Below are 72,089 nucleotides of genomic sequence, written 5' to 3'. Positions count from 1 at the left end.
CTTACCATCAAAATGGGTGCTGAAGCAACATGAACTCAGGACAAGGCATTTGGCGGGCAGTTAAGTCAGTATGCAGTGGGAAAGTGTGGCTTTAAATGGGCACCTTAGAAGGAAAAGAGTTAAAATCAGTTGTCTTACTTTCTGTGTGCCACAGCTGATTAGTGAATACAAGGAAGGGGATTAAGTCATGAGAGGAAATAAAACCAAAAGAGAAATTAATTGAGAAAATCAGCAAATGCACAAGTTGCTTATTTGAACAAATTGATAATATTGATGAGCTCATCGCTAGTCTTATCAAGGAAATAAGAACAAAGCCCACACTAGCAATATTAATAATTTAAGAATGGGTATCCGTAGATATTTTGTAGCTGTTAAAAATAAGGAAATATTATGAAAAATCAATAGTGTCAATGTTTCTGGTAAAATAAATTCCTTGAAAGAGAAAAACTACCAAAATGACTAAAAATGAAATTTAAAAATCTAAAAAGCTATACATTCGTCAAGGCAATTGTAAGATAGCATCACACCCAAAGACCATCAACTGAGATTTGATTTAAACAGTTTGAGGAGAAATAATAATATCAATGACACACAAAGGGAAGAAAGGAAGACTTCCCAACACTGTCAGGAGCGCGTGTAAATTGGCAGGTCCCTGTGACAGGACTGGATAGTGTGTTTCCTGCCTCAACTCATCCGTGTATTCATTGCATTTCTGCTTCCAGAGTGCACAAATAGTTACCTCATGGTATTTGTGGGTGTGGTTAAATGAAGGATTTTGAGAAAGGAGGGTACACTCTAATGCTCTAATGGACACAACATAATCCCTAAGATTGTTCTAAGTGAGAGAAAGGCTACAGCAGGCGAGTGGAAGTGTGATGCACAGAAGTCGGAGGGGCCCAGGAGGTGAAGAACACGAGTGCTTTCTAAAAAACTTTCAGTAGACAAGGAAACGTTCTTCCTAGACTCTCCACAAAAGAACATACCCCTTCATTTTAGTCCAGTAAGAATCATACGGGATGTCTGGCATCCAGAATTATAAGATAATAAGTTGATATTGTTTCAAAGTTCAAATTTGTTGCAACAGCTGTGATACTCTGAACTATATTGACATGCTCTCCCTCCCTAGGTGTTTTCTGACACCGAGCTCCTACAGTCCTGGAGATGTCCAGAATGATGATTGTCTTTCACATGTTACTGGGGTGGTTGATGGCTGGTGACCCTGAATAACTTCAGGATGGCAGCTGGTCACCAGAAAGACCAGCATGAGTAGAGCCGTGATTCAAGGGTCCTGATGTATAACTCTGATCTCCAACTTCTGGAGAAGAAAGAAGGGCTGAAGATGATCTGCACTGGTGCATGATTGAATTGATCATGCCTACCTAATGAAGTCTCCTTAAAATTCCTAAGGTCAAGGTTCAGAAGAGCCTATGGGTCACTGACCACGTGCAGGCATCTGGAGACTCCTGGAGGGGAGCTCATGCAGAGAGCTATTGGAAGATCCCAGCCCTCTCCAGCCTCCCCGCTTTGCACTGCAATCTCTCCCATTTGGCTGTTCACTTGTGCCCTTTGTAATATTTTTCATAGGTGGATAAATTTATGAAAAATGTTTCTCTCAGTTCTGTGAGGCAATCAAACTGATAAATCAAACGCAGGGAATGGGTGTGGGAATCTCACTTTATAGTCAGTTCATTAGAAGCACAGGTCATAGCCTCTGCCTGAGACTGCCATCCGAAGTGGGACACAGGCTTTCGGGACTGAGCCCCCTGTCTGGGGAGCTGACGTGACATTCAGCCAAAAGTGTTGAGCTACATTCGAGCTTTCTGCTGCAAATTGAAAGAGAGAAATCCACACACCAATTTCAGTGAACCCAGAAGTGAAGCATTTTTGTTACACTGAGTAGGAGCGTTGACCAGCCATAGGAAAATAACATAGTCATATAGGTAATGCTCTAGAAGTCATTCCTAAAAACAGCAAAAAAAACAAAAAAACAAAACAAAAAAAAGTCTGTACTCACTCTCTACTGTTGAATGGAGTGTTTTCTATTTCCTCCATTGAAATTTTATTGATTCCGAAATTCAGGCATGGGAAACTCAGAAAAGCATATAGTGTAGGCTCAGCTAGTCAGTCAGCCACACGACTTCCTTAGATCGACATTTATGATCTATAAAACAAGAGCATTGTGCCAGATCTGTATTTTTAAATAGCACCACAGAGTCAGGTGGATGTGAGGTATTTTAATTTTTTTTAAAGTATGGTTACATTTTTATTTTCAAAGTAAGGCAAATGAATCTGGTTTTTCAGGTAGAGGAAATGGGAAGGGGATGGAAAAGGAAATGAGGGACAAGAAAACATATGAGAAAAGGAAAAATGGAAACAAACTCTTTGTAAATAAGGGGAGGTGGAGGGTGAAGGGAGGGCAGAGGTGTGGGGAAAAAATGAGAACCAAGATCTGACATGTAAAGGTATAAGGTCCCAATCATGAATGTAACTACTGTACTGTGTACCTAAAAAGTACCACTGAAATCAGTGAAAAAAGGATAAATTTTTCCTAAAAGCAGTATTTTAATTTTTGAAAAATAAACAGACTAGAATTGTTTAAAAGAGAATAATTTAAATACAAGTATTATATAGATAGATACAGGGGGTGCTTTGATATGACTAAAATAGAAAAAATATTACAGAAAAAACTAAAGTTTAGAAAGTAGTGAGATTTTTTTAAAAGCCTTGTTTCTCTCCATTTACCCAATAAGCAGCAACCGATTTACTCAGTTATCCATTCATTCATTAAATATATAAATATTCATGAGTCCCTTTTAATTACAAGTTTCCAAAGAAGGACACACTCGGAACAAAATAATGCATGTGATGCCATCCCTGACCTGAGATACCCCAAGATCCACCAGAAGAGATGACCATCTTTTTTTTTTTTTTTTTTTTTAGTACCGGGAATCAAACTCAGGTCCTTGCGCTTGCGAGGCAGGCCAGACATGAACATCTCTAAAAGAGTAATGTGCTAGGCCTAGAATTTCAACAGCATAATATACACAGTCCTGCCAACTTCTTCTTCTGGAATCACTAGCTTCTCCTGGAATCTGTCTCACCACAAGATTCAGAATGATTAGTTTAAAACACAAAGCCGAGCGTGACACTCCTTTAATTTAAAGTATTGGTTGATAAACTATGGTACCAAGACAAATGTATTCCTGCCTCTTTTCACAAATAAAGTTTTATGACTGTTTTGCTGAACACGGCCATACCCACTCACTAAGTACTGTCCATAGCTGCTTTCAGTCTCATAAGACAGAGCTAAGTAGTTGTGATAGATAATTCGAAATATTTGCTATCTGATTCTTTATGGAATGGAAAAAAAAAACTTAGCACATCTATTTTTAAATCCTTCCTAGGGGATCCTCATTTTATGTTTACCTGAAATCTAGATTCTTATGATAGCTCATACAAAAATTATAATATCTCATCTCCTCACGTATTTCTGAACACACTTAACATGTCACCCATGTCCTAAAAACCATACCCTTTAAGCCTCTTTTCAGGAAAACAATGTCCTCTTGTCTACGCTTCCTTTCCCCCTCCTCTGTGAGGACAATACTGACCAACCCCTTACAGTCCAAACTGACTGTGCCTATGAAGCTCAGTGTATTCATTTTCCCTGCTGAAACTCGGTGACTTCTGCATTTTTGCTTTCTCAACAATCAGAGTTTCCTCCTCCTCTGCTACTCTCCATGTCCTCGTTAGCCCTTCTTAGCCATATTGCTTTTGCTGCAATTGTTACTTTATTTGGAAAACTAACAAAAATTCAAGAAAAAAATAGTAGAGATGAGAACCCAAAAGCACCCCAATAACATTCTCCAGAAATAGTTTTGAATCGACAATTACTGAACATCATATTAACCACCTTGCCTTGTGTATTTCGGTAAATTGGGACAAAGGACAATAATTTTACCAAAGGGCTCAGGAATGAAAATCATATTTCAATAAAAAATAAAATATATGTCCATCTTTGAAGTCACCCAGTCTATGCTCCTACATTGTGGCAGTGCTAGCAAGCTAATGTCACATTTTTATAGTGTTTGTACTTCAATTTTCTCCTGACTCTTAAAATCCCCAAATCTCCTGAATTCTCTTGTGTGTATACTATTAAGGATTAAACTATTTATGCGCTCCCTTATTCTACAAATTATCATTTTGTTTCTGTAGCTTTTGTACATACGTAGTCTGTCAGCCATTTTACTATGTTCCTGTTTTCAGATTTCCTATGATATCCCTCTTACTTTATCAAATTTTGTCATCGGGCCTATGTCTTTAACTCATGCTTGAGATTATCACTTCCCTTTGTATTTAACATCATGGTCAAAATTTTATTCCCTCCTTTCTGTGCACACTCTGCCAAATTCTCCCATCAGAGTGTAGGGGTTGAGCTCAGGTAGCTAAACTCAATTGTTATAGCTCTATCCTCCATTTCACCCTTGGGAAATAAGGATTTCTTTCAATCTGCAGGCTGAAATCTTTATTTTATGAATAACTTTATTATTTCTACTGTGTGGCTATTTTTGACCCTACTCCCTGTAGTTTCACAGCAAGAGTCAGAGAAGAATCTCTGATCAGTTTAGATCAACTGAGGCGCCATCAATCGAAGACCACACAATCTACCTCCCAGGGTTATTGTGAGAATTAAATGAACCAGTAACATAAAAGGTGCTGTATAGTATTGCTATCACCATGATTTTAGACGTTAATCCTTGACTAACTGCCATGTTCGCAATATTTCCACCAACATTTAACATTGCTATTTCCCAAAAGCATTGCTATTTCCACTTCATTTTGCATCGTTTCCTTAAGTGTGTTTCATTGCATTTTTACTCAGATTCGTTCTTCCAGTAAAAGTTATTTCTTTAGAATGTATGTGTTATTGCTCTTTTTGCTCTCATTTACCCCTGAATTCCTTCCATTAGTGTACTTTGGAATATTTGTGTAGAAGTTGGCCAATTTTATTTTTTAAGGGGGAGATTGTAAATATTTTAGGTTTTGTAGAATGCATATAGGCTCTTAGATCTTTCTAATTTTTAAAATATTCAGATGGGTAAAATGATGCCAACCTCAAAGATTTTTTTTTACATAAACCAGCAAGTGATCAAGGTAGACAATAATGCTACTCCAGGTCCTTAAAAAATGACTGTGTGTGTGTGTGTGTGTGTGTGTGAGTGTTCCTTCCCCTCCAAAGCATTTTTCTTTCAGATCCACACAATAAGAATTTGCCTTTGGTAAGAGTCTCCATTTGATCTCCTGATATTTCTGTGCCACACTGATCTCATCGAAGGGTCATCAGATGGGCCCTGGGATGATATCATTTATTTTGAGAGAAATCAGTACCTGAGGAGGTAATGACATATGGTACCACAGGCACATGTTACCATGTTTGCAAAAATATTCATTTTAATTTTTATTTTAGTGCAGTGTTTACTTCCCTTTGCTGAAGTAATTTTTGTCCTTTTTTTCTTTCAATGTTTTCTTTCAATGGTTCATTGCAAATTTCAAATGAGGGCAAAGAAGCAAATATTCCTCAGATGCCAGAAGCCAGAAATAGCATGATCAGATCTTTCAGGTCTAAATCCTAAATAAATCTCTCGAGTTTAAATAAACATAAAGTCTGGCAGCTGAGTGCTTGATTAATCTGGGGGCAATGAATTAACGCACAGATCTCCATCGTTTCACAAGTGCAGGAGAAGAGTGAAATATGTAAGTCTGGAGTCTATTCCAGAAAACTCTAATCACTCACTTGACCTCATATTTCAGGGAACTCTAGAAATAAAATTGGCTCCCCCATATTCTCCGGTGAATCCCACTCCCGCGCGTGCTGCTTTCCTCTGTAGCTCAGCTCCGATGCCCAGCAGCTAAGTGGAGCCTGAGAGAGGAAATGAGGGCTCCAAGGGGAAGGCTGGGACTCCAGAGACACCTAGCTTGACTGCAGCTGCAAACTAGGTCATGGGGCCTCGGGGACTGGAGAAGGAAGGGGAGGCTCTGCTGGGAGCTCTGCCCTGAGGGCCATAGGAAAAGCAGCTTCTGTGCCTGTTTTATGACCTTGTTATCCTCTGCCTCTCACAAGCAATACTCCGTTGAGTTTAGGTTTTAAACTGGAAAGTGATTTGGAGCATTTCGACAAGCAAATATGTTAAAGTTACAGGCTAGTCCTTGGCTTTCAATGAGTCATTTTAGCACCTGATGCAAATATCAGGATGGCATCAGATGTAGGGGGAGGATCACTCTCTTAAGACAGGAAAAATAATACTTTCTACCAGGAAAAACGTAATAAAACTGACTATGTCTTACAGACAAAAGATAATACAATTTTTGGGAAAATATTGGGGCTTTTATTTTTCCCTCTATCATTCTTTTCTTTCTTTGTGTGTTGTTCTTTTTTACCAGTGTATTTGTAGGCATGTGCATCTCTAATACATGTTGTTTATGACTATAGGTTGGGGATTTAGTTCATTGTCTGACACATAAAAAGATGTTGAAAACTGTAAGGAGGATTCTGAATGAATGTGTAATTATCAGAAAGGGAAATGAAAGTAACCCAAAGGAAAGATGGAACTCTGGGAGAGACAGAGGAAGCTTCATTTTGTTACCTGGTAATACCATGGTCAGCTAAGTTAAATAGAACTTAACAGGCGGCCAAAGAGGGACCTGGCCCTGGAAGGAGTCAGTGCAAAAGATGAGACAAACCAAGATTACAACTGGAGGCAGAGCTGAAGAAAGCCAGGTTTCAAGACAGAGTCACAATAGTCAGGTTGCAGTCCTTGCTAGAGATAAACAGCAGTTTAAGATTATTTTACAATTAACACTATCTGGTCTAGTGATCTCAGACAAGCATCAGATTCATAGAGATGTCCAGAACATCGGACCCATACTTTGCAGAAATGCCTTTGTTCTTTCCACGTACCCCTGCTGCCTGACTCGTTTCCCTACTGGATCAATATTAGCTAAGCAGCTATACTTGTAATCCAGTAAGATGAACACAATTCAACACATGTTGTGATTTTGTCATATAAAACACTCTTGACAACAAGCCACCCACTCAGGATAACCTCCTGGAAAACGAGAAGCCATTTGTCTCCTTATGACTCATAAAACTTTGCTGACTTCCTCCTTGGGCTCACAATTTCATGAGACCAAGAACTTGGTACATGAGGCACCTAACAGGTCAGAAGTGATGTTCCCCATAATAGTAGTAGACAGAACATTGACTTTAGAGTATTTGCCAGCATGTCCACGAGGGCTGTCCCTGTCCTCTAGACCAGAAGTCTGTGAATTCCAAGTCTGTGTCAGGGGAGAAGACTTCAATGAGTGTCATATCAGTGTCTGGGAGGTTTTGAAGAGATGTGCTTCACGAAATGTCTAGCCATCATCATGATGATCTTTTGATAAATATTAGAGTTGTCTCCTGCAGTCACACATAGGTGGGAGAACTATTCATCTTCTTAGTAACTTAGCAACAAGACGGTATGGACAAATGGAGAGAAACCTAGGCCAAATCCTTCTAAATGTTGGAAAAATTAATAGCGAGGCAAAAAAGTGGCTCAAACTCCTCTTATGAGGTTCTCAGACACTACTTTCAGGTACTGGAAGAATCACTTCATTCCTAAAAAAATAATACTGAGTTTGTAAGGTTGATGCATTCATAACTTGGCAGAACATAAGGCCACCTTTCTGACCAGATCATTCAACGGGTCTTCCTTCCGTGCCTGGGGTCACAGGAAGGAGAAGTGGACAAGAGACTTTCTGAAGCCAAAAGGCGATGGGTGGCCTGACTGTCAGCCCTCACTCGTCCAGGGGTGCTGCAGCTCTTCATGCTTCCCTTGGTATTGAGCAGCTCTCATTTTACCCCTGAAAAATTATTTCCAACGGGTCTTAGGCTAATGAGTACTTCCTCTTCTGTGCATGTGGCTGATGTCTGAAGCACTTGCAAATAGCCAGCGTGGGCTGCTGGTTTCTGATCCAGAACTTCAAATGAAATTTAGCCACCAGTAAAGGGTAAATTCACATCAGTGTGCATATGTAGGTGTGGAGTCCGTGCGTATGCGTGTCCCTATACACACACTTTACACTATTTATTTTAAAGTATTCTAAAATAAGTTATCATACAAATGATAAAATGTATAAAAATACAAAGCAACTAGATTAAAATTCAAATGGATGCAAAACCCTGAATCTCCTTTAATCATGATTTCCTCATTCAGTTATTTATACGATAAATATCGATCATGTACCAGTACAATTAAGGAATTCATGGTAGTGATTTTGCATCTGTTTAAATGTACAGTTTAAAGGTAGCATCCTGTAAATTCATGCTTTCTTATTCTGATAAACACATTTTTATGAAAAAAATTAAAAGAAAAAATTATATTGATTTCATATCAAAGAGCTACATCTCTAGAGACTTGGGAAAATTTTTTTCTGGTTGCTCAGCAAAATCAAGGCCTCAGTGATTATTGGTTTCAATATATTTGTTTGAAGTAAATGAACTTACCATTGAATTATTACAGCCTTAAAATTAAGCATATGGAAGATAGAATAATCATAATAGGAAAGATCTAAACTGTTGGGTGACAGCACAAGCCTCTCATATTTCTGCACATATTTGAAGCAAAAGAATGAACAGTATTTTTGTTCCAAGCTTTCAAGTATTTTTGCATTGAAAACAGCCTTGGGAGACAGCTACTGTCTCCCTCCTGGGCATATTTGTTTACTATGCAGGGTAGTAAAGATAATTTCTCCTTCTATGGCACTGGTTAGGCAGATTTTCTGGCAGCTGTCTTTTCTAAACCTAGGACTTTCTAAGCTGTGTAACATGCCATGCTGTATGTTTAGGCAGTACCTTCCCTGACTGTTAGGGGGGATTAGGACCTAGGGCACTGGTATAAAAATATTGCTCTGGCTACTGATGTTATGTGAGTAATACACTGTCTGCTGTCTCTGCCTAGGAACACTGTGTACTCTGCCAGTGTCGATGAAGTTACTATGAAAGCTGACTTCTTAGTTTGTAAGTAGAGCAAAATCTAATGCATCCCATAAGTTTTGATATAGAATTTTGCCCCCAGTATCTGAAATAGAAGAAAGCATAGAGACCATTCAAATTTCAATTTCCTAGTGCCCAAAGACAATTGATGTAAAATTTGCCTCAAATTAATGTATGCAATAATTGAAAATTGAAATATCATATTTATTGCTCCTGTGGGCATAACAGAATTGTGCGACTGAGACTATGATAATGGGATTATTCATTCTAATCCTTCTTTGGACGTTCAGTAGCCAGGTGACTTGGATAGATCCTTCACCTCTTAAGGACCTAAGTTACTCTTCTATAAGATGAATAAATATTACATCGAACTAATAGCGCTTTTGTTAAAGTAGATCATAATGTATGTATACATGGATAGAATAGAGCATCATATGACTAGATACTAATTTCCTTTATGCCTAATGACTTTCATTGGCTTTACAAAAATTCTTTCATTATAGAAAGACAAGTTATACTTTATCACACTGATGCTTGCTTGTATATTACAGTACACTGGCCGTCTCTTCAGCAGTCCTTTCATCCTCACAGAACACTGTCTTATTCAGAGATTCATCTCATTCTCAGTTCTGGAGATGGAGCTCAATTAGCTGAAACTAATACATGCGTGATATTCCTGGATACGTAGTAAGGCCCAAGATAACCCTATCAAACCAGAAACAAGAATTTAAGATTTATTTTGCAGGAAAGTGTTATGAGTTGGATTGTATCCCTTCAAAAAAGAGACTGAAACCTAAACCCCACAACTTCATGATGTGAAAATGCTTTTGAAGTTAGGGTCTTTGCAAACATAAAATCAAGTCATACTAGAGTAGGAAGGTGCCCTGATCTGATAGAATGGAAGCCCTTAAAGAGGATGGGCAAGTGAAGAAATAGATCCACAGGGAGAAGAGCGTGGGACAATGCAGACAGAGACTGGAGTCATGCAGCTGCAGCCAGCTGCACCTTCAGTTGCTGGCAAAACTCTCAAAGATGCAAAGAAGTGTTGCCATACAGATTTTGGAAAAGATCACACCCCACTGGCTCCTGATTTTGCACTTCTCACATCCAGAACTGTGCAGTGATAAACTGATTTCATTTGATGGCTACATGGCTCTTGGTACATGTGGCGGCAGACTTCAGAATGTAATATAGAAACTGCTGCTCATTTTCCTGGAGAACTGGCATGGAAACTAGCTAGAAACTGTGAGGGGAGAAAACGGAAGCAAACCTAAAAGGAACTAAGCTAAGATTTTCTGATGGTGATGATGATTTCAAAGCTGCAATTTTTCTCAACTTCTACACTTCTTGTATGTGAAATGTTAAATGTCTTTATTGGAAAAATCAGCTTAAATTGAGTTATATCTCTGATATAGTCAATAAAAAATATCCCAATATGCCAGCACACATCTATCTATCTATCTATCTATCTATCTATCTATCTATCTATCTATTTATGGTATGTCACATATTTATATACGATATATATTATAATTGTTTAAATGCACACATATATATCAGTGACACAGGAACAAGTCTTGGCACTTGATTTGTTTACTACTTATGGTTGTATGTTCTCTGGCTTGACATCTTTGCTGTTTTCTGTTTTATATGAAGAAAAGTAATCTTCTAAGCTTTCAAGCACCCGAAGCTGAGGGTTACGCTTTGTCTCGTACAATATGTAGAGCTATCCGTCTGGCTGGTGCTCCAAAGGCACTGATTCTGCTCTAGTACCAACTACTCCACTTGGGAATTATTCATTAAATGCTGATGTCCCTCAGCATGCCCCTGAAGCCAGAGGATATACTGATGTAGTATTCATAGTCTCAAGCTCATAGTATTCAAGCAAGCAAGGTTGATTGAAAGAATGAAAGAGTAGTTGCTGTGCTTTTTCACAATCTCAAAATAAAATATTATTAGCCAGCTCACCTCTCATTTTTAAACCTCTGGTTTTTCTTCAGCCTGTCACTCATAATGATGCAGACAACACTGACAAGCTCCATTAATCCCTAGCACTCTCATTTCACAAAGTTGCCAGGCAGGCTCAGGTTTGGAATTATGATTACAGTTTAATGACATTTGTGTCAAAAAGTTCCACGTGGAAGAGAAAATATTCTTTGATAGATTGACTATCAATTCCAGTGGAGATGTTGCAAAGCATTCTCATGACATCCAGGACACAAATTAGATGCTTTGTTATTACCCACCACACCAAGTATTTTGTAGTCTACACAATGTGGATCATTCCACTCGATGTTTGTCATCTCGTCCTGCTCTCCGAATAGTCTGCCATCAGAGCTGGTTCTAGGCTTTCAAAGTTCCAGCTCTCACTGTCCTGTGTTCCTCAAAATCACCCAAGCCAAAGCCAACTGGATGGACCCCTCCCTAGTCACCTGACTTTTCTCTCTTTGGCTATGAGATGCCTCAAAGAATTGAGTATAACATCTCTTTCTTTCTGTCACATTCTTGGAATAACATTTTAACAAATGGATACATTAATAACTGCAGAAAAGCATCAAGGCACGGAAGAGCTCTGGTGTCAGAAAGATAAAGACTGATGATTCAGTTTAGTCATGCGAGGAAACTGCACGATGCTTTTCCTCTCCCAGTTCACCTTGACGAAATGGTGGGCAGAGAGGACCAGAGGAGCCACAAATAGGCTTGTAATAGGAGTAAGACTAGATCATCAGCTCACAAGCAACCTTTCAATTCTTCATGTGCACGAGCTGTATTGTGTTAATTATGGTAATTTCAATATATGAACCACAGGGCTATCCAATAAAGGTTTGTGTGATTCCTTTGATAATATATGCAAAACTTATAGCATAGTAGAAGCTTGTTTCATGAAGGCCTTGGGTAAAGTTGCTGTCTTTCAAATGAATAGAAAATGTCTTGAGTACTTCCGATGTAAATGAGGCAGTGCTTGGTGGTGGGAGAGACAAACCTGGACAAAGTAAGCTTCACCCTGGTGATGGGGTTGAAACGGGGTTTCCCCATCCATAGGGCAAACTGCCTTGTGTACTCCCTGTTAGAACCTGTAGCTCCATGCCCAGAGTACGAGTTCAGTGAGGCAAAAAAATCACTCAATGAGAAACTACATGAGTGAAAATATGAAAACTTTAACAAGTACAAAAATATGAAGATGTTGAAAAGCCAGAGATTCAGATATTTTGAGTTTCCCTCCTCTTTGCATCTGTACTTACAGTGTTCTCTCAGGAGCCCTCTTACTCTTCTGTATCAATTTCCTTCTTTAAAAGATCCGGGTACTTGTTCTCACTTAATTATCCTTTACTGTTCTTAACAGGCAACTACATTTTCCAGACATTAAATTTCCCAGCCATAGAAGCTCTTCCCTGTCACTCTAACACCACTCAGTGTGTCTAAGTGTGTGTTGATTAAAAATGCAGTGGATGCATGTCAGAATCCATAGCTTCTAGTATTCAAACAACAAGGAAAAACAGAAGAAAACCACAGGCACAACTAAGCAAACTGAGCTGTTTTCATCTTTGTAATACTTGTTCTGGAAAATAAAACAACATTTCCTTGTGAGACAAACATGTTGAAGTCCAGGCCATTCTTCCCTTGTGTAAACCGTCACAGAGAGGATTAACAGGACTGAGTTCCCTGAATGTACTCTCAGGAACCCAAAGGTGTTGAAGAGGAAAACCTACAGAAACAATCACAGCAAGATGGGGCCAGAGTATACCACCGAGTGACGTGATGGTGAGAGACTTCTGACCTCATAATTGCGTCCTTCATCCCGGCCGATGCTAGGTGCTGGTGAAAGCTTCTCCTGCAGAAAAAGCAACATCAGAGATCTATTGTTATGAAAACTGGTGAAAAAGAAAGCTTGGCTAATAGGTCTTGATTTTAGTACTCCAAAGAGCAACTCCTTCTTTTTCTGTCCACTGTTTTTTAATGCATCTGTCACTTCACAGATGCACGCAGAGCATCGTCTAGCAGGAGGACTGGTCAGAGATCCTGGAAATACAGTGGGATACAACATCAAACAGAAGTTTCTCTTTCATGGAACCTATGTGGGGAAGGTGATCTTTTCCCAATATTCATCCAGACGAATGTAGAAGAATAAGAGGCACCAAAGTTATATGGAAAGTGTACTGTTTCAGAAAAGCTTTTGTAAGCGTGTTCTGTCTCAGACCAAGATTTCAGAAAGCTTTCCAGACAAAAAGCAACTGGAGGTGAGATCTTAAACTTCACCCAGAAAACGGTTAAGAAAGAGGGATCATAGGAACCTACCCTGCTAAGGAAATAGCATTTAGAAAGAACTTAGTGGTGCGGAAAAGTGCGGAGCACATGGAGATCTGAGGGGCAGTGTGGTGAGAGCTAAGACAGAGGTGTGGAAAGACCTCCAGAGGGAGCAAGTTTCAGAATAATCAGAACCTGAATTTCTAGGAACTTTGGCACTTGTCCTATGGCACAGCAAAGATAGCAAATGATTTTAAATAGAGGGTCACAGACAATTAGATGTATAGTTCCGAAGATCGTTCAGGCTGTGTTAAATTGATTGGTAAAGTGCCCAGGGAAATAATAGCCCAATGAAGAGGCTGTGGTCCCATTGGTTGGAGCAATGAAGGGATAACAGAAATGTAGGACAGTAGATGAAATTGAGATACCTAGAAAGAAATTGTATTGAAGTGAATTTTAACAAATGCACAGTTTGCAACAAGACCATGCCAAGTCTGAAGGCTCGCTAGGTGTTTACCATGCAAAACAGTATCAAAGGTCAAGTCACATGATATTTCCAGGTTAAAAACATGGTTGGATGTTTGCAATTCTATAGGGTTCTCTTTTTCCTTTCAGGCACATTGTGTTTAACAAATGAAATGATTCAATTCAGCAAAACATAAAATAGGTTCGTAAATGTGGACACAGTAACAAGATTGAACACTTATAACAGGATTTTCGAAGTCTAGACCTCCGAACTCAAAGTCACATTGTGCAGCCTGTGAGTGTTTTGAGGATTTTCCAGTCTATTTTTTGTTTATTTGCTCGCTTTGTTTTTTCTGGGTTTTTTGTTTGTTTGCTTGCTTGTAACAGAGCTTCGTGACATAGAACTTTCTCAGAGTAGTATCACCTCACATCCATTCAGATAAATTAACACTCCCATCTCATTGATCCATCTGCCAGAAATGCCAAAGCACAGACTGACCCACATGGCCCTTTTCCTGAGAATGTATATGAACAGTGTCAATGTGCCTCCCTCTGAGAAGCCTGGAATGATGTCTACTGCTTATTTCTCCCTTTCCTGTTTATCACCATGACTTCAGTTGAACCACCCCTGTCCCTGTAAGACACAGACTTTCTTTAGGAGAAGAGGATGGATGCTTGGAGCTGGTGTTTCCAATGTGTCAAACAACCAATAAGATGCAATCTTGTTAAAAACAAACAAAACATGAAGTGCACTGAGCACCTCCTTTCTGCTAAGATTAGCACATCAATAATTTCATGCAACATTCACAAATCCCTTCAAGCCACTGAACCTCATAAGCAATTAACATGCTCAGCCTCACCCTTTGGAAGTCTTGCAGGCCTGAATCCAGCCTGACCTATGGAGATCAGGGACTATGGCTTTCCATTTTACCATGTCACCAGAAGGAATCTAGCTAGACTCTTTCCCTGGAGATCAGTTGATTATCTCCAGGAATGCAGGCTTTTTATTTTCCTTTAGACTGAGCAATGACACATCCTACTGGTAGATGCTTTATTTAGGCTTTTGGAGGACACTGAAGAAAAAGAGGAAGAAAGCATCACTCACTTAAATAATTAACCAGAAGTTGAAGCTTCTGTCCAAACAAAGCATTCCATTTTGGTGCCCCGCCAACACTATCCCTAGTGGGATGCTTGCAATGAACTTGTAAACACAACAATGAAAACAGAATCAACATAAGTCCTCTGCTAAATTATCCCATATTGACACTGGAACATCCCGGCCATGAAATATGCAGAAGATGCAAGGTTGAATCAAAGTGCACTCCGTAATTTACACCACACCAACTGAACGGGAAAATGTGATTTAATTTACTATATAATTTGCTTGTTCAACAAAGCTGAAAGACAACTCGCTTAGTGCCACTTTGCTTAAAAGTAAGCTGGTAACTGGCCACGCTCTTCCAGGGAATGGTTTTGTTGTAGATGCCAGAGAAAGCTGTTTGAGTGGAAAATATACAAAATTAAGGGGCTGCTGCTGTAGTATTTGCAGTGCACTCCTTTTGTCCTCATCAAGTTTATTTCTGCACAGAGGCAATTATAGCCCTTTGTTTTTCTAACTCGATGAAGTCACTACGTCTTGCTCAGTGGCACATGACTAGAGGAAAATGCATTCAGCCAAATATAGCACCATTTGGAGCTCACGAGTTGTGAATTTTGAACCAAGCTTGAATCTTTCAAAAGCTCATCTGTTCCACAAAGCGTGCCAGTTCTGCTCCCAGCCCTGCAGCCTGGGCTGCCCTCTGAGGACTGAGCCTGGTGTCCTGCAGCCCCTCGTGCTTCTCCTAAATAGCAGACTTGGCATTATATGATGTAAAAGCTCACATGCAACTTGCCCCACAGGAGGAGAGACTTCCCAGAGGTGAGATCACAGGTCTCACTTGGGTTTTGCCCATTTTTAGTGTCTTCTGTGTGTCTCTGGAATTCAGTTGTCTCTTGTCCACCAAAGACATTGTAATGCAGAAATGCCTTAACCCATATCCACCAGAGATCAGAGCTGGTCTCTCCTCCACAGTAGGAGACTCCCTGAGGTTCCTCAAGTGAGCTTTATGTTCCTGCTTTGAGATCTTTTATTCATTTATGCATCTCATCCCTTCTTTCATTCATGAACCTCTTCCGAGGCACTCTGGGTGTTCTCTAGGTTAGGCAACACCTTGCACTGAGAGAGCAACCAGGATCAGCCCTGGTTTTGTGTGGGTCAGTTGTGAATTTAAACACTCACTGTCACCTCCATTGATGCACACTTGGGAAAGGTCATTGCCCTGCAGCATGAGCCGTTCAGGGGAACTGACAGAGAATGCCCTAAGCTGGGACCCTGGAGTGTAGAATAAGCAGAAGGAGGGAGGAAAGGTTGCTGTCTCAGCTCAAGAAGCAGGCAGTGCAAAGGCATGCATGAGTAGGAGAGTGAACCCAGCTATGTCAGAGTCACAAACTTGCCGATGGAACACACAGAGTTAACAGACAGTCAAGTGGTGGCGAGGGTGAAAGCCAAGAAGCGTGGAAGAAGCGAAGCTGGCGAAGAAAGCAGGTGTCAGTTCCTGAAGGGTACATTAGAGCCTGGTAATGAGTTTGGACCAAGTCCTGAGGACAGCTGGCCCTCTACCTGACGACTCGTTCTCCTCTGAAACTCACGGTCCTTTTGCTTTTGCCCAATGCTGCAGGTCTTCGGGACTTTTTTTTCTGACCTCCTGAGAGAAACAATGCTCATGCTGTTTCCTCAATCAGACTTCATTTCTCTCCAGCCCATATGCATCGATCATGCTGAAGCTTTCTGCCTATGCTTCCTACATACACTGGCTTCCAACTGGAAACACTGCCAGTCTCTTGAAAGAGGGCTGTGGCCTCTCCCATGTTTTCTACAGTGTTTCCATTAACCACTGTGAATCTGGCCAGTCAGGGAACTAAGGGCTAAAAATTCCTTTGCTCACTCAATAAATATTTAATGTGCTTGTATAGAACAGAAACAGTTCTAGTCACTGAAGTAACGAAGATAAATAAGAGAAGAGGAGGCTACAGCTTTCATGATATATGCTCTTTTGCGGGGAAACAAGCCCCCAAACTGGTAGTTCTCTGATGGGACAAATACAGGAAGCTGTGAGAAGACCTAAAAGAAAAGGATAATTTGTATTTGAACAGTCAGAAAGGGTTTGAGAAAATATTACAGGAGCTAAAACCCAAAGAAACGGTGAAGTTAGCAGAAGAGACGAGAAGAGTGTGCTAGGCTGAGAAGAAAGCACGCAGCTTATTCAGGGATGAGAGAGACAGGGAACATTCAGGACCCCGAAGTCCAAAGATGGCAGCGAGTGACTAGAGAGACAGAGAAGAGCGGAAAGGGTAGAGATAATGATGCTGGACAGCAGTAATGCAGCTCATGCCAGCCGATGTGCTAGGCAAAGCGGTCATTTCCTCACTGTGCTCTAGAAAAAGAGCCTGACTAAACAGTGCAGGTGGAGCAGAGAGAGAGGACTCTGTGCTGTATTGAATCAAAGACTGGAAGGTGCCTGCCACAGTGACGTAAGTGGTGCAGTGACGTAAGCGATGCTATAAGTGACGAAGGGAGGTTGCTGCAGTAGCCATGGCGTAAGAGATGCAGTCCATGTCTTGCCTGACTTTCCTTAGCCCGAATGAGCTGCAGTGCAAAGCTCCCCACCTCATGGAACTACAATCTCCAGGGCTGTTGGCCGGAGATTTGCTCCCATGCTGAGATGACTTTCCCTAGAGCACACAGGAAGCAATTAGAAAGCAATGGTTGGGGAGGTGGCCGTGGACGGTTTGAGTCAGTGGATACAATCCCTGTCTCCTCCAACACCAGCCCCCAGGTTACAGGTTCCTGGAATGAGAACCATCGAAACTATGCCCCATCTGCCTCAGAATTTACCTGCTTATCAATGACTCTGAGTGGCTTTTTTCCCCCTTTCTTTTCTCAAACTCTTAGGATTTTCTCATTTGTCATTGCAGGAACCCTTTCCCAAAGATCTCACCAGGAGGCACTTCCTTGTCTGCGGACTGAGACAAGCAGAAGCAAGGAATGTCTCAGCAGAAGAAACAGCCTGCGCCGAGGCTGGGGAGAACGAGAGTGGGCACAGCTACATTTGGCTCTGAAGGCTGGGCCGAGGCATAAGGATTGTGCTTCGTAAAAGAATGAATCGATCATCAGATGACATCTTGTCTTCAGGATGTGATCCTGAGGAAACTCAAACCAAAACATACAGCCATGGGTGCATTCATGGGACCTCTTGCCACATTCCAGGTCTGTCTGGAATTCAATTCTTACCTATTTCCAAGGCAACTTTCACTATCTTTCAGGGGGGTGAGGTAGAACCATCCATTCAATCTGTGTGTGCAGCGCTCCAGTGAAAAGTGGGTTTGTTACCACAGCCTAGAGTCAAGAGTGTTTGCTATAGAACTGCTGCAGACAGTGGATGAAGGAGATGAGGAAATAGACCTGGGAGCAACTAAAGAGCAACAATTGCTTAGACAGGAGCCACTCAAGGCCTCCACAGCGGCAGTGACAGTGATGACAGAAAGAGGCAGCAGATTGGAGAGACATTTGGGAAGACTTTGTTACTCCTCGCCATGACGGCTTGAAGCCCTACTTCCTCTTCCAGGAGAGCATGACTGACATGAAAAAAATAAGAATAATGATACAGTAAGAATCACGCCAGTGGCCTAATGAACCTACTCGTGATGTGCTTAGGAAATGAGTTTCCTTGGAAATAACTCATGCAAAGTTGAACATACAAAGAGTGAGAGGCGCCAAACATGCAATTACAGCTTTCTGAGTTTAAAATTTTGTTTGGGTATGTGCTGTACAATCTCTAAAATATAATTACCGAAAAACATAGTTTAATTTGTATCAGTCACAATTTACAGCTTGTCTGTGTTTATAGAAATAATTACGGTTTGAAGTTTCTTGTGCCTTCCTTGATGCATTAAAAAAAAATGATTATCAAGCCTTCAGCAGCAGTCGCCTTCCCTGCGAATTGGCAGCAATGAGCCTTTTAATCAGGAACAAGATCCCACGGAGCCAAAGCATGTAAATATACAATCTCAGAACAACAGTTAACTTTTTATAATGAGAGTGTTGGAAAGAGCCATGGTGAGCTACCGGAGAAAGTGCCCACCTAATCGGAATGCCAATAATTAATGGTTTCTAAGCATGGAAGGCTGTGCTCATTCCTACATAATTGTGCCATATCCACACACAAACCAGTTTCTGCCACCAACTTAGCATTTCAAATTGTCGTGTGTGTGTGTGTGTTACACATAGACTGTCATGGGATCGGTGGCCAGCTCTTTTGTTCTAGACTTTGGGAGTAGACACCAACCAGAGGTTTGCCACAGTTAATGATTCCTCAGCAGCACTGCATTAACTCATTGTAGCACCTTAGACGAGGCATCGAGCTGCTCTTTCCTAGTTCCTCATCTCTGTAAAAATGAAATTGAAGAAAATATATTTGAAAGACCTTCCCAAGGCCCAAAGATGAAAAATCTATACAGAGAGATGCATGTAATTCTTGGAGAAGATTTTCATTGTGGGAATGCACACACCTATATGTACACATCACAAAAATATATACAGATGACAGTTTGACAGTGAGATCTCTAAAGATATGCACTTTCCTCTTCGCACAAAAAGGCACGAGAATGCAGCAATGAGTCTGCATGGCCTTCCATTTAATATATCACTTAGAAGCATTTAGATTTTGGAAAATTGTCAGCTACTTCCACCAGGACGGATTCTAGTAGAAAAGCACATGAAAATTAGAAGCCTGCTTATATTGTGGGCCTGCAACTTCCACCCCCTAAAAGCGATTATCTGTCTGGTTACCCAGCAGGCTACATACCCTGTTCTTTGGTGAGTATTTAATGTTTTATTTTTCACAAGGGTAAGAGTTATTGGGAAGAGATGAGGGAAGTATAAATGTACTTACGAGGACATTCAACTCCAAATATCATTACTACAAGGCATTTAAATAGCTCTTCACAAGCACAGTGCTCTCCCCTTATTTCTGTGTGAGATAAATGTGGGAAATTTGTCATCCTGTGACCCAGGTATATTCAAAGACAGGAAAGACTGTCTTGCAGACTGATTGTGTAGAAAATCACTTCCCTGTGAATCCCAAACAATAACAACTCTACAGCTGTCTACTCTGCCAGCCGCAATAGGCCTGAGATAAGAACACAAGGTTGGATGGCAAAGTGGAAAGTAACATTCAAAGCGAGAATGAGGTGGGTCAGGGAGAGAGCGGTAACTGAGCAGAGGCATGGAGGAGTGTCGATTTCTCAATGTGGATTTCTGTGGAAAGAGTAACCCTAGCAATGGGAAGATCTGAAGGAAGCTCCTACAACAAAACCCTACCCAAGATGTTAGAGGAATATCATGGTCAGTGGGGCTGGAGCTCGAGAGTTGCGAGAAGACTATGATGATAAGATAGACAGGCAAAGGGAAAATCATGTCACATATAAGTCTTAGATACTGCAAGGGTGTTGGCTTTTATGTGGTATAAGACAAGGAACAGCAAGTATCCTCCTGCCTGTGCAAAATGAAGAAAACCTAAGGGGTAAAAATGTAGTCACAAAAACAGGAGACAGCTGGAGAAGCCCAGGCAGGAGGGTTGGAAATACTGGCCCAGATTCATGGGACAGTACAAGAAAGAGGGCTCAGGTTCTAAATACACATTTCAAAGATATAACCAAGACTTCCTTATGGTTTGAGTGTGGTACATAACGAAAAAGAATCTAAATGACTCCAAAATTACTGGTCTGAACACCAATATGATAGAATTGCTATAAATTGAGATGGGAAAGGCTGCATTGGCAGGAAGGACAAGAGTCAAATCAGAATACGAAGTTCAAATTGATGCCAAAGCATAAATTTCATGTTAACATTTGGGCACGAAAGTCTAGAATTCTGGACTACACTTAAATTTTCCATTATGATAAGGGTACAGGTGGCATTTGAAGATTGTAAAATAGAATTATCGTACAGTTCAGCAATAACTCTGCTAGGCATATATCCAAAGGAAGTGAATTAAGCAACTCGTAGGTAAAATTTGCACTTTTACATTAATTACAGCATTATAGAAATAGCATAAGTGTCTGTGGACAGAGGGCTGTATAAAGAAATTCCATCTCATGATGTGCATGTACACATCTGTAATCCCAGCATTCTGGGAGGCTGAGCCAGGAGGATGACAAGTTTAAGCCCAGCCTGGACAACATAGTGAGACTATGTCTCAAAATAAATAAAAATAAGAAAGGGCTGTGGGTGTATGTCAGTGTGAAGGCCTCTGTTCACCATCAGTACCAGTTTTCTTATATAAACACACAATGGCTCCAAATGCTTTACCTATTATTTATTTCAGTTGGCTCAATGTTGCTATTCTAATGTTTAGACCTTTGGTCCATTTTTATTTTAATTTCATACATGGTGAGAGATGTGGATCCCGTTTCAGACTTCACAAACAGTTACCCAGCTTTCTCAGCACCACTTGTTACACATGTGTAAATACCACACAGTTTCTCTGGTGTGAAAAACTAAAAGTATAAATCAGGATCAAAATATATAACTGATATTGTGTAATAGGAAGAAAAGGGCTAAAGGAGTAGGGGCAGTGGGAGGAGTAGGGGAAAGGGAAAAGGAAAAAGAAAAAATATGAGAAAAGGGAAAACATGGAAACAAAGTCCTTGTAAACAGGGAAGGGTGAAGGGGGTGAAGGGAGAGCTGGGAATGGGGAAAAATAAGAACCAAGATACATTATGTAAAGGTGCAAGATCCCAGTGATGAATGTAACTGTACTGTACCCAATGTAAATGTAACTGTACCCAAAATGTACCAATAAACTTAATATAAAGAAAGAGGCTTCTTTCTTCCAACATATGATTTTGGTCCCTTCATCAAAGACCAAACAGCTGAATATGTCAGGGGATGTTTTTGTATCCTCTATTCTTTTATCCGCCTGTCTGTTTTTGTTCCAGTAACATGCCATTTTATCACTGTGGCATTGTAGTATAGTTTGAAGTCAAGTGTTATGGTGTCTCCTGCTATACTCTTCTTGCCCAGAATTGCTTTTGTTATTCTGGGTCTTTAATTAGGGATGAGTGATTGCAACTACACAAGGATTTATGATAAGAGTCAACAATGGAATTGCATCAAGTTTAAAAACTTCTGTACAGGAAAAGGATCAATTTGTAGATTGGAGCAACAATTTATAGAATGTGAAAAAACTTGCCAGACATTCCTCAGACAGAGGACCAATACCTAGACTATCTAAAAAACTCCAAACATTTAGACCACCTAAAATAAAAGACCCAGTCAAGAAATTGGCAAAAGAAATGAAGAGACACTTCACAGAAGAAATACAGAGAGCCGACCAAACATACAAAGAAATGATCAACATTTCTGGTCACTACAGGAATGCAAATCAAACAATGCCAAGATTTCCTCTTACCCCAGAAAGAATGGCAATAATCAGAGGTCCAACAATAGCAAATGCTACTGAGGTCGTGGTGGAAAAGGAATTCCTCTATATTGTTGGTGGGAATGCAAACCAATACAACCATTATAGAAATCAATATGGAGATTTCTCCAAGAACTAAAATTAGAAATTCCATACAACTCAGCTACTTCCCTTATATGTATCTTCATCAAAGAGCTTAAGATATCATACCACAGATATATGCATATCAATGTTTATGGCAGCACTACTCATAATAGCTAAATTCTGCAAGCAACTTATATATCCATCAACAGATAATTCCATAGAAAAAAATGTGGCATTTGTACATAGTGGAATACTACTCAGCCATAAATAAGGACAAATTTGAGGCATTTATAGGAAAATGGGTCCACCTGGAAAACAGAATATTGAGAGAAAAACCGGGCACACAAGCTGAAATACTATATAGTATTCCTCATTTGAGTAAGGCAAAGTGCAAACAAAAAGAATAATATAAAGCATACAAAATGAGACAAGGGGATGGATCTCTGGCAAGTGGGAAGGGTTTAAGAGACTAAGGATGGGGCCGGGAATTTAGCTCAGCTGTTTGGTGGCCTGCCTTGCAAGCGCAAGGACCTGAGTTCAATCCCCAGTACTGGGAGAAAAAAAAAAAAGAGAGAGAGACTAAGGATGAGGGGTGAGGGGTAGCAGAAAGGGAAATAAGTAGAACAAAGTTATGCTATACACGGGGAACCTAAGCTTCAATGAACGCAAACATTATGAGCCCTAAGATCAATAACGTCAGCAGGAATAAAAACGGGGAAAGGGGAATTAAAGGAGAAGGGTGGGAGGGAGGATCAAGAGGGACTCAGAAAGTAAATAAAGTGTTTTATGTACACGAACCCACTCCCCAAGATGACTATAAACTGCAGACACTGCACACATGTGCTAATAAAACATTTAAAAGGAAATACATACACGGGCAAGACATCATGTGGCAACAAATGATATGCACGAAAAAAGGACAATAAAAAGAAAAAACCAAATATACAACAGGATATTATTCAGCGTTTTATACAAATCCTGACATTTGCAATGATATGTGCAAACTGCTGAGACCTCACGCCAGGTAAAATAAGTCCTACACAGAAGGAAAATTGTCATAGGATCTAACTAATGTGAAGATCCTAAATAATGTCAAATAAAAGAAATAAAGAGCACAGTGGTAGTTACCAGGGATGAGGAGATGGCCAGATGAAATGTAGGTCAGAGTACAAAGTTGTAGTTACATAGGATGAATAAGTCTAGCTATCTAATGTATAATACAAGGACAGTAGTTAATATCATTAAATACTGGAAATGTGGTAGTGGAGTAGACTCCAGCTGTTCCCTCCCATGCAAGCCCATAACCATTTAAAAAGATGGATACGTTAATTTGCTTATCTGTACTGAGAATTTCACTATGTATATGTAAATCAACACATCATGGGTTTTGATCACATCATGCATCATAAATGTAGACAACAGGAAACAAAACGAAAACAGAAAACGATTATATCGGATGAGACAATCACAGAGTAAGTATGGAAAGTGAAGAGTCAAGCAGAGGCCCCTGGAAGTAGAGGTAAAGCCATTAGAGGGGTGTGTTGGGAGCCAGGCACAGGAAGGATTTCACAAACAGAGAGCATTGTGTCAAATGCTGTTGAAAGGTTAAGCAGGTGCACACCATGAACAGAGGACTGAGAGTTCAGATTGAACACTGGAGGCTCAGGTGGAATGGAATGATGGATAAAGGGGTACAGAGCAGGGAAAGCGGGGTGGGCCAGACACAGGAAACAAACATGGAGGTTTTCAAGTGTTCCTTGCAAAGGGAAAAGGGGTACTAGCTGTAAGGGAGAATGCAGTCCGAGGAACTAATTTTTTATTTTTTATTTAGGATGTAATAAATAGTAGTAATAACAGCCATAAACAGTTTGGATGCTGAGGAGATGGGGTAGAGGAAACCCTTATCAATGCAGAGGTTAGAAAGCAGAGTGGCTGCATCAGTGAGGCTGGAGATTGTGTGAATGGAGAAACACTGTGTGTTGATAAACCCATCTAGTGTGATATTCAGGATGTCATGGCTACTGAGTACCAAAGCTGTGGAGTGGGGCTGGTACTGAGGGACACTCCTTCTCTAATTGTACATCCATGTGTTCCTCTAATTCACACTCTCTACTGTTGGCTCATGGATTCTTTAGGGTGTACCCCACAAGCTATTGGGTTCAAAGCCAGAGGGTTCTATTCCTTTTTGGAATGACTAGTGAAGACCTCAGTGTCTGGCTGGATTTTTCTATTGGTCTAAAACTAAGCATACGTTTAAGTAATAAATCAAACATGCCTGATGACGGAGGAGAAAGTCAAGGTCGATAAACTCCAAAATCATGGTGTTAGCAAATTTACTTTAAAAAGCCATTTTAATTTCAGAAATTCAAGATAGTAAAAGCACACCTTCGATCACATATAAGGAAGTCAACATTATATTTTAGTGCCTGAAAATCTGGAAGCCTTGATTTTTCCTTGCCCTAAAACCTCCTGTTCTGTTCTCAATGTATCAGCCTAAAACAGCACGGAGAAAGCCGGCATTTTCAACTTGGGGCAGGTGTGATGAGAAGTGTGAATTAGAGTCTCATTGGTGGAGAGAAGTTCCAAATAATATACGAGGAACTGCAGTTTAGGTCCAATGTGACTGTAAACCTGTACCGTAGTTGAGTCGGGAGCATCAGCTGCAGGTGAGAAAATGACAGAAAAATTCTGTTCCTCTCGATCCCCTACTGTAAACCTTCAATAACAGTTGGGAAATCCAGGATACAAACCTAATACCTCCCCTTACATTCAAGACTCATCACTTGCTTAGATCCTAGGATCCTTGGTTCCTGCATTCCACCTGGGGTTGTACTTTACTAACCCAAGTTTAAGCACAGACTACACTTTCTCTACCTGGTAAGTCCACATCACCAGGCTTTGTCAGACTCAGGTGTTGTATTTTGGACTTAGTTTCTCCCCCAAAGGTTCAGGTGCTGGAAGCTTGGTGTGGCGTGGGTGTTGAAAGGTGGTAGAACCATTAAGAGGTAAGGCATTAGGCTGCTGCCTTCAGAGGAGATTCGCTGTCATGGTTTCATGGTTAACTCCCTTAAATGAGGACTACTTGAAGGACATCAGGCCTGAGCCTTGACTCACTGCGCTTCACTGTTTTACCACAGGGTCCCACCCTTTCACATTCGCCTGCCATTTTGCCATCCGTCATGTTGTGATGCAGCTCAAAGCCCTCATGAAAGCTGAGGAGATACTGACATCAGGCCCGTGGGTCTCCAGAATGGTGAGGTAAATAAACTCTCATTAAAGCTCCCAGCCTCTGGAATTGTATTCACTCTCCGCTGAATAGTGACATCCTGCCCAGAGATTTGTTCCTTCAAGTCCCTGCCACCCATCTTGGAACAGCACCCAGGCCTTACTACAAGAGTTACTTCCCTGAGAACTTCCCAGAAATTAACACATTGAATCCTTACAAACAACTTCGTTATTATTATCTTTATTTTACAGGTGGAAGAAATGAGTACAGAAAAGCCAAGTAATTCTTCCAAGCACAGTTTGTGAATCTCAGAGCCAATATTATCAGAGGCACACATGGCCAATCTACTTCTAGAGCCCTATTCCGAAGCTCTACTTACCTCTGTCTCTCAGGAAAGAGTACCTAAGATATGATTTCTTAGATTAATTTCATTTTAGTTTATTTACATTAAAACAGCTTTTCTGCTGATCTTGAATTTGGTTATAAACATCAAACTATTTCCCCTTGAGCTGAATGTGGCCTGTTTGCTAGAATCAACTTCTTCCCATACCATTCTATCTTAGGTCAGATGTAATTTGGTTGAAATTTTCATAGTAGTGATAGAAATGTAGAGTGCTTGCTTTACTCATTTATGGTCTAAAATAGCTGCCAAATATACAAGTACTGGTTCTTACTATCCCTGTTGAGTAAATGGAAATTTATTTCACACATATGCATGTGTGATTTATACTCTTTAGGATATATGATTCTTTTCATTAATGAATTTTCTCAGGAGGAGTCCAGCTTCTGGTCAAAACCCTTTGTGCATGGGCAATTGTAAAGGCTCTTCATGAATGCGTTACAGAGGAGAGCTACCACCCTCTTCCAGACCTGCGCACCAGCCACTGTCCCTGCGGGAAGCTGCAGGCAGGGCTCTGGCCCCTTCGGCTACTCGTGCACTTCCCAAGTCTGCATTCTGTTCCCACCATTATTCTCTCTCTCTGCAGCCTGTGGCCCAGAGCATCTTCCATGCCCACCCACAAGGCCTCCTTACTCTAGATGAACAGAAACCTTGAACAATACTTTCCCCACTCTGTCTCTTTCCATTGTTTTCCCAGCCCCTTTTCCTCTCCTCCATAAAAACTTTAAGGACTATTTTGGAGTCTCAGCGGTAGTGAGGCACTTGCTAGGTCTGTGCTGTATCATGGGATGTGGGGGCAAAGGAAGCTGCACCTTCCTAATTCAGGCTCGTTATGCCATCACTGTGATTAAAGTCCTGATTGTCACTTCCACTTGGCTTGTTGCTTTAATCAGCTGCTCTGAGGATTGACAACTGAGTTCCTGACCATTATTTCAACAAACATACTGAAGTCCTGGCAGTAGATATTATGTGTGTGCATCTCCATATACATAGACATGTATTAATATATGCATTGATGAATTTATATTTTCATTTATTTTATATGTATTTTATCTACATACCTTTGACCTGCATAAAGGCAATAGTCTAAGACCATATTTCTGAAAGTCAACATTTTTAATAGTTTGCAATAAATGACTCTTCTGGGAGATATGAGGAAGAGGATGTTCAATGTATGCATATAGTAGCTGTCTAGTAGATTTCTAGCCTCTACACATTAGACATCAAAAATAATTCATTCCTCGATTTGGAACAACAATGAAAATACATAACTTGTCAACTGAGGGATAATATGGAATTCCTGAGTCTATAATATCCTGCCAAGCATAAGTATAAAATCTACATATACACTAACTTCAGACATCCTTATGATGGAAGCCTTGTTACTATCAGCTTTTCATATAAGAGAAATTGAGCACGAATTGGTTAAACAAATCATCAAGGTCACATCTAGGAAGAGATAGAATCTGAAGTTTGGCTCAAGTAAATATCTCAGATTCAAAGCAGTCACCTCAAAATACCCTACTACATGGTATGAGAGAATGTTCTGGAAGGATGGAATAAAACAAGACTAAGTATACTGGGGCTCAGGGTAGGTTTCACCGAGGAAGAGTCAGTTAGTGTAGGCTTGGTTGAACTACAATCTAATGAGCCAGAAGTGCTGTAAACACACTCAGTATTCAGAACCAAGAAAGCAACTCTGACACGGCGACTTCACTAAGGCTTTACCACTGTCTGCTGAGACACTTTGCACAATTATCTTTCTTTGCACATCAGGATCAAGTTTTGCTTCCCTACAAAGATGTTCTTATGACTTCCTACTGGGAAATCTATAACACCTCTTTCCTAAGTTATTCTTTTGGCAATAACCAAAATTCCCCAGCTTCCTCCCCTCTCTGTCAACATTTTGTATCTCTGGCATCATTTGGTTTGTATTCTGTCATCAAATCAATCCCCTTTGGTCAGACACAGTAGAGGGCAGATGAAAAGAACATTTATGGTAAAGATAAATGCCATCATTTTGAGTCTTAGTTCAGCATGTCTCTCCCCAAGATGCAAAATCGCAGGCAAAATGCAAACTATTGAATAAATGTAACTTCCTGTCTCCTTAAATTTGCCTTGCTTGTAGTGCTTTCCATTATATTCAGAAAGGTGCCACAAATGTCTCATAAAAGGAGGACAGATTTGCTTTTAGCATCATCAAGAAGGTATAGATGTGCTTAGCATTAAAAGAAAATATTAGCAAAATAAAATTATTTTTGGGTAAGGGACTTAGCTCAGTGGTTCGGCCAGCTGCCTTGCAAGTGCAAGGTCCTGAGTTCGATGTTTGTTTGTTTTTTTTTGTTTTGTTTTCTTGGTACTGGGGATCAAACTCAGCTCCTTGTGCTTTTGAGGCAGGTGGCAGCACCACTGAGCCAAACCCCTAGCCCCCAAATGAAATTCTTAATCAGGAAAATGACAAGTGAATTTAAAATATGTGCAGCCATCTTTCAAGGTCTTCACTGTGAACAGCATCAGAACACCAGCAATTCCAAATGCAGATGTCTGTTTCCTCTGCTGATGTGCTCAAGGCACAGCCTGAAGGGTTTAACAAGAAGGCAGGAGAGGAATGGTAACCTCAAAAATATGGGAACCTGAATTAATTCTGCATGGGAAACAGGCATTGCCAACACTCCCAAAAGTTAGTATGACCCAAGAGAGGGAGTGGTGAAGCCAGTGTAATTTCTATTGATACAGATAGCATTGGCATAGTTGGCATTACTAGTATGATTACTACCAGTAATAGACTCTGTAATGAAATATCTAGGACAGTTTTAGGGAGATGTCTGTGTTGAATCTTACCAGTTCTTTGACCTTGGACCAATTGCCTAGTCTCAGTTTCCTCATCTAGAAAAATGAAAAAAAATTCATCAAATATCATCAAGGCCCCCATCACCACCTCCTGCTAGACTCAGTCTTTACATTTAGTGCAGACTTATAAAAACAATCATTGCAATCCCATTTGTCCTTTTCTTGGGCAAGGGTCACTGTGGAATCAAAGAAGAGAGCAAGTCCTCAGCTCCCTTGTCCAAAGATGGCTGGAGACTTTGTTGATGGGTGTCCATCTACCTTCATGATACTCTACATGAATCTTTGTGTGTAGTGAATTAACTTCTCTACTACACCTAGAATGTTACTATCTGGTGTATCCTTTGAAGGAACTGAATAAGAGTCCCCAAAATGACTTCCAGGTACCATGACTCAGGTAATGATAACCCATTGAGAGTTATTGGAAGATTGCTGACTGACAATTCTAACAGTGTGTGGTTACTGGAATTGCTAGCCCAAGTCCTTTCTTTCAAAACATTTAATAGAATTTTTAGAAGTTATTTGTGATGTTTTGTCATTAAAGCTAAAGAAGAGAAGAAAAGAGATTAGTGATTGTTGGATCTTGCCAGAGACGGGAAATAGCATAATCAGAAGTTTGTCAGGTGATAAAGCATTATTCTGATTTATATCTAGATGCTCGCAGGTTCATAGGTAGGGATTTGGGGAGGTGAAGGGATCCTGGGAAACTAATCCACTGACGAGTTGATAACTAAGTGTGATGTTGGGAGGATAAGACTGGTCATAGGAGGTGGGTCCCTGGAGGCTGAGTCCCAAAGGCTGTATCTCTGTCCCTCCTCCTTTGACCTCTCTCTGCTTCCCAACTGCAATGCTCTAAGCAGCTCTCCTCTGCCATGCCCTTGCCTCAGAGACAACCAACTATGGACCAAAAGATCTGCAAGCTGTAGGCTGAAATAAATCTCTTCTTGCTTTAAATTGGTGGCATCCAGAACTGTGTCTCAGGCCTGAGAAAGTAACTTAGACAAACCTAGCAAGCCCAAAATTTCCTGATGGTTAGATAAAAGGTGTTTATTAGACTCTATAGAAAGGTACACAAAAGAAAACTATGCTACTGTATGATAATTTAAAACAAAGATAAAATAAAATAGAAATCAAATTCTCACCAAGAAGAAAAAGAAAATGGGGCATGAAAAAGAATTTTGTGAAAAAGAATCACGGCACAAATTCTCCTGCAAGTTTAACTCTGTAGTCTAGAGCACTACACACTTCAAACTTTTCCTCTAATAACTTCAATTTAAAGCTTATAGTTTGTTGTGTAATCATTTACAACAAAATAAAATTATGATTTGACTTCTTGAAAGATGTCTCAGTGAAAAAAAGGAAACAGGCTGTCCTAGTGAAAAGGTCAATGTTTCTCTTATCTTCATGTGAAGATTTATTTATGTTTTCTGTATTCATTTGCAAAACTTTTTCTGATTAATACTTAGATTAAATCTTTTAGCTAAATATTAGATCATATAATACATAGTTATCAAGAACTATATACAGAATTTCAACATTGTAAGAAAACACAGAAACTCAATAGAAATATTAAAGTTACCTTAGTACAAAATCTGATATTTAAATCACATTTCATTTTATAACTACATTGGGCAGACACTGAAAGCCAAGGAGACTTGGTGCTGGACCAAGGGATCTAGTCTTTTCATTGGTCCTGACTTTTCTTCTAGGGAGACCCAACATCAAGTCCACTGAGACAATATGGATGATCTCTAACAACTTCCTGAAAACTGCATTGACCTAGTGGAAAATGGTTCTCATCTTTTACTAAGTGGCAGCTGCCAGCCAATGGTCTTGTGTTCTTGACTTCATGTGTATAGGATAGAAATCACCATGACATATGTACACAACACACAAAATTCTAGCTTGCAGTCCTCATAAAGTAATGTATAATGAGCTGAAACTGCAATATCCTGAGATAGAAAGAGATGGACTGGAATAGCCTATTCTGGCCCAGTCCCTCATAAACAGAATGAATTCCACTGCTTGAGCCAAAAGGGTCATGCTTCCTCACTGTGTGGGACCCAGACTGGCAGAGGTACCCACATGGGTGGGACTGTGCCTGCCCTTGTCAGCCTCCAGGGTCCAGCTCACAATGAAGCCCAGGATTCTGATGAGTCCTGCTGTCTAGCTATAAGTAATAAATGTGCCTGATGTAACTTGTAGGCAAACGTTCTCACTGGATTGAAACTACTTGATACCCAGGACAGAGTGACCTGGATCAAAACGTGCACTTTCCTCTCCAGCAAGAACATGCAGTCTTTGAATTTGCTCAGACCTCTGAGAGCTGGGCGTCTCTCAGGTTAAGAGCACAGTCACTGTGGAGCTTTACAGTCTCACTATGAAGAAACAGGACCACCTTCAAATCACTCCATTTCAAGATTCACATTTCTGCCTTCTGCTTCCTGTCCTTACCTGACATTGACTTCAGATAATTTGACTTGAAATTATTTGATTTCACTATTTGTAGATTTATTTGAGGGAGAGGAGATACAGATGAAGGCAAGAAAAAACCCTTTCAGTTAGTTTAAAATTATGCATAAGAGAGAGAGACTTACAAGTCACTTGTCTCTGTCACTACCTGTGTCATAACCCATGCTTCTGACATCTTGGAAAAACTGCTCACTGGCCCTTCCCAAGTCCTCCTGCCACATGATCCTCTCTGATGTGACAGGATCAGGCAAATGCAATTCTAAGACAGGATGCTGGCTGTCCACTGGCCATCTCTGGAAAGTCTGGTTTACAGATAAGCAGAAGTGACGGAGGTACTTATTTTAAGCTCACTGGTGTGATTTAACGATACTCTATACATTTCTCTTGGACACTCCTTCGTGTGACATCAAGATCCAGTAGAAGCTTAGGAGTCTAGCAGTAACACCTCTTTTCCATCTGAGTTTAGAAATAAGCATTTCAAAAGACACACATATTGCAAAAAATGAAATCCAAAACCACTAGCATTATAGCGGATCCACCAGAGTTAGGGGAAATGGGCACGGATTTGTGCCACATGAGGTTATGAAAACCTACACAGACAGACATGGCCACTCCAGTCTCACCCACAGGGGAATACTGAGAGGCAGATCCGAATGCATGTGTCCAAAGCGCAGAGGGGGCCGCACTGCTCCATGATGCTCAGATCCATCCAAGAATTCATCAGAGAGGTGGTCACTTCTCCCTTGTGCAGATCTGAGTCAGGGATGGAAGAGAAGCCAGGTGTGGTGCTTGAATGGAAGCCCCTTTAAAGGCTACACCGGACCAGGGAAGTTAACACGAACCCTTCCTCTGCTTACCCCGTCGGTGGAGGCAAGGTCTTTTTCAACAAGACACATAAAATGGCACCAATTCTAAAGGAGACCATTGCCTCCAGAATGGAAGCAAGACATGGCAGGGCTGGCTAGGGAAATATGAAATTACGGAGGGTTTTAATCACCCATCCTAGAGATTCAGAGTTTTAAATTGTGACATCATGGGAAAAACAGAAGTGTCTCAGCAGCAGAAAGGTAGAAATCAGCTCTCTATGTCACCTCACTGCTGTTTGAATGAACCATTTGGGGTATAAAGAAGTTTGGGAAGAAATACAAGACCCACAAGGGTCCCTAGCAACCAATCACTGTGTTGTACTAAGCACACTGATAGTTCCTTCTGAGCAGACCCATGCACACTTCTCTAACAAAGTAGTTTGCACCATCTAGTAGCTGAGGAGTAGAAGTACCTATGTTGTGGATTTACCCTTAAAATATCTGTCAGAAAAACATCATCCCTTTGAAGTCTCTCATTTTCTCCATCTTAAATGAGGTTGTAACACTCTCATCCAATATTTACAGTTTTTCTTTGACATAAAATGGAGTTTAAATTACTTACCATTAAGAAAATATATGTTTTCTGGGGAGATGCAGTATGGTTGCCCTTGGTCATGAGTATACCAGCAGGTTGCTTAGTAACCCTAGACCTCATTCCACTGCATTCAGTCTGTAGTTGGAGAAGCACTGCCAAGACACAGAATTCACCCACCCATCCAACCAACAAAGCATCCACTAAGTAACAGTGTCCGCAATATCTACACCTAAGACATATCCTAAAACTCAAAGGCTATTATTTCTAATAGAGGAGTTTGTGATTGTTGTTTCTAATAAGAAGATGAATGTCAAGGGCCTGCTGCAGTTATTGGCTCTTGGTAGACATTTAGAAAATGTGTTCTCTGTCATTAAAGTTGTTTTTATGATTATCCTAAAAATGCATGGAACAGAAGCACAAATAGTGTTAGTTTTCTGTTTAAAAAGTAAAGAGAATCATTGGATTACAGCGAAACAGTGATAACAAAGAACTCACCAGTTCTCTGGGAACTCACCTCTACTTTTACTCTGGAAAGACTGTAAGCTCCTTTAAGAAGCAATTGTTCTAAACCAACACTGCCCAAAAGAAACACAATACAAGTTGTATAGATAGCTGGACTATCTGGTAGTTGCATTTTTAAAAGTAAAACAAAAGGAGATTTTTTTAAAAAAAATCCAAAATATTGTCATTTCAACATGACATAAGATTATAAATGAGATATTTTACATTCTTGCACAAACCCTTCAAACGCCAGTATGTAGTTTGTGCCCACAGCGTATCTCAGTCCAAATGCAGTACATTTTATGTGTCCAACAGCTAGGTGTTGTTGGTGGCCCTTAGGGTCTGGATTTAGGATGTCGCCCAAAAATCTCATGTTGTAAGTGGGACTTTTGGAAAGTGACTAGGTCACTAGGGCCCCATACTCGTTAGGAGAATCTGACGAGGAGCTCAAGGCCAAAGGTGCTGTTGGGAGGTGGGGCCCGTTTGGAGCAGGGTCACTGCAGATGTGACCTGGAAGGGTGCGTGTGTGCTTGTCCCCCAGCTGCGCCTCCTTCCACTTCCTGGCCCCCATGAGTTGAGCTGCACCCTCTTCAGTGCCTTTTCTGCCTTGGAGCTCTGACACTGTGAGCCAAAGCCAACTTCTACTTACATAGCAGGTTTGAGAATGTTTCCCTGATGTTGGAAAGGAAACCAATGCAGTGTCTACCACAGTGGAGATTTCAGGTGAGGGCAGACACTAAAGCTCCAGTTGAAACTTCAAGAACACCACCCAAAAGGAATTTATCACTGAAACATTTAAAGCCTTGGCATTAATTTTGTACATGTATAATAACAAGCTTATAAAATGGATTTGTTTCTAAATTTATTGATGACTTCAAAGAGTATAAATTAAACAATCTAAATTTGGGGATTACATTAGTAGTTATGAATGCTTAAGAGGGTAGGTCTGCTACAGCATTTTGTCTTTACTCAAAATTGCTTTGTGTTGCTAGGATTTTTATTCTTAATTTTGTAGTGGGATGGGGGTATTTTCTATCTTCTCTATCATTATCAGGCTCTTGAGCATGCTGTCCAAGTTTCATACTCAGTTTGACACACACACTAAACACACACACACACACACACACACACACACACACACATACACATATACAAACTTGCACAGAAAGTGTTGCTATGCATACTAAAAATGTACATAAAAGAAATAGTTTTTGTTGGAGGAAGGGCTTGAAATATCCTTTCATGAATAAAAATGCCTTTCATTAGCCTAAAGTTCCCTTAGTTCCCTTAGTGGTGGTTAAAAGCTACACAAGATTCTTTCAAATGAAATATTACTATAACACTTCATTCAGTTGTTTACTTGTTTTCTTTCATATAGTTAAAAATACCAAGCCAGTTTTCTGAAATTCCATAAACACCAGCATTGCTTATTTAAGAAAAAAAAAAGTCTTGGGCCAGGGATCTAGCGCAATGGTTCCAGTGTTGCTTCACAAGAGCAAGGACCCGAATTCAATCCCCGGTACCAAAAAAAAACAAAAAAACAAAAAAACAAAAAACAACAACAACAAGTAAAATAAAAGTCTCAGTAGGGATTTAGCTCAGTGGTTCTGCAAGGACCTGAGTTCGATTCCCCTGGTACAAAAATAAAAACTCTTTTGACTCATGAAAGGATTTAATTATTTCTGAACATATTAATTATTGTTAGACACAGAAGAGACCTGGGGATATATAGAAGACTTGTTTTCAGAAATAAAATACTCACGAAGGGAGTTAGCCCTTTTCCAAGAATTTTAACATGAGTCCTTTAATCATATTACTAACACTGCCCCTGAAAAGAGCATTCCAAAAATTACGAGAGCTTTCTATTGTGTACCACCCAGCATGCGAATGAATAAATCTATATAACATTAAGGATGGCAATTCAGCTAAGCTGACAATAAGAACATGAGGATGGCATATAATAAAGATATGTTTATTTGTTCTATTAGAAATATGTCTGGCAACATAAGAGCATAAAATAACATGATAACAATATTACACGAATTATTCAGTATCTCCCAGGTACTGAGCCACACAGTTTATCGGCATTATGTTGCCAAATCCTCACATGACCTGGAGAGGTATACACAAGCATGCATCCTAACGAAAGCAGCATGAGGAAACCTAGGCAAGAGAAACTGATTACCCCACCGGCAAGTAGCGATGTTGTAGAATGAAGGAAACCCTTACTCTAGCGCCTCCCTCACTCTAGGTCTGAGCTCTTAGCCATCATTATCACCATGCTGGTCAGCTTTCCGCTGCTGTGACAAAATGTCTGAGAGCACTGAAAAGGAAGAAATCATTATTTTGCCTCACTGCTTCAAAGTTTCCAGCTCATGAGCTCTTGGCTGTATTAAGTGGGCCTGTGGTAAAGGAGAAAGTCGTGGCTGGTAGTGGGTGGTGGAGTGAAGCTACTAGGGTCACGATACCTAAGAAACAAAAGGAGAGCAAGGGATCGAGGTCCCCACATCCTCTTCAAGACCTCAATGACCTCACCTCTTCTCACCATGCCCTGCCTGCTAACGATCCCCCCACCCAGTAGCACCACAGCTGGGAACCGTGCAGGAGTCTTTGGAAGGCATTCAAGACCCAAACCTCTAAAGGCATATTGCATTTTGTCAAATCTTGTTTCTGGAGGCCAAAGTAGGAAAATGATTTGGAAATGCTACAAATCTAATTAGTGTCAGAGCCAGATCCCAAAACCAACTGTTCTGACTCTGCAGACATGATTCAAGGATAATGGTCTGAGTTTATCTCCTTAATCACCGAATGTTTTTTGTTACACATCAGTACTTCGGCAGCAATGAAAAAACTATGATTGGAGGGACTTTTTTCATAGTAATTGAAATACCATCAACTTATTTGTGCACTGATGGATGAACTGATAAAGAAGATGTGAGAGATAGAGGCTAAATCAAAGATAAATAGATGGCAGTATCCTTCTGTCTTGAGAAAGAAGGGAGTTATCATTTACAATAACATGGGTAAACCTAGTAGACTTGTAAGGGAACTAAGACCGACAGGAAAGCTAATATTGCACAATCCCAAGTACATGTGTGTAATTGAGTCTGTAGAGAAATCATATATATATATGTTTCATTATATACATTCCATGTAATTATTCATTGTTACATATATTTCATTCATTATTATATTCATTATATATGCACATTAAATACATATATAATTATATATGCATATATGAAATATACATTATGAAATTAAACAAAGGGATTTATTGGGTAAGCTAATGGGATCAGAGATGGGAGAATCCCCAGTGGCATCTGCATGCTATAAAGATAGAGGATTCAGTAGCCACTCAGTCCGAGAAGCTGAAAACCACAGCACAAGAGCAAGCAAAGATGCAGCACTCATCTGAGATTGTAAAGCAGAGCAACTCCCTGGATAGCTGCTGGTGTGACTTAGTATTGAAAAAGTAAAGAAACTGGAGTCTGATGTCCTCATAGGGTGGAAGTAGCCAAAGCTGCATCAGCTCAAGCCAAAGGGAGCCTTTCACAAAAGCATGCCAAGTTCCCTCTTCTGTCCCCTTTACCCTATCCAGGCTACAAGCCTCCTGGTTGGTGCCACCCACAATTGGGGCTGATCTTCCCCTCCACACACAGTTTTCTGGTCTATGTGCCAGTCATCTTTGGGAACATCCCATAGATACGCCCAGAACTCTCCTTCACTAATCTGCTAGACTTTGCCTAATCCAGTCAGGTTGACATATCACAATGGACAGGTGTAATGTGGAATCTAAAGGTGTCACATCCGGAGAGCAGAGAGTAGAAAGGCATTTAGCTGGGGCGGATGCATGGGGAAAATGGAGAGATGTTGGTCAGGGAGCACAATGTTTCAGTTCTATAGGATAAGTAAGTTCTGGGAATCTATTATACAGCATGGAGACATGAAACTTAATAAGAGAGAAGGTCTTTAATATTTTCACTGCATGCACACAAATAATAACTATGCGAGGTAAAAGATATTTTAGCTTACTTGTGGTCATGATTTCACAATGTATTTGTAAACAAAACATTTCATGGTAAACCTGAAATATATGCAACCCCGGCTTATGAATTAAGTCTTAATAATTGTAAAGGAAGCTACTCTTCTTGGGCTTATCCTTCCCATAATATTTCAATCATTCAATTACCTGGGGACAGTCCATGGTCTCCAGGAATGGGGCCCCAAAAGGATCCTCAGAAGCCTTTGTCCTGGCAACTTTCCCAGCATCTTCTGTGGACCATCTGTTTCACCTCACATCTTTCACGTTCTATTTGTATTTGCCAGGAATTCTCCATTCTCTTGTTCGTTCTTCAGTTATACTATCTGATGCTTGAATTGCTACAGTAGCCTTTCTTCTACCTTGTCTTTAACAGATACGAAATTAGAAGCCTGGGGTTTCCATTTATTTTCCCCCACTTTAATCTGAATCCTCGGGTTTTCCAGACTCCTCACCTGGAGATAGAGCAAAAGTTTTCCTATTTTTCCATGATGGAGGACGGTGCGTCCTGGGGTGTATGCTAAGTCTGTTACACTAATGAAAAAGAAGAAATGAATATTTATTTACTTGTACACTATCCATCATTCCGGGTTAGTCATTGTCATGCCTTTGTAGCCCCAATTTTCTGTTTTAATCTTGAATAAATTGTTTTATCTTCAGTCACCAATCAAAATTGCATTGATCCTTCAAGACTAGTGTAATCTTGCTCATTCCCCAGACAAGAATAAAATCGCCTTCTCACTACAGCTCTTGTGTATTCTGAAGTAGTCACCTGCCTCGGTGTCCGTCCGCCTCTCATCAGCCTAAGCCAAGTCCACACGATCATGGCACAAGCTCATGGGCTTATTCCAGTCTCACAAGTCCTGGCCTCCCCTGACATATAGGTTGAAATGTGAGTGCGACCTTGAGCGGACATGTAGTTTTTCAGGCCAAAATCCTCCATCCATAAATAGAGACAATGCCTAGAGAAAGAGGAGTAAAGTACGAGCCAATAAAAGGGAGGCCGGCAGTGAGCCCAGCCCTTCCCTGAATAGTGTATCCTCCACCATTCATTCCTCTGCTTGCCTTTCTCGCCTCCCACATCCAAAGGATTAGCAAGTCTCCTTGGTTTGCTTCCAACAAATACTATGAATTGACTATTTCTCAGCACCTTCCCTGGTCTCCCCTGCTTCATTTAAAGTGGACCCCACAGTATTCTGCATCCCTGCTGGAGATTGTTTATTATTGTTTTAATATGTGAATCCAACCACCTGACTCTCTTCCTTAAAACTCTCATAAAAATCTTCAGTCACATTGTAAACAAAATTTAAACTCCATTGTTGTAGACCAGATGCCACATAGCCATTCCCACCTGTACCTCTGACTGCGTTTCATAACACTTCGCCCTCTCTGTTTACTCTGATTATTGCATTTCCTGCTGTCCCTACAATTCACAAATATACTCCAACCTCAGGGTCACTTCACCTCCTGTACCCTCTGCCTCCTCTTCATTACTACCTAGTTTTCAGTCCTAGGTTTTGTTCCGTGAGGCATTCTCAAAGATTTCTGCCTAGGAGAGAACCTCCTTTCTGACAGGGAGCAAACTAGATTCCACCTCTCTTCAGTCTTTATTTCTTTTCTCTCCTTTATTCTTCTTCTTCTTCGTGACATTTACCTCCACGCGCAATTACATCATTTGTCCATTCACTTGTTTATTGCTTGTTCGATATTCTAAATAAATAAGCTCCATGAGAACAAAGACCGTCTTATGAACAATGTCAGCACTAGATTGGCTCACAGTGGGAGCTCAATAAATATCTGTTAAGTAAGAATATAATAACCAAATGTGTGCCGGTGACATCCCCAATGCAGATGGATGGCACTCACGGTGTTTAGCAGGCACATCCTTCTGACGTGCACGTCCCTCTGCACTGGTAGGGTAGGAAATGTGGCTCGCTCATGTCAAGCCCGCTCTGTAGTCTGTGGCATGCATTCGATAATCAGTAAATATTTAATGGGGCAAATCGCTTTTACTTCTTGTCGTGCTTTGTATCTCTCACATCTCAGCAATCCAATGAGAGATTGAGGAAGTCATTATCATTTCCTTTTGGCCACAGCAGGAAAATACTGAGAAGGGACAAACGTTCAACTCGTGGCCATGTGAAAAAAGGGATGACATAAAAGGAAATGGCCGATGAGGGTGAACACACGGGTTGCAGCCAGATGGGAAAGAGCTCTGAATATCACGCTTGGAAATCTGGACTTTATGCTGCAACATGTTGCACAACAGTCACAAGCATTGCCAGCATAATAACCGCATTCAGTTTCTCATATGGTGGAACACCTCTGAGTTTCACATTTGCAGTTATGACACCCAGACAATACAGTCAATGGAATGACTGGTAAATTGCCCACTTATTCTACTCTGTGGGGCTGACTGAGAACTTCCTCCCTTCATTTACATGGAAGTTGGAGTAGTTTCCATTTGTGCAAGATCTAAAAATCAAATCTCTTCTGGATACCCTCTTTCATAAACATCAACTAAGCATTTACCTATTCACATTTACATTCATCTCTGTATCCTTAAATTCATTTAGTTGATTATTCATATGTACTAAGCACTGACCATAAATGAGAAACTGGAGTACAAGTCAAATATGAAGTTTCAAAATGGTTTCTCATAAATATATGGATGTGTGTATATTTCTGAGTATTTGTGTGTGTGTTTCAGAGAACTAGAAATCTTTCTTTAATAGTCACAGCCATCACTCTTATGGTATTTTATAATTAAGTTTTTAAAGTACTTGATTTATTCCTCACATAAATGTTCACAGAATATTTAATGTGCGCTAAGCATTAGGTACACAACATAAGCAAAAAGCCCATGACCTGTAGGAGCAGGTCTGTCTGTGTAGTGTGCGTAAGTGTGAGGTGAGTGGAACCAAATCTTAATAGGCAGAACACACAGTCAACACAGCCTCCATAGTGGGAACGGGACTGTCACCTGCACTACAGATAAGAAAACCAGAGCCTCTGGTTTACCAGAAAGCCAGAGATGATACCATTTGCTGGTGGCAAACCTAGAATATGCATATGATATAAGAGTTCCAGAATCTATTCTTCTTTCTTTGTTTGTCTTCCTTTCTGTTCCATTAGCTTCCTAGATACTTCAACCCAAAAGCCAGCTGGTACAACAGAACAAGCTCAACAGCCACACCTGGTTGGGGAAAAGCCACTGTGACTCCCAAAAGGCTTTTGGAGCAATGTCTTGTCTGGGCTTCAAGATGCCAGAGGCCTCAACAGAAAATGATCACAGAATGGTGACTGGGGGGGGTGTCACTGTGTAAGCTTTCCAAGCAGACAAGGAGGAAGCCTTATTGCCTTTTGTGACCTGACTCTGGAGGATATAGAGAAACTCTCCACAGACACAGGCCTACCTGGGCCAAGAGAAGTGAACACAAATCCCACCTCTCAATGTGAAGAAGAGCATGTGGAGTGGACGACCTTTATGGGGTCACCTGGGAGAATACAAGCCTTCCCGGATGCAATGAGCAGAGCACAGGATCCTTTTTGAGATGCTCCATTTGTAAAAGTATAATGCCAAATGAATCATGAAGCGATGCTTAGACAAACTTCCACTGGGGACAGAGGAAGAAAGAACCATCCTGTGATCATTATTCATATCAAGAGCATGAAATTCCAGGAAAGAGTGGCAAATTGTTCCAACAGGAAATCAGTGAAGGAGGTATGGTAAATAAGAGCAACACGTGATTCTGAATTAGACTCATTCACTACTAAGGGCAGTATTGGGACATTTAGAAAAATTTAATGGAGTTTAAAGATTACAGGGCCATAATGTTCTAAAGATATTTTCCTTATTTTGATGATATTGTGGTGATTACGTAGAAGAACATTCTTGCTTAAGGGAAGTATTACAGCGTTTGCAAGAGATGCAGCATCAGGTCAATGACACCTGAAAAGTTCTTTGTTCCATATTTGCAATTTTCTGTAAGTTTGGGACAAGGCAATTTGAAAAAAATCCTTTCTGCCTTTTGCAAATAATCAAGCAAGAGCTAGATACCCAAGGCCGTGGCCATCAATACAGGAGAAAATCGAGCAGATCTCTCTTTAAACCGACCATAAATGTCTAACAAACATCTACTTCCAAGAAAAAGGAACATTTAGATAGAATCTTTAATGGATCCATTTTCTATTAGATTCTGTTCATCACTTGGAATTGAGTTTGACACTGCCCGTGCTCCTTAAAGAAGAAACAAACCTTGTTTCCTAAATAATTCGCACACTACTAACTCAGCTCCCAGTAGATAGTTCAGGATTATCAGTTTGGAATATTCAGTTTCCCTGCACTCTGTCCACATGTGTAGCAATCCACCTGGAACTCCTATGATTCAGTATTATGCTTAGACTTTTTCAATCCTTGAAACTCATCTGCTTAGTATCGAAAAACTTTGTTCTTAATTGTTCATTGCATTATTTGTGCTTCTAAAGCCAAAACTCTACTATCTATCCTTTAAAATATATATTTTTTTGAGACAGGGTCTCACTGTGTAGTTGAGACTGATCTGGAACTCACTATGTAGCCCATGCTGGTCTGGACCTCACAGTGATTCTCCTGCCTCAGCCTCCCGAGTGCTGGGATTATAGGCGTGCGCCACCACACCCGGTCCCTAACCTTTAAAATATATATAAAGAATGGAAAACAGTTTGAAAATAGTAACCAACTGGTATTTAAAGTCTTGCCTCCAACACACTCATTTTTATATGTTTGTTCTCAGTTTTCATGTGTGTTGGACATGTTGGTGGGTAGTATCCACACCGCTTTTTGTTCCTATTTTTTTCACTCAGTGGGGCACCAAAAGCAGCCATCCTATGTTATATTTAGTACCAAATGGCCAGTCTGCCCACAGCGGGATTGCTCAGACCTCTCTCAAATAGACCTTACTGCTAATTCAGCTTGGCCTTCCCACATGAGCTGCACCTTCTTGCGTGTGAGCACTGCATGTGTGAGCTCTCTGCTCAGAGACTTTCCCTCAGCTGACACTTCTCAGATATTCCTCTTCATCTAGTACTCTGCTGTCCAAGCCAGCACCCCTAACTACAAGTGGATATGTAAATGTAAAATTATTTTAAATTACTATTATTTTATTTTTCTTTGATCTATAAAATATATGCATATTTATGAATCAAAATGAAATTAAAATTTTACTTCCTGGATCACACATATCTAGTTTCTACTTCTCAATAGATAAGCATGACTAAAGCCTACTATTTTGGACAGGTCAGGTTAAAAATATGTCTATCTTGTTAACCTTTTTTATTCAATAACAGATAATAACTGTATATATTTGTGAAGTACAACATATTTTCACATATGTGCATCATAGAATGAATAATATAAGCTAACTAACATATCTGTAAGGCACATACCATTTTTTTGGAGAATGAGAAAACTAACATTTAAATTCTCCTCAAAATCTTTTTTTTTTCAAAATTTTTTTTTTTTTTTTTTTTCTTTTTGGTACCAAGGATCGAACTCGGGACCTTGCACTTGAAAGGCAGCACAACTGAGCTAAAGCCCCAGCCTAAGTCTACTCAAAATCTTTATGGGATGGTCCTGGCCTGCACTATGTGCACCTCAGAAGCCCACCTTTGAAGATGTCCAGTTAGGCAATTTCAGACACAATTAAACGCGTGTCGAAAATGACATTCTTAACTCTGTGAGCAAACTGATTCAATGATTTTTGAAATGACCCAGCAATACTTAGTAAATTAGAAACTATATAAGCTGTACCATCATGGTTAATGTCATCATGAGTCAGCTCGATGGCTGAAGGGTATCCAGACAATTGGTTAAATATTAGTGCTGAGCAGGTCTGTGAGGGAGTTTCCAGAACACATTAGAATTTGAATCAGTGGATGCACGATTACCCTCACCGAGGGCTGGAATAGACAAAGGAAACCCATGAAAATGTTATGGGCCTGATCCCATGTTCTGAAAATAAAAAGCAAAAGAAGTGGGGATTGCTCTGTCTTCTTGAGCTGAGACATTTGCCTTTGCCATTAGACACTGACATTTCTCTTTGGGGGACTCCCAGACTCCAACCAGGGCTTATTCCTGGTGCCTGGCCTTTCAAATATGCACCAGAAATTACATCACTTATTGCCTTCTTCCCCCAGACTTTTGTTGTCCAAGAAATATCAGAATTGAACTACACCTGGCCGGGAATTCAGCTCAGTGGCTCTGCCCACGTGCAAGGACCCAAGTTCAATCCCCCCATACCAATAAATAAATAAATAATAAATAAAAGAATAGAACTACACTTTCAAACCATGTACTATGACCTGACAATATACCCAGGACTATTTCAATTGTTTTTTTTTTTTCTTTACTTACTTATGCAAATTTTATGAGCTATTACATGCTCCATTTTGGAGAAAGTTCTATTTGCTACTGAGAAAACTGCATTCTCTTGCAGTAAGGTAGAATAGTAAGTCCATGTGTTTGACGATATGGTACAATTCTGATATTTCTTTTTGATTTGTTGTCTAGATGATCTATTTGTGAAAATAGGGCATTGCAGCCCCCCACTATGATTGTGCTTGTTTGATCTTTCAGGTCTTGTGTTTGTTTTATAAAGTCGGTGTGCTGGTATTCAGTGCATATACATCTAAAGTTGTCTCTTCCTATTGAATTGTTCCTGTAGCTGATTTATAGTGCTGTTCTTCCCTCTTCTCATCAGCTTTGCTTGGAGCCCACTTTGAAAAGAGAATAGCAGCTCTTGCTTCCTTTTAGAGTCTTGTTGCTTGAAATGTTGCTTCCCTACTTTGATTTTGTTAGTCTATTTTATTCCTGGATTAAACATTTCTCTAATATGCAGCATACCATAAAGTTTTGCTTTTTAATTAAGCCTACCAATCTACGTCTTCTGATTGAGGAACTGAAGCCACTTACATTGAGAACTATTAGTCAAAAGTATTGACTTATTCCTGTCATTGTATTATTTTTCTCTTCTGGATTCCATCAGTTTTTCCCATTTAACTGATCATCCAGCTTCATGCATTAAATTCATTAGACATTTTGGCAACATTGGCATCATTATCTCTATGTAAGGTATCTATGAGAACTCTCTGTAGTGCTAGTGGGGTGGCCATGAATTTCTTAAGGTATTCTTAGTAATGAATATACTTATTTATTCATTAATTTTGAAGGATAATTTTAGAGCATATATGCATATATATATACATATATATATATATACTGAATATGTATACATATATATACTGAATATATATGTACTGAAAGTTGTTTACTTTTATGACTGGAAACATTGTATTTCAAACTCTCCTGGCCTGTAAAACTTGGGTTGAAAAGTCTGGTTCAGTCCTACTAGATTTACATTTAGAGGTGATTTGTTGCTTTTCTCTAACACCTCTTAAAATTCTGCCCTTCTGTTGGACCTCTGTTACTCTGACTATGATGTATCACAAATAAACTCTTCTCTGGTTGTGGCTCTTTGGGGTTTTGAATACCTCACTTGTCTGTATTTTGAATCCTTCCCCCATACTTGCAAAGTTTCTTGCTATGATATCTGTAAAAAGATGTTTTATTCTTTGTTCTGTCCTTTGACTTTTCTCTAACTCCAATCAGTCTTCAGTTGATTAGTTTTCTTTGCTTCATCTAGTAGTAGCTGCGGAATGATTTTCCTTGTTCTCTTGTTTTTAATGTACTTCTTTGAATATGGTCTTCTTTTTATTTTACCACACCTGTCTTCTGGATCTGGTTTTCTCTCCTCAACCTGATCACTTGTGCTTCTCATGCCTTCAAGAGAATTCTTTATTTCAGGGTTTCTGTTTGGCCCCTTCTCATGGACTCTAATTCCTTGCTAAGTTTGTCATTCATGTTTCAAATATTTTGGTTAGGTCTTTCAATTTTCTATTTGAACCTTCTTTAAGCACATTAATCACTTTGTTAAGTCCAGTATTTGTTTTGTTACATCATCTTTGACTTTGCTGAAGACCTGTCTCTGATCGCTCCACACCACTCAACCATTTAGTGCTTGATTTTTTTCTCCATTGATGCCCCTGCATTAGAAGAGTCGGGAGTTTAGGGAAACATTTGTCCCCTTGTTTGCTCATCCATCAGTTGTTCATGTGTGTGAGTGTGTGTTTGCACTCACACTGCACGCTGAGGAGGATCAAGCAGAATATAAAACTCTGAGGCTAGTATGGCGATCCCTTTACTGTCTGCTTTCTAACGATGTAGTCCGTACTTCTCTGCTTCTTGACATCGTCTACCTCTTTGATCTACTCAGTTTTACAGCATTGGACTAGGTCACAGTGTTGCAAGGGTAGAGTTCCTAAAGTTTAAATAACATCAGCGGAACGAATCATGCTTCAGTCACATATATTAAAACTCGTTCTGCCTCACACTTTTGCTCAGTGCCTCCTATAGCCTGAGCTCTGCTGCTATGGACAGCTTTGTTGGGATGTAAGGGGATGGAGAATCAAAAGGAAGAGTAAAAGGATGGCAGAAAGTCATTGAAAAGAGAGACAGAGAGTATAGAAATATCAGTATGTGAAAAACAACAGGGAGTCAGACTCTCTTGGGATTTATTTTTTTATACCTTGATAAAAAGGGCTAATGTTGGAGATTTGAGGGCTTGCTCATGGGAGCTGGAGGAGGGATTCTGAGAGAGGAAGATACACCTAGAGGGGAACTATTAGGCTGTCAGAAACTGTTAATGTGTGGCTCGCTAGTTCATGATGGAATCTTCTGCATCCAGTTCTATTAAGGGCTACTTGCCTGCCTTTGAAAGGTACTATTTAAATTAAAACACTTTACTTCTTATACTCTTGTGCATATACACGGGATATGTGTCAGATGAAAGTGTTAAGAAGAGAGGGAAAATAGAGGCATAAAAGAGAGAAAGAGAAATGAAGGGATAAAAAGAAATAGATAAAGAGACAAAGATGTTTAAGAAAGAAAATTATATATATATATATATATGTGTGTGTGGGGGGGGTATATATATATATATGTATATATATATATATATATACACACACATACATATATAAAATAAAAGAGAAGCATCAATCAAAAAAAAATGACTTAAAATTACCTTGTCTCCATTCCAAAAGTTCAGCACCAAAGTTTTCCCTTATATGCCCCCTGGCCGGTGGGTGCCACAGTTGGGCCCAGTCTCCTGGTTGGTTGTCCATTGTTTTCCACGATAAACCTCTACCTCCTGGTCCCTTCGTTGTAGGGCAAACCCCACAATCATCTTTGTTTCCACCCACAGCTGTTGGCCTAGTACAGTGCCAGCTGCCCTCTGACCCAAGCACTCTTCTTTGTCCCTCTGCTCATGTCTTTCCCCAAGTGTGTGCCAATGTTGTTTCATAGACTCTTCCATATCTTTTGGTTTCTCTGCAACCCTGGCTTGTGAGATTCTCAGTGGCAGTGATCCACTTCCTGGTGAGAGGTTAGAGTGACTGTGTGCATATTCCACCTGCCAGGCCACCACTAAGTCCTGGCTCCCCACCTCGGGTCACTCAGACCCCACCACAGATGGTGTGTGCTCAGACTGTGGCCTGTGGAGGGCGCTGTGGTCCAGGAGTGGTCTGCCTTCTCCTTACAAATCCCCCTGACACTTGATTTTGGTCCAGCAAGCTTCTCTTTCTGCAAACTCTGACTCCCTCTCATAGGACAGACAGTGACTGAAAGGGACAGACAGCAAGTACATTTGCCTTGGTGGAACAAAAGCCAAGGTGGACAGACCTTATGTCTTAAAAAGAGAACAGGAGCAAAAGAATCCTGTGTGAGTTAATGCTTTTAATGTTTACTGAATTTGCCCACCGACACTGGTTTAAGTGTCTGGATACCAGCTAGACTGGCAATTGCTCCTTTCACGGTGTGTGAGTGTTGACCTCAGAGAACTGTGAATATCTTCCCTTCCTCTCACAAACCTTTATTCAGAGGAGCTCTGTGTGCACCTGCACCATTGTTGGCCAGCCATACCTGCTGGTTTTTCATCTGTGGATTCAAACATCTGTGGGATGAAATTATTTGCATTGAAAATTCTATCATATGTGCAGATTAATTTTTCTTGGCATTATCCCATAAACAATGCAGTGTCACAAATATATAGATAGCATCACATTACATTATGTATTAAAAGTGATCTGAAGATTAAAGGTAAAAAGGGAAGAGAAAAAATAAGAAAAAGGAAAAAAATGGAAGCAAAGTCTTTGTAAATAGGAAAGGGTGGAGGGGCCAAGGGAGGCTAGGGGAATGGGGAAAAAATAAGAACCAAGATAGGTTATGTAAAAGTCCACGATAGCAATAACGAATGTAACTATATTGTATATCTAAAGTGTACCAAAAAAAAGTATTTTTTAAAAAGTTTACAAAAGATCATAAGTAACTTGCATGAAAATTCCATAACATTTTACATAAGAGATTTGAGCACTTACAGATTTGTTATCCGTGGAGGGTCTTCGGACACATTCCCAGTGCGGTAGCTGTCTGAAGAATGCAGGACAAAAAGATGATATCACTAAATATATTAGCTGATCCTGGAAAGCAGCTAAGTTGAAGATAAACGTCCACTCATTTTTGTTCCAGGAAAGGGCTTATGGTGAGCAGACAAGCTCTGGAAATAACCTAGACAAGGCTCGCAGACACCTTCAGGCTTGCTGCCTGAAGACAAGTCAGAAATAGACTCGCCAAAGTCCCCCTTTGCCTCCTCGGTGATTAGCTGAAATCTGGTAGAATATATATATATTATATGCACACATATATATGACATGGGGGATTAAACTCGGAGTTTTTACATTGAGTTATGTCCCCAGTCCTTCTCCGTGTTTTCCCTCATAAAGTTTATTGTCACATTTAAAGCAAACAACGCAGTGACATTCAGCATCGGGATCTTGTACCTTTGCATGATATGTCTTTGTTCTTATTTTCCCCCCATACCCCTGACCTCCTACCCACTTCACCCTTCCCTATTTACAAAGACTTTGTTTCCATTTTTCCTTTCTTTCACTTTTTTATTTTCCTTTATTTCCTTTCCCCTATCTTCCCCACTTCCCCTTTAGCCATTTTCTTCCTGTTTCACACCCTCAGTTTATACCATTTGGACCTTATTTACACTTTTAGTTTTTCACACCAGAGAAACTATCTGGTATTTACTCAAGTGTTTCCTATTTATTTAACATAAGAGTGTGACCTCAAAGTGCATCCATTTAGCTATAAATGGCTCTAGTTTTGCATTTTTTATGGCTGAGTAGTACTCCATTTTATAGAAAAACCACATCTTTATCCAGTCTCCAGTTGATGGGCATTTGGGTTGTTTCCCAGTTTTAACTATTAAAACTGAAGAAATTAGTCAGTTTCTACAATTAAGTGATAATGCCAATATAACATACAGAAATGTATGGGACACAATGAAAGCAGTTCTACGGGGAAAATTCATAGCAGTAAATGTCCATACTAGGAAAACAAAGCAAGCTCAAATAAACAACACAATGCTTGCAATAATACTCAGCCATAAAGAACAAGAAATTAGATTCATTCATAAGAAAATGGATACATATTGAGGATATACTCCTAAGTGAAATACATAAGCCACACATGTGTAAATACTGAAGAGTTTCTCTGGTGTGAAAAACTATAATGGTACATACAATCCTAATGAGATAATTGAAACTGTGAAATAGAAAATGGCTAAAGGTGTAGGGGAAGTGGGAAGGGTAGGGGAAAGGTAATAAGGGAAAAGAAAAAATATGAGAAAATGACAAAATGGAAATGAAGTGTTTGTAAATGGGGAGGGGAGGAGCGGGTGAAGGGAGGTCAGGGAAAAGTGGAAAAAATAAGAACCAAGACCTGTCCTGTAAAGGTACAAGATCCCAATAATGAATGTAACTGCACTGTATACCTAAAATTCACCAATAAACTCAATAAAAAATAAAATAAAATAATGCTTAACTTTAAGCTTTCAGAAAAAGAAGAGCAAGACAAACTGAAAGCTCATACAAGGAAATTATAAAGATAGGAACAGAAATTTTAATGCAGTGGAGACAGAGAATCACACCAAAAAAAAAATCAATTAATCATGGAGTTGGGTTTTTGAAAGAATAAATAAAACCGATAAACCCTTAGCCAACCTTATTTTTAAAAGGAAAGAAAAGGCTCAAATTCACACAGTTAGAAATGCAAAGTTGAAGTCACAGCAGATCTTTCTCTATTTCGAGACAGGACTTCACTTAACCTCTAAACTGCCCATGTTGGGCTCATATTTGCTACCAAATATGAGTGCTTCGATGACGGGCTTGCAGCATCATACTTGACTTCTTAATAGGACTGTTAACCCAGAGTTCCTAAAATCCAGGAAGACTGAAGAAGCTTCCTGCATCTCGGTGACAATGTTGTCATCAGTCCTTTCACAGAGGAAAAGATTCAGAGCTTTCACCATGTTCCCAAAACTTTCAGAATCCTCATAGACTCGAAGACTTCCAGAATCATGAATCAAAAGTTTGTAAGATCCTCTTCCCAGTAAGACAACACATAAGTGGTGAAAACTACTTACATATAATGTAGAAAATATGAATTTGTTCAAAATGCATACATTAAATGGAGAAATGCTCAACCAAAAAAACCCCAATAAACTATGGCAAAAAATAAAATAGTTTATAGCATGGAAAAAATATAATCAGGAAAGAAAGACATTATTACTGAAGTCAGTTAATAAAATTATAATTATGGTAATAAAAACAAGTCAATACTTTAGACAACTTAGATTAAATAATTTATTGAAAGATAGAATTAGCTAAGTTTACTAAAGAGGAAATAGAAAGTTCTAAGGACCATTACAAAGAATAGAATAAATTGATAATTTTACAAACTTTCCTTAGAAGAAAATCCCAGTCCCATTTGGGATCATTTCATTCCTACCAAGCATATGAAGAAGATTTTATTTGTTTTGTTTTGGTTTTTGGTTTTTTTGTTGTTGTTGCTGTTTTTCGTGTTTTGTTGTTGTTGTTGCTGTTTTTTGTACCGGGATCAAACTCACGACACTTGTGAGGCAGGCGGTGGCACCACTGAGCTAAATCCCCAGCCCAAGAAGATTTTAAATTAATTCTTTACACACTCTCCCACAAATGGAAATGGATGCTTCTCAACTTGTTTGTGTGAGATTAATATTATCCTGATAAGAACACAGAAAACAATTTCACAAAATTACTGAAGAACAATACTCTTTATGAATGTAGACACAAAAATCTTCTGTGAAATATTTAGGCAACCAAATCCAGGAACATACTAACAATGTTATCGCATAGTTGGATCCATCCAAATAAGGTAAGTTTCATTCATCATCTGGAGCCCATGTTTATAGAAGCCCAATTCATAATAGTTAAACCTTGGAAGGGGTCTGTCTGTATGTCCACTGACAGATGAATATGTAGAGAAAATGTGGCATACACAAAATGCTCAAATTATATTATAATATTGCATAGATCCATGAATATGCTAAAATACATCAAAATATGCATTTAAATATGTAAATGTGCTCATATGTGAATTGTATTTCAGTGAATCAAAAAAGGTGAAGTTGTTACATGAAATTGACCATAATCGTAATGAAAGACAGCAGATAAGCAGTCCACCCCACATTAACTGCAAATTATACAGTTTAGTCATTAAGACACTTTGTATTTAACCAAATACAACAGGGAGGCCTACTTCTAACATGGCACACATTCCTTCATCCCTCAAGTGGAACCGCCACTTCCTCCAAAACGTCTTTCATGCCTCTCTTCTGCACAGCTCACTTTTTCTTCTCCTATTGCCTCAGACCCGTCGCACTTAAGAGGAGCTGCAGATGTCCTGCACTAGGTGGAAATCAGTCACACTGTACATTGTATTTCACTTGTATGCACCAGAAATAGAGCAGTTTCCTAGTAAATCACTGTTCAAAGACAGACCTAGGACCTATGGTTGAAAATTCGTGTCCAACCAACGACTACTAAAAAGAAGATGTGTTTTTCTTGATGTACACCAATGTGTAATAAAGTAATCTGCTTGCCAATATTTTAATATTGGGCATTTCCCCATAAAAACTCAGATTTCCAGACTTATAAAAGTTTGCAGAAGACTAGATCTCTATTTCCACATGGAAACAGTGACTTGCACAGTTGCTGGATGGTGGTTTGCTTCATTTTCCACCATCCCATTTATGTACTCGGGTACTTTTGCTTCTTTATACTTCTTTGCATTCTTTTCAACAATTTGATTTCTGTGTGAACGTCTCAAGCATTCTGACGCTGTGGACGCAGAAGAAATGCGATCCTCGCCTAGTGAAATTCCTTTAGGGCAAGACTGCCCCTGGGCAGGGCCAGAGTTCCCAGATGACCTGAGCGGAGGAAATGGATGAGTCACCAGCACACCCATACCTGCTATTTTTCATCCAGTATCAAGGCTACAAGGTGTGGCTTGTACCAACAACCTTCTGAGTCACAGTTTAGAAAGGCTGTGGTTACCAAATAATTTATCCAATTTTTTTCACATTAGTAAAATCCCCCTAAAGGATTTGTTTGGTTGATTTTCTTCTTTTTATAATAACTCTGGGTTCTGCTAGGAAGTCCAGCAAACTTTCCCACGAGGGCTTATCGTGAGGCCATTCTCCTCTCACGAATCTTTAATCCTTCCAGCTGACTCATTTTCTCTCTGCCCATGCACCTGTTCCTTGACAGTCTTGTCTGTCTTCAGAAAGGTAAGAGAGCGGATCCCTTTCAACCATATGGCTTCTGTTACAATTGCTACACAGGCGACTTCTAACTGTGAATCAGTCTGGACATCTTCCCCCCTGGTGAACACATTCACGCTTCTACTTCTAATGTTCATTTGGAGATCCGATGGTATTTCAAACTTGAGACACGCTCCCCTTGTAATCTTTCCCAACTCAGTATCAGTAGTAGCAACTCCATTCTTCTCAGACAAAGCTCTGCAGTCTCTCAGGACTCCTATGCTGTTTTCATTCCCCTGTTTCTTGCTCATCAGTAAATCCTCTGGCTATAACTTCAAAATATTTCATAATCTTACCACATCTCTTACCTCCACTCCAAACTCCAGGTCCAAGCCAGCTTTCTCTCTTAAGTGGAACAACCTCTGACTTGTCTTCCCACTTCTGCCCTTGCCCTGAAAGAAGTCCCTGTCTGTGTACTCTTTCCACACTCAAAGATCTTTTTGAAATGTAAATTACATTTTGCTACTTCATGCACTGTATTCCCATTTCCCTCAAACTATACACCAGCAGACAGTCAGTGACTCGGGTGACTCGATCTTCTGTTCCTTTTCTACTTTTATGATATTCTATTTTTCCACTCCAGTGACCCCATGAATTCCCTGAAAACCATGGAGTGTTCCTTTCTCAGATATCTGCATGACCACTGCCTTTACTTCCCCCTTTACTCTGATTTCATTTCTGCTTCTTTGGAAAGCTCTGAAAAATTATTCTCTTAATGCTTGTCATCTTTGCATAGTATATTTCTTGGTTTAGCAGCTATCATTGTCTTTGTACTTTCTACCAATCTGAAATCTGAATGCTACAAAACTCAAATATTTTCATAATTATATGTTAATCTTAATTCTATCACAACAGATACCTCAAGATAATAAATGTATGAAAAGCAAACAAGCAAAAAATTTCAGTTCACAGTTTCGAAGGTTTCGGTCCAGAATCAGTTGGCCTCAGTGCTTTTGGGACTGTGGAGAGGCAGCACATCCTGGGACCAGCACATGACATGGCGAAAACTCTTACATCATGACCAGGAAGTAAAAGGAGTAAGAAGAATGGGTGAGGTCCAAAGTACCCCTTCGAGATTACTCCCCAGTGACCTAAAGACTGCCCACTGATCCCCAACTCAGGAAGACCTCCCAACACCTCCTAACCCTGATCCCAAAATGGGGACCAAATCTGAACGCACAGGCCTTGTGTGACAATGCAGATCTGAATTGCAGCATTCTGCCTCTGAACCCCACAGGTTCAATTCCATCTCTCTCATTACGCAAAATGTACCCAGTCTGTCCCACATCCACAAGTTGCAGCTGTTCATTGCACAAAACTCCAAGCGCAAGGTCCCCTCTGAGAATCAAGTCAAACTCAGCCCCTACAGAAGTGAAAAAGAAAGATACATATTTCCAAGATACGAGGGTGGGACCAGTGCAGGATAAACATTTCTATTCTAAAGAGAAGAATAGGGGAAGAGTAGGAAGTGGCCCAGTCCAAGACTGAAACTCAACAGGGCAAGACTTAAGCCCTAAAAGCCCACCTCTGCCTTCTGCAGTGCACTGTGGGTGGCAGGATGTGGGGACCCCAGGGCAGGGGCAGCCCAGCCCATGCAGCTTTGCTGGCTGAGGCTCACAAGGCCCCGCTCTTGCTAACAATCTTCTTTGTCAGTAAACTTCCTGTTACTGTAAACACACTTAAGACAATCAATCTACACAGAGAAAAGGTTTATTTTGACTCACAATTCCATTCCATAATCATTGGGCTTTCTTGCCTCTGGTCTATACCGAAGAAGTAAAACACTTACCTCATGGCCAGGAAGTGAAAGAGAGCAAGAAGAAAGATCAGATTTCTCCAAAACCCTCAGGCCATGCCCCCATTGACCTCCCTCTAGGCCCTGCCTCTCAAAGCCTCCCCATATCCTACAGGAATCTACAAACATGTATAAGTATTTTACACATTTTACTTATTTGTGTAACTATATAATGTACCTTTTTTGACTTTTATTAGTACATACTTGCAGTGCTTGATGATTACCTTCATCGTAGGGAGATGGTACATGTACATAACACATTTCAATTATCTTCTTTTCCCCTTCCTTCCAACTTCCTTTCAGTTTTCTGGAATCATATTCATTTATTCACAAGAATTTGTAATGTTAAGTATCATACATACAGATTAAGAAACAGACTAAGCAAAAATATATATAAAATGTGTAGGACAATTGCACTAAGTTAGGTACACTTTCAAATACATTATCCAGTCAGATGCACAAGCTTAAATATGGCATAGTTTCTCTTATATGAAAAACTTGATATGTAAATAAAGTACCAAGTAAAAGACATATAATAGGAAAAAAACAGCTGAAAAATGCACCATATATTTTGCTCATCATGCTGTTTCTCTTCTCAGTCACCAGAAAGGATAAGATTCAAAACAGAAGGAAATTGTGTTGGTTGGATTTTCTTTTTTGTTAGTTTAATTTTTTTTTCTTTAATTTTGAAGCACAGTCCACTAAGTCCCTCAACTGCCCAGACTGGGCTCGAACTTTGATCCTCCTGCCACTGCTTCCTGGGATGCTAGGACTATTGGTGTGCACCACCATGCCCACATTTTGCTGAATCTGGGTAGCTGAGCACAGGTCCTAGCGCTGAGAAGGCTCTCAGAAATGTAATCGGTCCTAGCCCTACGCATTGGCCTGGATTCCCAACCCACATTCCATGTCCCGCACTGTGCTGGGATATCCCGGTTCAGTTCTGTATCGTTCCTCACAGTAGTGCCCACTGTTCACTTCTCTACCTCCCCGTTTCACTTATCTGTGGGAGCCTCTATCACTAGGCTTGCGTTTCTCATTTTTGTTCCTCACCTTAGCTATTTTCCAGTCAAAGGAGAGGTGGTACTGGTAACCCAAGCCCAAAGAGATAGCTTTTCCTTCCTCTATTGTGAGGAAAAGTACTGTTTCCTCCTTAAAATAAAGGCAAATTCATTTCTCATTAGAAATTTGACAACTCCCCAACTGCTCCCACAAAAGGATCTCTTTGGAATGCTCCCTCCCAATTCAGGGTTTCCTCAAGCTTGAAATGACTCTATTGAGCTCCCGGCTTAGAAATAATGCACTTGCCTGGATCATGCTGAACGGGAAGTTTACCTGTGAGGCAGACGACAGACATTAGGAGGCCAAAAACTCCAAAAGTTATAAACCATCCCCATATAAAAACATGAAAAGAAGAAAAAGATCATATTCTCTGCACGTATTTATCACATTTCAGTAATTTCTACTTCTAAGGGGTATAGACCTCTCTCCTGAGGTCGCCCAAGGGAGATCTGTACAATGCCTTGCCCATGGTAGACATTAAATACATTCTGGATGAATGATTGAAATAAATGCTGGTTTGTATGTCTGGTTCTGCAAATTTCTAATCTAATTCATTTGCCAATAGTTTTACAGATGAATATTATCCTTGCATATTCTGTAGATAAGAAAGCAGGGATGCCCAGCAGTGGAATAACGGGCCCAATACTGCAAAGGAAACAAGGAGTAGAGCTGATAACAGGACCAGGTCTTCTGGAGCGAATTCTTCCTGTGAAACCCTACCGCCTGGGAAGTTGGTGTGAGCAGCTGCCCAATACCCAAGAAAGCCTTTGTTTGGAAGCAGCTGGCACAGAGAGGTCTGCCCAGTCAGCCCTCAGAGTGGAGTTCCTGGGGCCTCTGAAGAAACTGCACAAGAAATGGAAAGACCTGTAGCTCTTCTTCTGCCCCTGCACTAAAAGAAAAGAGGATACACACACCTTCCACACAGCTGTGTGGACATAACTGGCATGCATCTGTATCTGTGCATCTACATAAAGATAAACGATGGCTCTGTGAGTCATGGCAGCCGACTTTGCTGCGTACCAGCCATGATGAGTCGAGCCTTCTACCTCACTTTGTTCTTATAGAGAGCCTCTGTCAAATTATACTCTTGCCTCTGCTGGACAGTTGTAGATGACCAAGTCATGATCACGCTTTATTCGAGTGTTCAAACAAGAACATAACCCGGTTCTGTCTTGACACAGAGGAGGGGATTTTAATCTCGATGCTGGGAACAATCACACAAGGACACAAAATTCACAAGGAGACACACATGTGGGAGGCAACCTTTGTGCTCACACTTTGGAGCTCCTCCCAAAGAATTCTGAGAATCTTGAATTTGTTAGCAGAGGAGATTCATTGGTTCTAATTCCTTATCTCACACCCAAGAGAGCCCAGTTGAGAGATCCCCAGTGGGAACTACTAGAGTTTGCAAGTGGGCCCCCATCCCGCCCCAGCCGATCCTCATGCTCACCGCTATAAGGATTTGCTTGCTAATGCCTCCATTTCGCCCACTTCCATTTATTCTGCTGGTTTTCTGGTGATAGAAGGGTAGAAAGAAATAAACATTTACTGAACATCCAAGGTATCTGAAGCTTTGCGTATTATCTCATTTAAGATCCTTTCAGAAGTACTTAAAACTGTCCTCATTTCCCAGAAGAAGGCACTCAGAAGCTAGGAAGCTATTCCATAGGGGTCACGTATCTAGCAAAAGTCAGCAGAGGAAGAAAGGCCAGATATACATGACGGTGGAGCAAGCATGCTTCCTCTCACCCTGTGAGAAGTGGCTAGCTTTCTGGAAAAAATAAAAATGCCTACAAACCGAGTACCAAATGCACTTCGTGCTGCTTAAAGCTTTTGTTTGTGCGTCCCATCCTTACAAAACTCTCTGAGGTATTTCCCATTACTCCCCAAATACTGATGATGGGGATCGGATTAATGATCTCATAGCAAATATCATGCAGCAGGAATGCTGCAGAGCCCGGCTTCAAACCCAGGTGGCTGATTCCAGCACCCAGACTGTTCTGTTCTGTAAGCTACTCCTTCTTGAATTTCCTGTGTGAGGTGGTGGAGCCAGCACAACAGGCTGCAGAACAAAGAGACCAGTTCAAAGCAACGTTTACCTGCACTCTCCCAGGACATCAAAGCAACCTTTTCTGTGGAGAAAAGACACAACTATATCCTATAATGTATGTTTGTGTTCATATCTGCTTATGCATTGAAGAGAAATGAAATCCAATTGAATGAATGCTACATTAAAACGTATGCTTTAGTAGGGGAAAAAACATACTTATTATCTAGTGAGAGAGATTGTGTTATTTCAGTTTACCGTGCTCATATTAATTCTTGCTGTTAGTGAGTCGGGAGTGATAGAACATTGTTTCTAAATAACCTGTTGCCTTTCTGTTTGCTATATGTTTATCTCCTTTATCGTCTCGTTGATATTAAACCATGGGGTTCTACGATAACCAGGATAACAACTCTCTTTCATGACCCCTGAGAAGAGATTATTTGGGACCATACTAGGGAAGATGCAAGGGAAAGCTATCCTTAAACACAAAATCCTAAATAGGGTTATGCTATGGGACTTGCCAGGTGAAGGAGATGTTACTGATAGATTCATTCGCAGATCTGTAGCCAGAAATGCTAAGCTGGCATCACCGTGGAAGGGGAAAAAGCAAATGTAATAGGCAAGAGCACAGGCACAGAGAACATCACTACGGGAGATCCGGTCCTGTGGTTCTCTAGGTGACGAAGAATTTCCTCGGAGATCATCGCCGCAAAGGGGAAGGCGACGGAGAACTGAGCTTCCTTCCGCAGCCACAGACAGTGCCAGAATCATCTGTGTTCAATGCGTGAACCGGAAAACGCAGCATACCCCTTTAGGAGCCAAACCCTTCTGCCAACCTTTCCCTACACTGACACAGCTTGAGTGCTCTGGGAAGGCAGAGAAAGAAAAGGAAGGAAGGGGTTTGATCAGCCACGCACAGCCAAACATAAAGGAGAGGAGAGTGCACAGGAGAAGGAATACATCATTGGGAGATAAGGGCTGGCCGTATTTATCAATCCATCTCTCACCTGAACAAGATTCTTCATGACTTACAGGCCCTAAATTCATAAACACTAGAAAACACAATCCCTTCTCCAACTCAATATTGGATTGATGACTTTGGTGGTAAGACACTATTGGTTTAATTTTATTAATTATGTCATATCAGTGACAAAAACTGCTTATTGTTTACAAGAATTGGCCCTGGAGTTAAACGGCTCAGGCACAGGGTCCCATCCAACCTCTTGCATGCTGTGTGCTCTTGAGATTGTAACTGTTCTTTTCTGAGTCTAGGTTTTGTTTTGTGTGAAAGAAGGGAATAGATATCTATATCAGAGAGCGATATAAAAGATTACGTATGAAATGCTATAAAGGTACTTACATAGCATGACATCTGACATATTTAAGCCTTGACAATAAGAGATTTTCATGTTGGAAGACCATCTTTAAAAGTGTCATCAAAGGCCCTTTGTGGCAATGATAATGATGTTTTTATTCTTTCCTTCAGCCTACTACTAGAACAAAACTGCACTGTATAGCAGGTAAACATAAAGGCATTTAATTCCTATACCAACTCACCAGGTTTGCTTTGGTGTGGGTTTAATTCTCTCCACAGTATATGCTGAAGACCAACACACACACACACACACACACACACACACTCATCCTCCCTCAGAAGTTGAAAGCCATTTCAACAAGACTATGTCTGAAGATGAGTATGTGTTTCACATAGCCATGGAGGCACCTTTACTGATCATTCCACATCAGAAGAGTATATACATATACATACATATATATATATATAGCATCACTCCTGTTGCCTTCATTTTTGTATTACTAGAGATTGAACCCAGGGCCTTCATACTGAACTAGGTCCCCAACCCTTTATAATATTTTTTTTCATTTAACTCACCAAGTTGTGACTGTGCCAGGCTGTTTGAACATGCAGTCCTCCTGCCTCTACCTCACAGAGTGCTGTTTTATCAGGTGTGCTCTTTTATCTTAAATATTATTTAATTTATAAGCTAATTATTGGGCCATATACACCATTGTCTTTTGAAAAAATAAACACAGTTTACAAATAAGCTGAGTCTATTTGAAATACATAACAACAGGCAACAACAGGTTAAGAAGAAGCTAAATGAAGTCACAGAACTTCAGCCTCAGGTGAGAAAGGTACAGTTTCATGGCAGTGATGCAGCTCCTCGTATCTTGATAGCCAGGGCAAAAATATCATATGATCTATTGTATCATTCTAATTTCCAGAAATGAAAGAGATATTAATGTGAGGTTTTTTCTGAAGTAATTTCATACATGGGAATTGCTAAGGGAGACAGGAGCGATAGATAACAGAGTGGCAGCCTCAGGCATTATCAGTGAATTTGAATACATTGCTCCCCTCTGCTGCTGACTTCTGGCATGTGTGAACACATTTGATAAATTGAAAGGATAGGCCACACAAATCTATTTCTATGATGTTTCTGATATTGAGTGAGTTGTTGCATGACCTTACAAAATTTAATATACAACTCTATGAAAATAGCAAAGAATCATTCAAAGGTAAAAAAAAAAAATACATGAAAAGATAAATTGAACTGAGAGGGGAAAGTAACATCATCAAAAACAACAACCAAAACCATCACTAATCTCTCCAGAACTGTGGTCTCCCCAGTACCACAGATGAGAGTAGCACACTCTCAGTACGAATCTGTCCAGGTCTCCCTTAAATCTAGTTGAAATCTGAAAATGCAATTTAAACATTCCTCAGCTGTAGATAATTTGGAAAACTAAAGTAAAGGAGCTAGATCTATATCATCAACCCAGACCTTTAGACAACATCATGTTGAAAGAAATCAAAGTTAATTATAGCAAGAAATATCATGTGAGAGCATTGATATAAAATATGTAAAAATTCAGCATATCATTTATGGATTAAAGCTTTCATACTTGACTAGTGAGTTATAAATAAACTCATCCAATGGCTGTCTTTTGGGAAGGGGAGGAAATATGAAATAGGACTGAACACTAGTCTTCAACTTTAAAATGATGCCATTTTATTAAGAAAAACTTGTGAAGTAAATAAACATGAAATGTTAATACCTGTTAAGTGTAAATGGCAGGTACACAGATGGTTGTTAAGTTATTCTCTCAGCTTCTATATCTTTCAATTTTTCAATGAATCAAAACTCACCTGTTTGATAAATTCACTATGAGAACCAATTGCAATTTCCCTGGGGGCCTTGTCACAATGCAAACCCAAGGCTGGGGCTACTCCTCTACCTTCTGGAAACTGGCCAGCTTCGGCCACCCTAAGGTCCAGAGCTGTCCCCAGAGGGTCTGCCCTGTACCTAGGGAGGGAGACTCATGGTGTAGAAGTGGAAGCCTCCTGAGCCTGTTTCTGAACCTCCACTGAGAAGTTGCCAACTGTTTCTGGGCACTTCTGCAGCAGCCTGGAAGTTCCTGTTACGACTGAATTATAGACCTTGACATTTTCTAGAATTTTCTTTTTTAAGAGTCTAAAGGATAATGGATAAAGATTGTTTTAACCTATAAGTCAAGCACTTCACAAACCCTTAGTGAATTCTTCAAAGTAGAAAATTTTAGCTATATCCGTGTTTCCCTGATTCTAAACTAAGTTATCATGCCGTGAAAAATATGTATGTTCACAAACTAAGAGTTTTAAAGATAAGTGGTGTGAGGATAGGGATCTTCATTTTAAACCTGCAATATAGACGCATCTGAGCAGGTCTTGTAAGCCTTAGAAAATACTACTGTCAAACTTGCTAACTGTATTTTTCTGCTCATTCTGTAGAAACGCCACCCTCCCTTGGGTGGAGCTTGGCTTCAACACTCATAGCACACTGTGCCCATATCCTTCTCAGTATCCAATGTGTGGGCCACCATTTTCACTGTGCACTGATTATGTGAGGGGGAAGAAAAGTTCTTTCTGGTTTGAATATTAATAGATTTTCCAAAAGTTAACAGTCGTAGCGTATACATGTTAATTTTACAGCATTATCTTTCCAGTTCACATAGAGTTACAGGAAGTCATGATCTGTTAAGTAGCTACAGAAAGCCTTGTCTGCTGACACTTCCATCTAAAAGAACAACCCACATCCTCTGCTTCCAGTGGCGTTGGTTGATGAGCCCAGGGGACTCAGATGACCAAAAGCAATCAATCCATAAATTGACCTCTAGCCTAGAGCCAGAACTGACCTAATATCATTTCTTTATGGCTCCATATGTACCATGGACTAGGCTAAGCACTTTTTATATATTACTTTATTTTTCACAGAAGTCCAATGGAAGTTGAGATTCTGAGAGTTTAGGAAACTTGCTTAAGGTCACAGATTTAATGAACATTGGAACAAGAGTTCATCAGAAGTCGATGGGCTCCAAGATGAAATTCTTAGGGCCTGGTGTGAAAAAGGTGAGTCCCAACGTCGAATTCCTCCCTCGCAAATAGCAAGGAGAGGACGTAACCACTGTAGCAGTGTCAGAGTTGAAAGGACACCCAGGGCAAAAGACACGGCTGGTGAATCCCTGAGAAATCAGGTGTGAGAGGTAAATCCAGGAGCACAAAGGAAACTTTGTGCCAGAGAGAGAGCTGAGAAGATGCAAGGAAGAGGCCTTGAGCAGCAACAGGTGATCAGGAAGAGAGTCTAAGCGTTCTTCCAGCTGTGGACTGTGGGGCCATGTTGGGAAAGGGCTTTCCTAGCGCTGGTCTTCATGAGAATCTGGCCTTGACTTTATCTAAAATTTCTGCGTATCTAATCATAAGTGCCTGTATCTATGTCTACATCTAAATTTGTATCCTTTTAGAGTACATAATTTCTTCCAAAATCAACCTCAGATAGACACAAAAGATCATAAAGGAAACACGTGCATCATTGACTGGAGTATTTCCAAATATTGTCCTTTAACAGCAAGGAAACTGAGGTTCAGAAAGATGCAGTCCTTGCCCAGTGCCATTTTTAAAAACCTAAGTGCAACTGACTTTGAAACCTACATTCGTGGCTCCCAAAACATTTTCTAAGGACAATCTAAGGAACAGGACAGTGAGGCTGCTGCAGAGATAACACTGTATATGGGGAGATGGATGGCTTTGACTCTTTAAATCGGGCTGGAAACTGACCTCTGAGAGTCGCTGGGTCACAACTGTAGCTCAGGATATGTGGGTCCACTCCAGAGTGAGCCAAGCATACCTGCTTAGGGGTTTGGTCAGACGACAGAGGCCACAGCTGGATGTGGCTCTGTGGACATGCAAGCACATGGATGGCCTACTTGTTCCTATGCCAGAAAGTACAATGCAAATATATTAGCACAAAGTCATGGGGCTGGGTATACACATTAAAAAACAGAAATTCTAAAAGAACTTTGTGATTAACTAAAAGAAAATCTGTGAGGAAAATAATCAAAATTCCCCGTCAGATAGAGAAATGGTCTAAACCTGTCTCCCTAAGGTTTTGTTTTTGTAGAATACATAAACTCTGCCTTTGCCAAGATCTGAGCCTAGATTTGGTACAAGAAGTGCTCGTTTCACCCACATTGGGCTTGGAGGGCTTTTCATCTTCCTGCTGAGATGTTTAATTGTAAAGAATAAGAGAAGTTTCCAGGAAACCTTCATGACGCAACTAAAAGTATCCCTACCACTGACACACACACAGGGCTTTGGGGCTCACAAGATACTTTCACTTCTTTAATTTTATTTGGCTCACAAACCAAATCTATAAAATAGGTATTTTAAACTTACAGAAACTGAGGCCTCATCACATCACACCCTACAGTCAGTGGGAATAACTAAGGAATAAAAGCAAAATTCTAAGTCACAGGGATGTGTTCTTCAAGGCAGGGTCCCAAATTGTCTCGTCATTGACTTATTTCCCTCCCAGTAAATATTCTCACCTAATTAATTTTAATTACCTACTATACAAGAGTTTTATGTGTCTTTGATAATGTGTATCGTTCTGGCCCTCGTGTTCAGAAAACCTCTCTCAGCTCTTTATTGTGGTGGCCCTGAAGACAAGTCTTTAGCCTGGATGAAAACTCCTGAAGGCTCTGCAGGAACTCCACAGGGGTCTCAGAGACAGAGCAGTATTTCTCAAACTTCAGTCATGCACAGACACCATGTGCAAGGAAAACATTCACAAGGACCCCTGTGTTCCCCAGATAATTTCATTCTAATGTTACCTAAATGTGCATGCATACAAACTCATTATGATATCCTTATTGCTTGTAGCTTTTATATGGATATAAAACCTAAATACATTCACAAAGTAATCACTAAATGAAACATAAAACTATTAAAATCTATATGATGAATGTCAGATTCACATACTGTCTGTACCATTTTGTTGAAACCATAGTGCTCTTCGCAGTGTGAGTAAAATAATGCCACCGTTGGCCAAGCTTGTGTGTGTGTGTGTCTGTGTGTGTGTGTTCTGCATTTTCCACTGGGTGTGGATTAATAATTAAATTAATTCCAACATTTTCCAGTGCTAAACATGTCACTACAAGTTCAACTCTTCTGACATCTGTCTCTATTCAGCTTATCATTATGAGTAGTGATGTCATTTGCTTTTTTATTTAAATAAATGTAGCATTTTCATGTTACCTTGAACTTTGGTTCTTTTCGTACAATTAAAATAACATCAGCTGATGATAACACCATGGAAAACACAAACACTTGTAGAAGAAAAATACTTGGCAGTGTGTAGCTCTGAAGTAACCCTTCCAATTGTCCAGAATAGACTGAAATTAATTTTTAATGCTTGATTTCAAAATTATCACAGAAAGTTTAAAACACAGTAACATGTAGAGGAAGCTCATGAATGGCAATTGAACAAAAAAGAGCCCAAGCAAAGTGAATATGGAGGTATACCCATTTTTACAACCCAAAATGATTTGCTAAAATGAGATGGAGACCACAGACTGCACCCGCCATAAATTACCCTTTTAGGTCCAAAGGAGGCCTGAGACACAGCTGCCACCACCACCGTTTGCCTGTCCACTTGGAGATGTAGAAGGACATGGCTAATGTCCCGAAGATAGCAGATGCCAGATCTATGATGAGAGCCAGTTTCTATGGCCTCAAGAGCATGGGGCAGGGAAGAGAGAGCACTGGAATTAGGGCAGCAGGGTAGCGAGGGCAGAGCTGGACCCTGCAGGTAAGGTTCGTCTGGGAACACTTAGACCCTGAGAGAGATTACTAATGGGAGGTTTCTAAGAACTCCTTCAAAAGGAGGAGACCTGCCTGTCCTCCCAAGGCTCATGGCCCTCGGCGTCTTCATTTTTCAAAGGTATGGGGAGAGCTGAGCCTTTGCGCCGCAATCTCAAGGGAACTACAAAATCTGGAGGAGCGAGTACAACTGGAGAGGAACTCCTGGAATTAGGAGCTGTGACTCGGGCTTCCTGGGTTGTTGGCCTGGACAAGAGCCTAGCCTGAGCCACACACTGATTGGCCTGACTCTTCAAAATAGAAATCCAGAAGAAAAGGAGCTGGTCACGAGAGTGTCTGTGAAGTTACAAGCACAGGAAGGCAGAGGCAAACCTCCCCGTGGGCCCTTCCCCCGGGGACAGCACCACATGACGTGCCCAGAGTTTGAAGGTAGCTTCCATGCCCAGAGCTCCCCCTTGTTACAGGTGACTCAACCCTTGCTCTGTGCTACCAGAAACAGATAGAGACCAACACGAGAGACAGGGATGGGACAGAGACCGGGAGGACAAAATAAACTTCGGGTACAAGAAACTATTACCCTTTGCAGAGTGGCGTTTTTCAACAGAGCTTTCTTGAGACCCTGGCGAAACCACACAAGAATCCTCTGTTCACATGAAATGAGAAATTGTTACCAAGCAAAAATATGTATTGATTTCCTTTAAGACATAAAAGGAGAGTGGAACATGGGGAACAGGGCAAGGGGAGTGTAAAACAGAATTAAGTTGTATTATGCACATGTACCAACCTTCCATGATGAGCATAATCATTATTTACCATAATCATGTACTAATAAAAATAAAAATTAAGACAAAAAACCAAATAAGCCCTCTAGCTTCAATTGCTCCTCGACTTAAAATCACTCACTTTTGGAGATCACACTGCTAGGCAGTACATCCTTAGTTTCCAACTAACTTTGCTGTAGTTAGTGCCTCTGACATGTGGGGTTATGATAACAGTCACCTGGGTTGCTTCGCAGAGACCTGAGGGAAACTTTTGTTGAAAACACCGACCTTTCTCCAGACCTGCAGCTATCTGCTTGCTGACCGAAACAGGATAAAGGGCTGGAAATCTCTGTCTTAGTATTATGTCTGACTCCTCTGCTCTCTTAACCCTTGAGCCAGACTCTTCCGACCTCTGCACGTAGACATGTTGATTGTTGTTTAAGGCATGCTTTGCCCAAGGCTTCAGTACAAGGTTAACTTGAGCCATTGCCCTCTGGAGCAGGTAGGTGCTCCTTCTACCCCACCTTTGTACTCTTTCAGTGATTCAGGAAGAAGCAGTCCATCAGCTTGACCCTAAGGCCAAGACTTCTGTACAAGAGGATGACAGCAGCTATGGGTAGCTCAGCAGTTCCCAGGTGAAGCTGGCAAACCGATGCCTAAATACAAAACCAGCCTGTTCTGCACATCATGATGGCATAAGACACACAAGAACAACAGCACCTACAACATGCTGATCATCATCACTTGATGGTCCAAGTCCATCAAGGCAAGAAACTTCTTTTGGAAACATGCTGCCCCAGGGGAATTACCAGACTCTAGCCCATGCCAGAAAATAAAAATCTTCTGCTCTCTTCGATCTGAGATCAGCAGCCTGGTCAATCTCTGGACCCACTACTGTTCCCCCTCAGCCTCAATTTGGCTAAACCCCTCCCCACACCTCCAACAAATGTTTGCTGAAGCAAATGTTGGCACTTTTGTGAACTTAGAACTGTTGCATTTCTGTCATCTCAGAGTCAAAAGATCTGGTTTTCCAGTGTCACAATGCATAAGGTGCTGTGTAAACACAATCAGCCATCATCAGTAAAAAGCGAGGTCACAGTGACATCACCATTTGTTGCTAACAAGAAGCTGACCAAAAGTCTTAAAATGTGGTAGTTTCAATTAATGCACATTTATTGTCTTGTAGTTCTGAGGGTTAAAAATCTGTCTCTAGTGTCAGGGCTGAAACCGAGGTGATATGATTTGGCTGCATTTCTCCAGGATCTCTGGAGAAGACTGTTTTGCTCCGTTTCACACCTCTATAGCTACCACACTGCTTGGCTTACGGGCCTTTCTCTCTGCCTGAAATGCAGCATAGTCCAGTCTGTTTGGACATTCCCACACAGGTACTTCTCCCTGCTTCCCTCTTCCACTTCTAATGACTCTGGCCTCGAGTGTACCCTGATCACCCAGCATGCTCTCCTTCTTCCAAGGCCAGCCAATCAATAGCCCTAATTCCATCTGCAACCATAGTTTTCCTTTGCCAAGAAGCAAAGCTTACTCATGAGTTCCAGGAAGAAGGACACACGTATCTTTTCCGGGGCTATTATTCTGAATATCACATTGTGTAATCCAGAAATTCCACTTTTAAGTATATTCAAGATATATGAAACAACATGTGCATTAAGTTTTGTGCACTAATATTTAAAGAAACATTGTAATATGTATAAAGTAGAATTGTCATAAATGTACAGCAAATAATGGATAAATCAAGCATGGTACACTTCTAGGTATTTGGCTATAAGAAGGACCAAAGTTGTGATCCATGTCACAGCAATGATGAACTATGAAAGAAGCCGGGCACAAGTGGACACTTATTGTATATGGACTCCATTTTTCTGAAATTTCCTGAGTAGGAAAATCCACAGAGAGAAATTACCAGTTGCCAAGGACAAAGGGAAGAGAGAAATTAAGGGTGACTACTACTGGATATGGAGTTTCTTTGGAGGGGTTATGAAAGCCTTTCAAAACAAATGATGAGCTACATACAGTTTTGTGAATGCTCTAAAAATACATTGAATTATATGCTCTACTGCATGGATTTTGTGCCAGGTGATTTATATTGCAACAAAAATACAAAAAGAAATAAGATTAAAAGATTCAGGTACTTATTTGCATCCAAAGGCAAAATGGCTAAACAGAGAGAAGGATTTTCTGCCTGCACTTTGGGGTGGGCATTTCGCAACGACATGTTTTCCCCCGAGAAGCCTAATACAGGAGCTGGAAGTGGAATACTAATCACGTGCCTCTTCCTCCTGGTCATACTCGCATCTCTGCATCTCTCACTTCTCCAAACCTGAGCATTGTTTACTTTATTTGATAGGAAGAGAGCTCAGATGGTGAGTTCTCCTGTGGGCATGTAACTAACTCGGTGAATTGTGCAATTTGAATCCAGGCCTTCTGGCTCCAAAAAGCTATGAGGATTCTAGTGTAATAAGCAGCTTACAAGCAATGCACAGTCATCACCAGGAACCGATGCCAAGGCAACGACATCAACAACAAATAGTTTGGCCAACAAAAGAGCACTGCTTTCAGTGACATGTGGTGTTCTGGCCACAGCATACATTACTGGTGATGACACTGAAAATTTGCCTCTCCATTCTCTGGTTAGTTGAAAGAACTTTATTGGATTTGCCCTTCCTTGACTGTTATTCTAACTGAAGAGAGATTGTGAGGGTTCTCAGAGACCAAGTCAGCACTCTATAATGCTGTTGATAACTTTTCACCCTTTTCCCCCTTCATTAGCAGTTAATACTTATGAGTACCTAGAAGGTTCAAATCCCCACTTTCAAGGAGAGCCTTACAGAGTGACTTTTTTAGATGGTGTTGGATGTATGTGCATGCATGCAACATTTCCATCTCAGGTTAATTTCTGAACATATATGAATCATGTTTCTGCCATGGGCAGAATGTTATATGGGTGTGGGACCTGGGTTGTCAAACACAAGGCTGGAGATATTGGTATCCATTTGTGACGTGGGTAGGTCTCCTATGTGGATTGATTCACTGTCAGTAGGCAGCGTAGATGACAGGCAATAAATGAACAAAGAACAGTGTTCAGAGAGAGTACAAAGAGGCTAAAGTCTTCCCCACTTATAATAAAAGTCACTCACCTGTCTTGAGTAAACAGATGTTATCAATACATTTGGGTTTTTTCCCAAAGCTTCTGGCATATGGACATTTCGTAATGACTTCTTCAGAAGTTAATAAATCATTAATAGTGCCCTTGGTTACATGCTTCCTGTTCTCAACAATATCAGGCAAGAGTATCTGTCACCTTGGTCCAATAGACCAAGTTTAGATCTCAGATGCACTTCTAAGGTGATCTCTTCATAAAGCATTGAAGATCTTAACAAAGCACACTCACTAAACTGTTGAGGGCTAAAGAAGTCTAAAAACATGCCTCAGAGTTTGTAACAGCAAGAAGTTGGAAACAGCCAAATTGCCCATCAACTGGAGTCTGGATAAAGAAGATATGGTTTTTCCATAAAATGGAGTACTACTCAGTCATGAAGAATGATAAACTAAACTCATTCATAGGAAAATGGATGCATATTGAGGTCATACTCTTAAATGAAATAAATAGAAGACACCAAACAGTTTATTTGGTGTGAAAAACTAAAAGTGTAAATAAGATCCAAATTGTACAACTGATAATGTGAAATAGTAAGAAAATGGCTAAAGGCATAGGGGAAGTGGGAAGAGTGGAGGAAAGGAAATAAGAGAAAAGAAAAAATATGAGAAATGGAAACAAACGCTTTGTAAATAGGGGAGGGGTGCAGGGAAGGTAGGGGTGTGGGGAAAATGAGAACCAAGGCCTGCCGTGTACAGGTACAAGATCCCAATGATGACTGTAACTGCCCTGTATGCCTCAAAAGTACCAATAAATTAAGTGAAAAAAATAAAAGTGAAACCATAGCTGTAGCCCCCTATTCATTAACAGCAGAACCTATGTGGTATCTAAGTCTATACATTTATTCTCCAAACATAATTGAGCATTAGATTTGTGCTAGAAGCTGGGAATTTTATCTGGCATTTAGGACCTCAGGATGAAGTGGAGAGGTAGCAGCAGAAGAATCAGTCCCCATGGTACAACACTACACAGGCTGCAGATGGATGACCTGTGTTCACATATCAGCTGCTCCACTTCCCAGCATGGTGTCTGAGTTTGCGGACCTGAAAATTGGGGGCAGAAAAACATTAATCCTCTCTACGTTTAAAAACTGTTGATGAGTCAACTGATACAAAATTCGTAGGGTGGCATCCAGCGTACTATAAGCAAACCATCTTAGCTATCGTTAACAGCACAAAACCATCGTCATGAAATGCACCATCAGGAGGTAAATGCGATTTTTAAAATCTTTAAAATCAACATTTAGATAAAAGGTCCATAATCCAGACTCAGGATCTGAGCCACAGTTGGAGGAAAAGGAACAAGGATGGTGAGTAGGCTGGATAATATTCCCCAAAGATATCAGCTCCTATCCCTGGAACTTTTACATGTTAGCTTACTAAAACAAACAAACAAAAAGAAATGTTCTGACAAAGAATGACACAGACAACCAAACCCAAAAGGGAAAACAGATTCTTCCCTAGAGCCTCTAGATGTTGTAGTCTACTGACACCCTGACTAGGGCCCAGAAATACTGATTTTGGACCTAACAAAGAAGAAATCTATTTTGTTTTAAGCTGCCATGTTTGCACTATTCAATACAGCAAGCATAAGAAATTAGTACAAAAGACTCCTTGCAAGAAGGGAATCTTGAGATATTTACCAAGGATCAATAAAAGTTAACTGGGTAGATAGGGGAAGAAGGTGTTGGCACATCAATGGGAAATCTTCTAACTTTGTAAAGCTGGAGTGTCATCTACATGAGAATCACAGGAGACCAGGGACGATCTATGAAATAATTTCCCACATTGTGTGTGTTTGTGTTTAAAGATCGCCCTGAGGTCACAGTAGTTGACAATGTTCATTTAATACAGATCGGAATGAGGAATTCAAAAGAATGAATCATTGCTCAGTAAGAACAAAATGGTCTCGTATCTCTCTAAAACCAAAGCAGCAACCCTTGGCCTTCTAATGCAGCACAATGAGGGATGAGCAAACATATTTCTTACAAGCACACGACTTATGCCAAGTTGTTACTCCTAAGAAGTATCTTAGGAAGTGGAAATTGAGTCACAGCAAAGGCAGCAACAATAAAAATGATACAGAATTCGAGGAATGGCTTCTTCAGATTAAATATCTACATGGGCAATGCCACATCAATAAGAACCATCTTTTGGTGGTGAAGTAAAAGGAAAATAAGATCAGACAGCAACCATCTCTGATAAACTTGGAGAGGAAGAGTCAATATTTTCTTCAAAGTATCTATTTTAAACCTAAATATAATTTTAAAATTTCTTTCATTTCTGTATTTCATTTTGAAAGCAAGAGTGGTACTTAATAGAAAAAGTCCACAAGATATTGTGCCTGCTATTTATAATTTTACTTTGCTATATTGAAATTAGAATTTTCCATATAGTTCCTTTTTAATTTAAAATACTGTATGGGTATGGATTTTCCAGAAGTCATCATTTCTTTTCATTTTACAGCAAAAAAAATTATTCTCAAGATGACATTTACTGAGATTCAGGATATATTGTCAAAAGCAGGAGTAGATACATATATTTCCAATAAAAACCATGCACTCCAAATCACTGGACATGTATTTATCATGCTGTACCCAATCAGCAGGGTGCTCAGATCCCAGTAAAAATTGTGCAATCAGAAACCACTGGGCATTCATTTACCTTGTGGTCACTGTTTTTAAACATTAGTGTGGCTCAGAAAACGCTATGTACTGCGCAAGACCCTGCTGGGAGTGAGCTAGGCAGGCTCACCTGCCACACGTCAAGTGCTGATATGTGTTACCTCTATTTCTCCCTGGAGCTCTATACTACGCTGATCTTATTACTCCAAGTTATAGAAATGGTAAGTTTAAAGAAACTTCCTAGCATCAAGCTAGGTACTGACCAAGCTAGAATTTGGTATTTAAATTCAGGTGTTGTAACTGATTATCACTGGGTTAAAGGGAGATATAATCTTGGTGTCGTCTACTGGGAGTTAAGGAAAAAGATTAGTGAAATCTACAGAATCTCAACATATACACCCTTGAAGTCCCATGACTTCTACCCAGCACACCCCTGAATTTACCTGAGTTTGTGACAGAAGAGAGTAGCAGATCAGTGTCCTTCAGAGAAAAGAACAAGTGAAGACATTTAATATAACTCATTTAAAATGTATTACAAAGCATTTAGACATATGAAAAGTAAGAGGAATTGGCTGATAAATCAACATATCTATTACCCAGATTAATAACTATCATTAGATTTTCATAACTGATGGATTTGTGCTGCTATATTTTATTGCTGTAGCAATCACATCAGAGAACACCTTTATTTCACACCTACATTCTTTAGTACCCATTTGTAACAGACATGGACATAATCTTGCATAACTATAATGTCACTGTAACATTTAATAAACTTTTCACTAATTCCCAGATATCATCAACTATACAAAACATGATCAACTTTTTCTACTTGCATCCCTAATGTTATTTTATTATCATTTTATAAAAATGTATCCACAAATCCAGAAAGCAGTTTCTGTTCATTACAGTTAGCTGTTGAGCCTCTCTTTTTTTACCCCATCTCATCGCTTTGAGAAAATTTGTATAATTTTGTATATTGTCCTTTAGAATATTCATATACTTAAGAGTAATAAAACCTGGGATACCATAGGTTATGACCTTGCATTCCCCCTAGAGAAAAATCCATTAGAATTTTTTTCACCCAAGAAAATCCTACTATGGATAATTGAACGGTCAGACACTTGGACATCATCTCCTTGTCTTTTATTGAGAAATTTAACTGTGTATGTTTACATTTTTCCATTTCTCTTAAGTGTAGGTTCATTCTGGGGCCCTGGTTAAGGGAGGATGGGAAGAATACTTGACAGGTGGGTCTGCTGCCCACAATGCGATGACTCAAGTTCAGTGCTGTTGCGCTGGACCAGAAGAACCAGGTGGCAACTCCAGGTCCTCTCATTCTACGATTCTCCATCATCTTTTCATTCAATGGTTTAATCTTGAGTCGACTGCCAGATTATAGGTTGCAAAGAGCAGTTTTGTAACTCTACGGA

This window comes from Fukomys damarensis, unplaced genomic scaffold (assembly GCF_012274545.1).
Source record: "Fukomys damarensis isolate Sample0158 unplaced genomic scaffold, DMR_v1.0_HiC HiC_scaffold_35, whole genome shotgun sequence".
Taxonomy (NCBI): Eukaryota; Metazoa; Chordata; class Mammalia; order Rodentia; family Bathyergidae; genus Fukomys; species Fukomys damarensis.
This window is presented reverse-complemented; position numbering follows the sequence as displayed.